The sequence below is a fragment of the Nuphar pumila genome, chromosome 11, assembly GCF_984573655.1.
Source record: "Nuphar pumila chromosome 11, dmNupPumi1.hap1.1, whole genome shotgun sequence".
NCBI lineage: Eukaryota > Viridiplantae > Streptophyta > Magnoliopsida > Nymphaeales > Nymphaeaceae > Nuphar > Nuphar pumila.
The window spans coordinates 9,317,808-9,389,896 of NC_143259.1; the positions used below are offsets into that span (position 1 = coordinate 9,317,808).

The 72,089-nt window shown below is 37.9% G+C and overlaps 2 protein-coding genes across 8 annotated transcripts; one reads left to right on the plus strand and one right to left on the minus strand.

The window, feature by feature from the left end:
* Positions 1 to 7,435: 7,435 nt before the first annotated feature.
* On the minus strand, positions 7,436 to 37,513 carry LOC149821871 (nuclear transport factor 2-like). Its single transcript, XM_089981083.1, has 9 exons — positions 37,118 to 37,513; positions 36,908 to 37,042; positions 32,142 to 32,448; positions 31,332 to 31,588; positions 30,276 to 30,471; positions 28,475 to 28,620; positions 28,310 to 28,375; positions 27,539 to 27,614; positions 7,436 to 7,933 (listed from the first exon to the last, which is right to left on the minus strand). The coding sequence occupies exons 1-9, from the start codon at positions 37,154 to 37,156 to the stop codon at positions 7,713 to 7,715; spliced, it is 1,443 nt and encodes a 480-aa protein (XP_089837209.1). The 5' UTR covers positions 37,157 to 37,513; the 3' UTR covers positions 7,436 to 7,712.
* An 11,190-nt stretch (positions 37,514 to 48,703) lies between these two features.
* Positions 48,704 to 68,194, plus strand: LOC149821872 (pre-mRNA-processing factor 39-1-like). Of its 7 annotated transcripts, none has more exons than XR_016426045.1 (17): positions 52,491 to 52,676; positions 52,986 to 53,106; positions 53,227 to 53,289; positions 53,367 to 53,823; positions 54,192 to 54,295; positions 55,629 to 55,858; positions 56,552 to 56,719; positions 58,857 to 59,220; positions 61,585 to 61,728; positions 62,094 to 62,246; positions 62,320 to 62,436; positions 64,818 to 64,898; positions 65,012 to 65,161; positions 65,757 to 66,068; positions 66,550 to 66,633; positions 67,439 to 67,655; positions 68,002 to 68,194. XR_016426045.1 is itself a non-coding variant. In XM_089981084.1 (15 exons), exons 1-15 carry the CDS (start codon positions 48,714 to 48,716, stop codon positions 67,520 to 67,522), a joined length of 2,571 nt encoding a protein of 856 aa, XP_089837210.1. In that variant the 5' UTR covers positions 48,704 to 48,713; the 3' UTR covers positions 67,523 to 67,910. The 7 variants fall into 7 exon arrangements, 1 of the variants encoding a protein (XP_089837210.1); XR_016426046.1 differs by having other exon boundaries at positions 53,227 to 53,269; XR_016426044.1 differs by lacking the exons at positions 52,491 to 52,676; positions 52,986 to 53,106 and adding an exon at positions 48,704 to 48,773.
* Positions 68,195 to 72,089: the final 3,895 nt, after the last annotated feature.

The following is a 72,089-nucleotide window of genomic DNA, read 5'->3' on the forward strand; positions in this document are numbered from 1 at the left end:
TTTTCTTTCTTTTTTCCCTTTTTTTTTGTTAGCCAAGCTGTAGGATAGCCCCTTGGTGAGCTTTAATTCTGGCATCACCCAGTTGTCCAGCCTGCCAAGTATTTCAAACTCTGAGAATGGAGAAGAATTGTAATTTTCAAATTCTCTCTCGTCTTTTCACAAGTTCTAATGTGGCTAAAATGGCGAATGTATTGTTTAAAGCTGCGTGGGAACAAATTGGTGGAGGATTTCCTATCCTCTAAAAGTTTTTGAAGCTTTACAAACAGGTCCATCATTATTATCATCTTCTTCATCATAATTTTCCTATGATTATTGTTATTATTATGGCAATTACTTGATTACTTCTCCTTTCTCCCAATGTTTGTGTGTCATGAAGAAAAAATGAAAACAGAATTATTTTTCTACTCCGTGATATACACCATTTATCTACACTGCCAAAGCTTTTGGCTTTATTAGGGATACTTTTTTTTTTTTTGAAAGGCAAGATGGGGTTATTAGACCGATCCCCACCAGATATCTCTTAAGCCCCATGTGGCAGAGGGATTCGAACCTGGGCCTTCAGCTTGGCACAGGACCCCGCTTGCCATATGGGATACCACCTCGGTGGTTGATACTTGTAAACAAAATAAGTCTTAAGAGAAACTAAGAAACAGGAAGCTTAAATTTTTTTTCACTTTTTAAGATACTTTGGGAACTTGCTCAGCAAGTTCAGGTATTATCCTGCTTTACAGGATAATGAAGTGCATCCAAGCACCTGGCCTAACGCCAACAGATTGAAAATTGATTATCACTTTGGGGCAGGGAGGGGAAGGCTGGCCCTCTCTGCCACGCTTCAAGCTCTTAGAAGTGTATTAAGGAAACTGATCTTGCTTGATCCCTTTTAGTGGTCACTCCAACCCCTTGTACACCAATGTCTAAACATTTCGAACCTGTTATACACATAAACATAATAACATATGACTGAAATAAGAAAGGTATACTAATATTATGTCACCTGGGTATGGATGCGGGTAGGGATACGTTGGGTACTACACGGCAATTCCAAAAAATGTGGGTGTGGGAACACGGCTATATATATAAATTCAAAATAAACTGAATATAATCTAAATATATATGCTATATCTAAAATATATATTATATACTGAAAATATAATTATAAACTATAAATTAAATACAAACTTATATGTGTGAAGGGTAAATGGCATGTCGGGGTACCATAGACTAATATAAATAATGATTATGTTTTAGTAATATGTTTAAAAGTAATCACAATGAGATGATAAATAAAAAATATATACGGGAGATATTTCCGCCAGAGATCACGGTAATCAAAAGCTTGCTTTGAGTGCAAACAGTGAAGCCATGCTCTTCATTACACTTGAAACTTTATGGAAAGCGTGTTTCTTGCAACATAAAATGAAACTTTTTTATGTTAAAAATGCAAATTTTTATTTTATAAAAATCCCTTTTATTTTTATTTTGCAACTTACGTATGATAGGCATTTTTTAGAAGATGCCTTTTATCTCATTGTTTTTGTACAAATGCTTCAAGCTTAATACATTTTAAAAACCTTGTCGTTATGCTTCGCACAAGCAAATTAGTTGATATGTCAAGTCATGAACCTTTTGCTCACAAGGGCTCCCCTCTTCTGGTAGGGGCGGCTTGTGAATGTCACCAAGTTGACTGAATGTCACAAGTTTGAAACCCACTGGTGGTGTCGGTCAAAGCTGGGTGTACCAACCAGATGCCAGCCAATGCAGTTGGTGATATGGGTGTTCTTTCGCTGGATTATCCAAAATGATAATAATAATAATAATAATAATAATAATAATAATAATAATAATAATAATACCTTTGTATCACACATCCCTTCTCACACCCACTTCTTACGCTGGTAGTTATGTTATAAACCATACAAGTTTCCTCCCAACCAATGAACAGAAGTTGAATTCGGGTTTGGATTAGGCTCGCTTGGTTATTAGGCTTGTCTTATTAGGCTTGAGCATTTTAGTGGACCTAGGCTTATCTGGAATCATGTTGAGCTAGCTTGAGGTAATAAAAAAACTTTTAAAGCCCAACTCAGTTGCTTATTGAGCTGGGACTAGACCCAGATGGGCATGGATACCGGACCATTAATCAAATTCACTTAGATGTATTTTTTCTGCAATTTTTTGTCATGCAAAAGAAAAAAGAGAAAGAAACCAACCCAATTTTTTCAATTTGATCTGATGCAATTGTCACTTTTTTGTTTAGTCTCCTAAATTTTCTTCCAAATCTTAAAATTGAAGAAAACCTTTCAAATGAAATCAACGGCTTATTGGTGGTTCTCGGAATATATAACCAAAGAATAAAACCGACCACCCAAACATTGTTATAAACCTATATATTGACTCCGAAACAAAAAATAAGTAATATTTCATTTAAAAAAAAATCTTCTAAATTCAGAGAGAAAAATCAGGGCTAAAAAAAAAATGGGAAAATTATTAAAAGGACCGTTTTAGTTTGTAGGCTGGCAACAATCGGCCATCTAGTTAAGGCCATGACAAAAAAGGTAAGCTAACTCTCTGTCAAGCCCTCTCCCTCACCAACAGACCACGGTTAGAACAAGGGCTCTCCTCTTTTATTAAATTCCGACTCCCCTTCACAAATTCTCATTTTGCTGGCTCCTAAACATCAGCTTAGTCTCGTCGTTGCCGGAGACATTTTATTCGAGTAGAAAAGGTAGAATTGTTTTTTTTAATTAGTTTTTACTTTGGTATTTAAACTAATTGCATACAATTGGTATCAGAGCCTTCTTACAACGAACCTTAGCGATCATAGGGATGATGAAGCCTCCCCTCTCCCTCGTGATGGCTGCAGACCCATTCCACCTCCTTGAGATCAGCATCCTCTCGGCGCAGGACCTCCATCCCCAGACCCGATCCATGTCGACGTACGCGGTGGCCTGGATCCAGCCTGACCGGAAGCTCTGCACCCAGGTCGACTCGTGCAACCACACCGACCCTCAGTGGAACGATAAGTTCATATTCCGGGTGGACGAGTCGTTCCTCCGAAACGAGACGTCCTCCGTCACGGTGGAGATCTACTGCGCCGGCTGGCTCCGGGACACCCTGGTGGGCTCGGTCCGGGTCCTCGTCGGGAGCCTCCTCCCCATGAAGGGCAACGGCCTCTTCGCCGGGATGCGGTTCACCACCGTCCAGGTCCGGCGGCCGTCCGGACGGCCCCAGGGGATCCTCAACCTCGGCATCACCGTGCTCGACGCGTCGCTCCGGAGCATGCCGCTCTACACCCAGCTGAAGCCGGCGCTGGAGGTGCGGGACCTCGTGGGGGCGAACTTCCAGCCGCTGCGGCGGACGAAGAGCGTATCGGAGGTCGGATCGGTGGTGAAGGGGAAGGCCGAGTCGGTGGCAGATACTATGGACGAGCCGGAGATGATGATGGCGGTGGACAAGACGTCGTCGGCGGACGGATTCGGGGACGACTTCTTTGCGGCGGAGGTGGGGAGCTCTGTGCTGGAGGATTGGAGCGTGGCGAGCAGCCGGGGGAAGGAGGAGCTCAGGATGAAGCTCGAGCGCTGGCGAGGGGAGGAGTTCCCGTCGGAATTCGACCGCCGCGCCGGCGGCGGCAGCTTGGAGGGGTCGTTCAGGGAGATGGCGGCAAGGAGCGAGGTGGCGTCCGTTCGGGAGGAGGAGAGCGGTGCGGGCTGCGAGTGCACGGTCTCTTGCGGGATGAAGCCCAGGAAGAAGATCCCCGCGACCGATCCGTCCAAGACCCGCATGAGCATGAGCCCGCCCACCGCCACCTTTCGGTAGATTGGGCCCTCTCAGAGCGGGAGATGCAGAGACGGAGAGAGAGGAAGAACAAGATGGCCGTCCGGGGAGGATTCTGACAGATTAAGGCGACGGAAAAAGAAACCGATCTGATCTCATCATCATCGTCATCGTCCCCCGCTCGTGTTCTGCTGTCGCTTTTTTTTCATTTCCTGGATTACATGTTCTTTTTTAATTCCTCATCTGATTTGCTTTGCTTTGATCCTCAACCCACCTTCTTCCACTGGCTTACAAACCTGCTACCAGTCCAACAAATGATAGCTCATCTTTTGAATTGAATCAAACCAAAGGAACTTCCTCGTCATGAATTCCATTTGCTTTAAAGCAACAACTGCAATACAAATACTTGCATCCAGTAAAGAGGAAATGAGATTAAAATAGATTTGACAAGGATGATGCGATCAGCCGTGGATATGAGTTCCCCTTTCCACGCCTCTACCTTCAATCTAAATTTCATGATGAGGAGCTCACACATTGATTTAAGCAATGAGGGAATCTAGATAGCGGCTAAGTGCCATGGTTATTTGAGACAGCCAATCATATGACAACATTTCATGTGAAAACTATGAGCCCAATGCAATGCTGTCATGTGATTGGCTAGTACATAATCATAACACCTTAGTCAGTGGAAGATTAACCATGAGTCGAGATGAGGCCTGTAAAATTCTAAACAGGGGTATGAACGGGTAAGGTTCGGTTCTGACCCAGTACAACCGACCCAATTTTTGGGTACAGTATCGGATCTGGACTCAGGTCTAATTAATCGGATTCATTATAAGATAAACCATACTCGAACTCTATAAGAATTACACAGACCCGAAACATATCTGATAAAATAATATTTTTTTATCATTTTTACATTAAAAATTCGTGGGTCTTAATCGAAATTCGTGTCAGGTCCGGGTCTGTTCACGAATTATACCTAGATGTTTTAATCGGACCTTCGGGTCCAAACCCAGGTCTTAATCGGGTCTTCTTATTTATCACCATACCCAGACCCTATAGAGTTTGGTCCAGGTCGAGTCCGGGTAAACCCGACCCGTTGACACCCTTAATTCTAATAAAGTTACCTACAGAATTATCTTGATCAAGAAAGAAAAACAAAGCATCATCCCCATGAAAAGAATGATGTAATTTGCTTCCATAAACTTTCACTAGACTAATAATGCCTTCCCTTTCAGCATTAAACAAGAGTCTGATTAGCCGCTCCATAACTAGAAGAATAAATAGGGAGATAGATCCCCTTGCCTTATGCCACAACTGTTCCAAAACTGTCTAGAGACATCTCCATTAATAATCACTGAAAATGAAAGAGATCGAACACACTCCATGATTCTGTCGCACCATTGATTAGCGAATTCGAAAGATAGGAGCGCGTCTTCCAAAAACTTCCAACTTATTTGATCATATGCCTTCGAGAGATCAATTTTTAAGGTGGTTGTTTTCCTTTTACTCATGTCTAGGGAGTCCAGCAATTTATGTGCTAGCAGGACATTGTCATGTATATTCTTGCCTTTAAAGAAAGCCCATTAATTTTCATTAATAATTTTGCTGCAGATTACTCACCATTTGATTAACTATGATTCTGGAAATAACTTTGTATACAAAATCAGCCAAACTGATTGGTGCAAGTAGAATTATATTAGCATAGCTCGGTGACTCGGTGCAAAAGATGCTTATTTCAGAAGAAATCCTTGATAGCTTTATAGAGATTTATCTGAATTATATGCCAATATTCTTGAAAAAACATCTCCAAGAAACCATCAGGCCCCGGGGCGCTCTCTGAATGTAAATCAAAGAATGCCATCTTTATCTCCTCATCCGTGACATTTGAACATAAAGTCGTTTTCCACAACTGAGATAAGGAATCAGCAACGCCACTAAAGCAATCCTGAGAAGTGTTGACAGCTGAGAATAGAAGAGAAAAGTATCGCACCGCTTCCTCTTTAATTTTAAATGGAGAGTCAACTTGAGATCTATCCTCCTCTAATTTAGTTTCTATTGACTGTGGCATGAAAGGTCATATTTTGGTCGCCCTCATGAATCCACTTACAGCGAGCCTTTTGTCTCCACAAAGACTTTCGCTCATGGAGAGCTTGCAGTTCATCTTTAAGCAAAAGCGCTTTACTGATGCATTCCATGTCACTTGCATCCGCTTGAGTTTGGCACTGATCTAGATTCTTCAAAACCTCTTTAATTCTACATGGTATGTCACCTATAGATGTTTTCGATCACCTACTCAAATATTTCTTCACCATTTCTAACTTTTTAACCACCAAGCTGCCTGAATTATATTTTCACATTTTCGATGCTTTATCAAAAACTTAAAAGATGATCTTACGATCAGAAACAGATCTAAGGATCAACGAATACTCCATATTATTAAGAAATGTATTGATCCACGCATCATTAATGAGAGCTCTGTCCAACTTTCCTGCTCTGAAGCTGCTTCCTAGTTGACCATTCTACCAGGCTGTTGTGGACACCCTAAAATCCAAGTTTGTTTACTCACAATTAGTAATCATTTCAATAAAACTCAAACGCCCAACCTTACCTCTCACATCTAACCTGGTGGTGTTCCAATTCACCTAAATACCAACCATGGAACGCCTCTAGGATGATGCTCCATTAATTGCCATTGAGAACTTCTGATTTTCACCTCATTGTGGGCATAAATGGCGCCTTACCCACCTTCTTCCCAGCCCCCCTAATGTTTTGGCAATTATGCACCTTTCAGTTGGGTCGCATCACCCGCATTCACGCCAGTGCTCGCCTTGTGGACTTGGACCTCCGAATGACTCGGTGGTGAATTTGTTGGAGAGACACGACACGCCTCTTCCTGGTGACAATTCAGGACAAACATCTGGTACTGTGGTATCCTCGTGACAGTTCCTGCATCTGATCTAAGGCACTATCACCGGATACTTGGATGTGCCGCAAAAGCTATTCGCTGATTTGAAAACTGGCAGATCCATCATCTTCTTATGATACCGCTGGGCGATTTTAATGTGATTCCACCCATCATGACCCGATCAGCAGTGTCCATTTCATTGGAGATAACAACTCATCATAACGATCTGCTACTTGAGGCCGTGGCTTTGTTTGATCTACGATTAGCGGTTGATAAATCTGGCAGATGCAAGATTGCTCCTCAGCCACATCTGCCCATGAGCGACTACCCTGACGGTTTTCTTAGGGGCTTCGTAAGAAGCACCTTCTGTGCTGATCTCATCCCTCAACCCCTGCTCCTCTCCGGTGGGTTGGTAGGCTGAGGGATCACATTGGAGATGGAGGCAGAGGGGCATTGCCAGTCAGCCAAGTCCCACCCACAGGCTCCATGAATTCGATCTCTGTTGTCGTGTGGATGGAAAGATCGGTGGTGGCAAAACCCTAACACAGCACAAGTTGCACCGTGAGAAATTTAGGGTACAGGTTTTTTACAAAAGAACATTAAAGACTAGTCATCCTAATCTCTCTTTCACAAGAAAAATTTCCTAGCAGCTTCACTGCCTCCACAATATAAGATGGACAAAAAGGCTGCAATATTTTTCATCTAAAGGGGGAAATGCAAAAAGTTCACTCACTAACCCATCTGATTTCCTTTAAATATGAAAATTCTGCAAAACTCGAGCAGAACAATAACATTCTCAAATCGTCTCCCTACAACGGAAGAAATAGTTGAGAAAAAGGACTAAAATAAAAGATGCCCACACCAAAAACAGTGGTGCAATCTCTTAAAAATTCAGCAGATCAACAGGGACTCCAACACAGGTACATGTAATATATTTCATAAAATAAAAATAATACTGTTCTGAATGGAGGAAAGGAGCAACTACAACTCAAGTTTATAAAGGCACTCAAAATTTTCAAAATGACTAGGATTAGAAGGCATCCGATTGGCTCTGTCCGTTCCTTGTGGCCTGGTTCCTGAGAACCCCTCTTTCTTGCCTCGACCCACGCAAATGGTAACCATTACCCCTTGGCCTGCTGCTGTAGTCGCGTTCTGCCTCTTGCCCACTACCACGCCCATAAGGTCGTGCACCGAATTGGCCGCGCCCCCTCGGTACTTCTGCTTGATAGCCTCCTCTACCTCTTCCCCTTCCTGCAGGAAACAGCACAAGCATCATAAATGGTTGTCTGTAGAAAAAACAAAAGCATGGACTGTAAGATTGGAGTCCAACAATTACAAGCCAATTGTTGTCATAGAGAACAAAATCAGTAATATCATATCAAGGCCACGGCTATTTCAAACAGAATACATTCCTCAGAAGTTTTTAACTTCCATTGCAATTGATTAGATGTTGGAGAACCAAACAATGAACCAACTTTGAAAACATGTACATTCATAAAAGCTGCTTGATTTGCAAAATAGACAGTGCTAAGTAGAGGCAGGAACAAAGCTATATTATAAAGATCTCATGGCAAATAATCCAAGCCAGATTGGTTTCCATATCTGAGCATCAGGTCTGCATAGGCCTTGTCACACCCAACTCCAAACCACCACTAGTAAAGCCAGATAAACCCCAGTTCAGTTGAACCCTAGAGAAAGAGAAAAAAAGCATTTCTGTGCACCACAATTAAACACGTTAATCCTTCCTCTAACTTCCATACACTTTGTAAGGCTGATCAAGGCTGGCTGCTTCTTGCATCACAATTTTCCAAACGATTCTTAGAAGCAATTCTATTAAAAATACCAAAACATGTTTAAGGTGTAGTGGTTCTGACCAGTTGTCCACTAAAATCATGCAGTTCAAATTCACATGAACAGCATTTCAAATAATAGACTGACTCCAACATTGATATGGGACTTCTCATCAAAGTGAAAGGAGCAGGGCAACAACCCTGACTTGGGCAACCTATATAAGCCACTTCAGTTAGCAGAGTGGGACAAGTTAGACTAAAAGGAGAGAATCAAGAATATTTAGTTGCTGAGGAATAAGTGGCATTTGGTTTTCAAGAATACAAGGCAAAGCTAGTAAGATTGGCAGGTTGTATACCGATAGGAGCTTAGTACCACTTCCCACACTATGTCCAAGAGTAACCCCCATGACCCAGGTAGTCTTCAATCAAAAGTTCAATCAAAGTAATCAGCCTAGCAACCAAGGATCATAATAAGCCATGCAGTTAAAACACAATGATATTAAGATAAGCAAGAATTGGGATGAAGCTGTTAAATTGTGTACATATATAGAGAGAGAATTTTGGGTTTTATAATCTTTATTTTTTTGTATTCTTTATTTTTATTTTTATTTTTGTTGTAGTCAACATTGGGTTGACTAGTCGTTAGACTAGTCTAATGGATATATGGCCTCCATCTTTTGTATATATATATATAGGGGTTCTTCCCCTTTGTATCTTTATCCATTCTTTGTGCATTTCAATGATGAAGAAAGGTGTTTCTCTCAAGTACATTAGTATAATTAAAGATATGTATGAAGGAGTAGTAACCAATGTCCGCACTTGTGGAGGGGTGACAACCAATTTTCCTATAACGGTTGGGTTACATCAAGGATCTGCTTTAAGCCCTTTCCTATTTGCTATAGTGATGGATGAGCTTACGAGATCAATTCAAGAAAATGTGCCGTGGTGTATGTTGTTTGCTGATGATATTGTTTTGATTGATGAGTCTAGAGCTGGGGTTAATGCTAAGTTAGAATTATGGAGACAGACATTGGAAGCAAGAGGTTTTAAGTTGAGTAAGAGTAAGACAGAATACATGGAATGTCGATTTAGTAAGCAACGAAATAGAGATGGGAGTGTAGTGAAGCTTGGTGAGCAAGAAATACCGGTGGATGATTCTTTCAAATATTTGGGATCTATCATTCAAAAGTATGGAGAAATTGATGGAGATGTAAATCATAGGATAAAGGTTGGGTAGATGAAATGGAAGAGTGCAACTGGAGTGTTGTGCGATCGTAGAATGTCATTGCGGTTGAAGGGAAAGTTTTATAGGACGACTATTAGGCCCGCTTTACTATATGGTACGGAATGTTGGGCTGCCAAGAGACATCATATTCAAAAAATGAGTGTAGCTGAGATGCGTATGCTGAGATGGATGTGTGGAAATACAATAAAAGATAAGATTCGAAACGAGGAGATACGTAAGAAGGTAGGCGTTGCACCCATTGAAAATAAGATGAGAGAGAATCGTTTACGGTGGTTTGGACATATTCGACGAAGGCCTAATGATGCTCCAGTTAGAAGGATGGAGAAATGGGAAAATTTATTAGTTAAAAGAGGTCGGGGTAGGCCTAGGAGGACATGGATGGAGGTGATAGGAAAGGATATGAATGTTTTGAACCTCACCGAGGACATAGCATTGGATAGAAATGAATGGAGGAGAAGGATTCATGTGGAAGACCCAGAATGATTTTCTTTGTTGGTTCATATCGCCAACCCCAATTGTTTTGGGATGAAGGCGTAGTTGTTGTTGTTGTTGTTGAGATACGTAAAAAGGTAGGTGTTGCACCCATTGAAAATAAGATGAGAGAGAATCGTTTACGGTGGTTTGGACATATTCGGCGAAGGCCTAATGATGCTCCAGTTAGAAGAGTGGAGAAATGGGAAAATATATTAGTTAAAAGAGGTCAGGGTAGGCCTAGGAAGACATGGATGGAGATGATAGGAAAGGATATGAATGCTTTGAACCTCACCGAGGACATAGCATTGGATATAAATGATTGGAGGAGAAGGATTCATGTGGAAGACCCAGAATGATTTTCTTTTTTGGTTCATATCGCCGACCCCAATTGTTTTGGGATGAAGGTGTAGTTGTTGTTGTTGTTGTTGTTGTATTTTTTATCTTGAGAGTGCTCTCTTGGGTGTGCCTATTGTGCCCATGGTGGCCCTTGTGAGTGTGCCCTTGTGTTTGTGCTCATTGTGGCTGTTTTAGTGGACTGTTGTGCTCATCGGATTCATGGTGTTGATGCACTTGGATCTTGTGGGCATTTACTTCATTTATTGTGTGCTATCACTCTCTCTCGCTCGCTCTCTCCATTATGGATGACAAAGAGGTCACCATTGTACCCGTCAAGCTCAATGACACAAGCTATGTAATGTGGTCTTCAGTCATGAAGCACCACATATGGAGAAAAGGACTATGGAGCTTAGTAGATGGTACCAATTTGGAGCCAAAGCTTATACTTACCAAGACAGACAATGGAAAGAGTGTTGAGCTTCTAGGAGAAGAGAAAATCAAGGCAATAGCTGAATATGTAAGAAATTGGAAAGAATAGAGGATCGGACATTCGAAAATAATGTCATGGCTTATTTATAGCATTTTCAAAAATGCTCTAGTTTGGCTAAGTTTGAGAATGCCCATGATGCTCGGAACTACCTCAAGCCCATGTATTCCTTTAAAAACATTGCACATGTGTGCAATCTTCAAGACAAAGTAAGAACCATAGCGCAAGGAGAGATGAGCATTAGAGAGTACTACAATGATCTAATGGATCTATGGGATGAGCTTGTTGTTTTAAAATGAAAGTGACAATGCCCTTCAAATATAGAGTTTTGCCAAAAACAAACAGAGGTAGAGCATTTTTACCAATTTGTCAACAAGTTGATACGGTTTGAAACAACTAAATTGGCCCCCCTTAGTATGAAAAAAATACCATTCAAGAGCAAAGTATGGAGGAGAATAGACTAAGAGACAAGGAACAAAAAGTGAGGGAGAGACGGTTTTGGTTGTATATAGGCCAGGAACTAACACATGTGCATATAGATCACCTCAATTCACAAGACAAAAAGGTGACTATAGGAATATAAGAAAAATAAGGTGACTGTTGTAATAAGCTAGGACACATTCAACCCTTGTGTCCCAAGTTGAAGAGAAAGGAAGACAAGAAGGTGGCATTCATTGAGACATTTCAAAAGGCCAAGAACGAAGAGAGCAATGGAGAAACTTCCATTGAAAACATGTCATTATCGCAACCATGGTTTTAAAAGCCAATGACTCGTAACTCAGCTAGTCCTTGAGTGACTCGTGACTCGGTCGGGTCAACTCGGTGACTCGGCCGGGTCATGTTAACTTTATATTTTATATATAATATGCATTATATGATATTTTTATAATATATTTAATATATAATTTTATTAATACATGTATAACCATATTTATATATAATATACATAATATTTATATTGTATATGTATATATATATGCATGACTCGCCCTTGACTCGGCCAAGTCAGCCCATGACTTGGCTGAGTTTTGTAAAAACCAAGTTCAACCAGTTTTTTGACCGAGTGACTGAGCATCTTTTCATACAACAACAACAACAACTACGCCTTCATCCCAAAACAATTGGGGTCGGCGATATGAACCAACAAAGAAAATCATTATGGGTCTTCCACATAAATCCTTCTCCTCGATTCATTTCTATCCAATGTCATGTCCTCGGTGAGGTTCAAAGCATTCATATCCTTTCTTATCACCTCCATCCATGTCTTCCTAGGCCTACCCCCGACCTCTTTTAACTAATATATTTTCCCATTTCTCCACCCTTCTAACTGGAGCATCATTAGGCTTTCATATGACCCTAAATTGTGATATCATATTCAAATAGCAACCATGGTATTTCTCTTGAAATTAAACGAATAGGTAATTTTGAGAAAAGTTTTGAAAATTCAAAAAAAAGACATTGATTCCTAAAGTTAGATGTATTCCAAAATTGAATTTAAATATTTTATCTGTTTCCAAAATTTTCAACCATGAATGTGTCCCTTCATCAAATGGTTGTTGGGCACAAGATCACCAGTTAGGGAAGTTGATTGGGAAGGCCTAAGAGAAGGAGGCTTATACTCTTAGTTGTCAAAAGTGGTGCTTAAGCGCCGCCTAAGCAAGTTGGGCTACTGCCTAGGCATATGAGTAGGTGTTAAGGATCTATTTTCTCGCCAAGACCTTGCCTAGGATGCGTAGGCGACACCTAGGTTGTCCCTGCCTAGGCCATGGGGGGACATGGTTGTCATTATCTTAGTTGTCAAAGGCGGTGCCTAGGCACAACCCCACCGCCCGGGAGACTAGAATAAGGCGGTGGGGCCCTATTTTAGCGCATAGGTGACGCCTAGGCTGGGACCGCCTAAGCTTAAGCCTAGATCGGACCCTTATTTTTGGGTTGACCAATCATCAAATGACCCGTATAAAAGGGGAAAAGGGGCCCTAATTTCTCCCTTTTCAAACTCTCTCTCTCTCTCTCTCTCTCTCTCTCTCTCTCTCTCTCTCTCTCTCTCTCTCTTGGGTTTTTGCAATAAGAGGTATGCCTCCCCCTCTCACTGTCTCTCGGGCTTTTGCAAGAAGAAGAGGACCATGAAGAAATCTCACTCTTTCTCGCTCCTCTTCCTTTTTTCATTTTTTTTCTTTTTCCTTGCATTTTCATTTTTTGTGTCTTTTTGTTTTTCCTTCCTCTTCCTTTTTTCTTCATGTTAATTATATTGTATTTCAGTTATATTATATATATATTATATGTTGTATTTCAGCATATTATATATAAATATATGTGTATTGTAATTTAATATAATATGTTTATATATAATATTGTATCTATGTAATGTAATTTATAATATATAATTTGTTTGATTGTTTCAAAGTTATATTTCTTAGCTAATTTTGTGGTTGACTGGTTCAGATGCTATGTTTGTGAGTTATATTTATGAGTTATATTTCATTGTTTCTGAATTATGTGTCTTTGTGTGTACTTCATGTATGATCTATTTTATTGTTCTTTTTCAGAATTCACACTTTACATGCACCCACAGTCCACACACACAGATGTTGATGAACAGTTGCACACATATATATACTTGTTAATCTATGTCACATGGGTGTGGGTGCGGGTGCGACACGAGTGCGGCGCAATTTTAAAAAATTTAGACACGGGGACTCGGCTATATATATATATATATATATATATATATATATATATATATATATATATATATATATATATATATATATATATATATATATATATCCTGTGTGCATATATGTGGATATTGTCCTCTAAAGTTTGGCACCAGCATGAGTGTTTTTATGAACTTTGCAAATTGTACTTTTGCCCTTGCAGAAAGGGGGGGCCGCCCCTGGCGGGGGGCGTAGGGGGGCAGCCTCCCACGGATTTTTTTTTTTTCTGGGGCTTACGTTTGAGGCTTCGTTGCAAAAAATGTACATACTGCCAAGAAAAGGAAAAGATAGAAATGTCAAAATTTCTCAAAAAAATTGTCTGCACATAATTATGATGGTTATTTGTAGTGAACCATCCTTGACATGCATGGGTAGGGATCTCGCACCAATTTGACAGGACAAGGAATCACATAATGAAGACTTTCAATTCCAGAAATACCACCATAACAAATTTTAACACAAAGTCCTTAATTTAACAGAACTACTAAAAGGACCAACAGAGACTCCAGTTATTCTAGCAACATTTAACACAAAATGAGAGTAGCTTAAGAAAACCCAGTTCAACCAGAATAAGCGGTGACTCAGAAGCCCCATAATTGATTTTTTTTTTGTTTTTTTACCTTAAAATGGACAATTTTTGGACTCGATCAACGTTGACCGAGTCCAAAAAAGGACAGACTCAGACTCAACTCGTTGACCGAGTCCGACTCGGCGTTGACCGAGTCCGGGCCGAGTTCGAAGTCGCGCCTGTGTCGAGGCGTGTCGACTCGGGTGCGGCGCCTCCCTAGCCAAGTCTGTTTGACATAGTTGTTAATTTTTATGTATACATGATTTTATTTTTTGTATATTGTTCATTAGGGGTGGCAAAATCTGACCCGAACCGCCAACCCGCTTCTTAGCCGGGTTCGGGTTTGGCTTAAACGGGATCGTGTTGTAAACGGGTCGACCCGCTTAACCCGTTTATTAAACGGGTCGGGTTCGTGTTAGGGGTATGCCAACCCGGCTGACCCGTTTAATAAACGGGTTAGGCGGGTGGGTCAACCCGTTTACACGAACCAGTCAACCCGCAACCCGTTCATATTATATATATATATATATATAAGTTTATAATCCTTATACTCTGATAGGGATACGATCAGAATTTTTGAAAAAGATGAGGGGGCACTATCATATTTTCACATGTAAAAGGCTAAAAGCAAACAAAAGGAGCGCGCTTTTCTGGAAAAAAATCAGAAGCTTCTCGATGAATCTTCTTTTGTGCTTTTTTTTCAGTTAGTGAGAAACCGCCGATCGATGTCAGTTCGTTCGTCGAAAAAGGAAAGTCGACGATGGTGCCCTGTTACCGAAGGGGTGTCAGAGCTGCTAGAGGTCGCCGGAGCGACCTCACTCATTGTTGCAGCGGTGGAAGATCGGAAGAAGAAAAGGATCTCAGATCTTCGGGCGATGAGGTTTTTTGAGCAACCAGCCCATGCGACTTGCCGATTGGGTCGCCGGAAATGCAGAAATAATGGCGACGGAAAAAATACAGGTAATCCCCCCCCCCATTTTTTTGTTTTATTATTTTCAGAGTTGTCGAATGACGGCAATCTTTCGCAAAAAAATCCCAGAAGGGAGGTGGTCAGTTATAGGCCACCCCCTAAGAAAAATTTCTTTGTTAATCCGAGAAAGAAAAAAACTTTTTTCTGTTTTTTTTTTTGCCTTCTTTTGTGTATGATTCAGGCCCCCATTCGGGGTTTGTGTTCTTCTTCTTCTGCCTCTTCCTTTTTTTTATTTCTTTTTAAGAACAGGGGTCGCCTGGTTTTAGTGACAAACTTTATTTTTATTATTATTTTTTTTAATATTTATCGAGGTTGCCCGATGCCGACAACCTTTTTTTAAAAGAAACAGATGAGAGAGAGGATGTCAGTTACTGGTGACTCAACCTACAACTCGTTTAATAAATGGGTCAACACGCAACCTGCAACCCGTGTAATCGGGTCGTGTCGACCCGACCTTTTTATTAAACGGGTTAACCGTGTCGGGTCGGGTTAACCGTTTAATAAATGGGTCGTGGTTGTAGTCGTGTTGGCCACATCTGACCCGTTTAATAAACGGGTCGTGTTCGTGTTGAAGTATGATGACCCGCCAACCCGACCCGATTGCCACCCCTATTGTTCATTTACATTGTTAGTTGTATGGTTTGTTTATTCAATTGTTTATTTATTCTTTATTTTTTTAGCATATTATTTAATATAATTGTTTTACTGTGTTCGATGATATGTTATGTTCTGTCTATTGCATATTGTTGATTGATTTTATGTTGTATAAATGTTGTGAAACGCTTTGAGGCGAAGCGAGACGTAAGCTTCAAAAAAAAATTGAAAACTTAAAAAAATATAAAAAAAATATCTAAAATTACAAATAAAAAATGCTTTATTGATGAAGCAACAACCATCAAAAAATTAAATTCTCAAATAAATACCGAAAAATATGAGATTAACATGTAAAAGTAACACTAATACAACTTGATTGTTATATAGTGATGCCTTTTGAATTGAAGAATGAAAAGTAACATACAAATTGGCCATGTTTATGATATGATTAAGCTTATGATTAATTAAAAGATAATGTTATGACACCATACTTAAATCCAAAAATATAGGATGGCCATATGTATCATTTGACAAGGTTTTGATTGTCAATAAAAAAATTCAAACTTCAAATGAACCCACAAAAATTGCAATTTGGTATAGTGTAGTAAACTTTTAGAATGTGGCATTAAAGTAAGACACACTAAAATCAAAGGCAATCATGGATATGTTTAGAAAGCAGCCAAAAAAATTCATATCTAACCAATGGGGGCTTAGCTTGTTTGGTAGGAGCAGCTAGTGCACGTCACCTTGTGTTGGGGGTGTTGCATGTTAAAACCCAATGGTATAGTTGTATAACTGGTAGGAGTCTGACCAACCCCAGCTTGCCTTTCAAAAAAAATGGGAAGAGAGATAGACGAGACGAGAGAGAGAGAGAGAGAAGACTCTAGACGAGAGAAAGAGGAGAGAGAGAGAGAGAGACAAAGAGATAGAGGAGGGAGGGAGAGAGAGAGAGAGAGACAAAAGAGAGCGACACAAACAAAGAGAGGGACAACAGAGAGAGAGAGAGATGAGAGAAAGAGAGACAAAGAGAGAGATGAGGACTTGTATCTGTCTCACATTGGCTTCTTCTTCTTATCTGCTAAAGACGCAAGGAGAACAGGGAGACCGAGAGACGAGACTGAGAGAGCATGGAGACTGAGAGGGCTATTTAGCCCTAAAATTGGGTCAAATGGGACCCGATAAATATGAGGTGCACGCCTCAGAGAGTATGAGGCGCACGCCTCAAGGCAAATACGCCTTAGGCTAGCACCTCAAGGCACAAAGGGCCTCGCCTCAAGGTGAGGCACGCCTTTTAACAACACTGTGTTGTATACATGTTTATTATTAATTTTAGCAGTTTGTTTACATATTTAGTGTTTTTTTAATTTTTTTACTTGGGGGTACCGCCTAGGCCCCACCTAGTCTTTTTAGGGGCTCACTGCCTAGGCTCCGCCTAGCACCCTTGGCAAAGGTCACTATCTTTTTGTTCTTTTTTGTTCTTTTTTGTTCTTTTTTCTTCTTCTTCTTCCCTCTGCCCCAAACCCTTTCTTTTTTATTTTCTCCTTTTCTTCTTGTTCGCTTTTTTTCTTCTTTCCTTTTTCCTTTTCTACTTTTTTTTTACTTCTACTTTTTCTTCTTCCTCCTCCATTTACCCTTCCACCTTTTCTTTTTCCTCCTTCTTCCTCTTCTTTGTCTTTTTATTTTGTTTTCCCTTTTTTCCTTCTTTTTTCTCTTTTGAAATTTCTTTTTTTCTTTTTCCATCGCTCGCCCCTCCACTCGTCTTTTTCATCCTTTTTCCCATTTTTTTATTTTTTCCTTTTCTTTTTTTTTCTTTTGTTTTATTTTTGTTCTTTACATGTATGCCTATGTTTTATATATTCGTAAAATTTCATATTTGTGTATGCATGTGTTGGAGTGTGTGTGTGTGTGTGTGCACGCGCGTGTATGTATATATATATATATATATATATATATATATATATATATATATATATATATATGTTATGGAGATACATTATCCAATATAGATATGCTTTATGTTCAATACTACGCAATTTTACAAAATTTACATTGAATTACACACGTATGTTTAATTCATAATTAAAAATTATATTTTTGTTACTAAAACTAACGATCCCACCTAGGTCAACTAGTCCTTTTGGGGGTCGTCCGCCTAGGCGTGGACTAGCGCTTCTTGTAACACTTACAAATTTTTCATAATAATTTAATAGATAAAGATGAAATTTATTTCTTAAACTTTGTTTGAATTTTCATTTGAATGTCAATTTCAATTTGAGTTTGAATCTCAAGTTAATTTGAATTTCAATTTGAGTTTGAATCTCAAGTTAATTTGAATTTCAATTTGATTTGAATTTCATTTTGGGATTCAATTTCAATTTGGAGTTGAATTTCAATTTAAGATTTAATTCCAATTTGGATTTGGATTTGAATTTGAATTACAATGTGAATTTAATTTGGTAATGAATTTGGATTGGATTTCAATTTGGACTTAATTTGGAGATTTAATTTAGAATTGATTTGAATTAATTAAGAAAGCTTCAGCCATAGGGTGGGACGCCCCCCATGTGGACCCCTCCTACCTTCCTAACTCAATCTATTTTGATTAAAGTCAAACTAGCTAATAGTTTCATAATTCTATTAAGAGTCCTAATTAGCTAATGTGTTAATTGTTTCCTATTTCATGTAAAATCACTAATTAGCTAGGATCCATGGAATTGAAATGAGATTTGAATGAAATCTGCATGTAACTCAAACGAGATTGGATTAGAGGGAGTTTCATTAACCAAATGGGAAACTAATTGGAAATTATATAAGGAGAGGCTCCATATCACACGCCCCTCTCTCCCTAAGAATTTTCTTCCTATTTTCTATCTCTTTTGTCTCTCTTCCTTCTTCCTCCCGCATGCCCCTCTTTGGAAGGTGTAGGTGGTGTAGTACATTGATGGTGCATACGAAGGTGTAGGTGGTGTGGTACATTGATGGTTCATACAAAGAAGGATCCGGTTGGTGAACACAGTTCGGGTGAAGTTTTTTATGAGAATAAGAGGTAAATACACTGTAACTTTGCACGTGTGTATGGGGTTAGATACATGAACATGTTGTGAGGATGATCCCCGAATACGTATCAACATGCATATCAGTTTAGATTCACCTCGGTACAGATATGGGTTTGATCCAGAGTTACCGAAAGCGCCTAGCCTAGTGGGAAAGCGCATTTTCCCAAAGCGTGTTTCGAAAGCGCGAAACATCGTGCTTCCGAAACGCACTGGGAAGCGCGCTACCCCCTCTCTTCTACCATTTTTTATTTTTTTGTATTTTGTTTTCGCATCCCCCTCGCTTCCTATGTCGCTTCTAGTTCGCTTCCTAGGCCATTTCCGGTTTGCTTTTGAGACGATTCTTGATTCGCTTTTAAGTCGTCCCACGCTTCCTGCTTCCTAAAATTTTGAAAGTGCCACACTTCCCGCTTCTCGCTTCCCGTATCCCGCTACCACTTCCTCGACTGGCAACCATGGTTTCATCATGGAGGTTTTCATAAATCGAAATCTTTTTTCGAAAATCGGTTTTGAGAAAAATGTATTCTCTTAAATAAAAATGTTGGATCTTGTATTGATTCATGATATGTATGGTACTTTTGTGTTTACTGCATGATTAGATGTGTATATAAATGAATATAATGTGTTTCTGATGAATAAAAATTGTTGGATGTATGTTCCTAGTGTTTTTTATGTGTTTCTTGAAAACTGCATGTTTTAATTTGACCTGTTGTAAAAAAAAATTGATTCTCCAAAACGGTGAACCCATAAATCCTGTAAAATTATGAGAATGTTCAAGACATACGAAAGCAATCCGAGAAAAAAAATTGGACTCAAATGAGTCATGGTTTGAGAGATACAACATCCGCAAGTCGACATAGAATTTTTGTCCGTCAGAAAATCTATATAGGTTGCACGTTTTTGTTAAAATCATGCATCCCAAAATATTTTGGATTTATGGTCAAAATTTTTATGTGTTAGTTTGTATATGGAAGAACACACAATAAAAATCTTATAGGTTGATTCTTCACGGTTTTAAAATTAAAAATCATGAAAGTTCGGTCCATAACCTATAATTTTTGGAAAACAATCTCTTTAAATGACAGAAAGTCTTTATCATAGAATTTTTAATTATTTGTGGGAAACCAATTTAAGTCTAGGTTTTTGGAGATCGTGTCAAACATATCAAGCCACTCAGTAAAAATCTAAAAATTTATAGCATTATATGTGATAAATGGCTGAATTTTTATTGAAAATACTGAATCGAACAAGATTGTTTTGTGAACAAAAAACGGTCAGTGTTCCCGAAATTTTTATTTCTTGATCCAGAATGAGTTTAGGTCTGAGGGTTTTCCTACTTACAGTTAACAAGTGTATGAATCTACAATAAAAATCTCATAGCCAAAATCATTTTGTATGACTTATGGCAGAATTTCTAATGACTGAAAAATTTTGTCCTAACAGTTTTGAATTGAGAACTTGTCTTTGAATGCATGTCATGGTTACAAAAGTGAACCGGATGAACATGGCTTGGTTCCAGAGGTGAGCCAGATGGATACTTGACCTGTTGAGGTACAGGTACAGTAAGTGAGCCTATTGAGGCCGAACAATTGTGCCATCACTTATGAAAAAAAATTTAATGTTATGCTGTAAATTTCTATCATAATGCTATAATGGGCTGCATGAAGTGTTAACATGCAACATGACGTGGCTATATGTTGCATGATGCTATATGACGATGTGCTATAAGACATAAATGCATGCATACACACGTAGATGCTCATGAATGAACTTGTGGTTTAAAAGAACCAATGTGGTGCCATAAGTGCTATTTTTTATTCGCTTCACCTTCAAATCCTTCTCTTTCTTCAACCCTGAATCCCTTTTTCTTTCTCTTTGAATCAGATCTGATGTGATTTCTTTTGCGTCAGGTTCAAATCTGATCAAATCTAATAATCAGCAACAGATCTGATCAGATCCTAGCCGAATCAAATCTTCTCCTTTCTCTTTGCAAAATTTGATCCTCCTTCCTCTTTGCAAGACGTCTCCTAGGTCGATTTCGAAAAAAAAATCGATCAGACTTCTTTTTCAAAATAATTTCCTTCTGTTTGGTTTTGAATAAAAAAAATCCTAATCACATCCAATTAGTCCGACATGATCTTCCAAACATGTCATATCACTTTTGACGTGTATCCTCGTTGCTAAACTCTGATATGACTAAAGCAAAAATCTGTGCAAAAAAAAAAAGCAAATATTATTTAAGGTCAGAAAAATTCTTTGTGTTTCCTTTGTTATTCTTTCATTGATCTCTGAATCTTCTTTTATTTATTGTGCATGTGCCAGTGCCGATCGGTCTTTTCTTAAAAAAAATTTGTCGCCTCGTCGAATGGCTGCTATCAATGCCTCTTTTCTCAGCCATTTAGTTAAAAAAAAAACTTGATTCTTCCAATTTTATCACCCGGAAGAAGCAAATTATCCCTTTCCTTTCTAACCATGATCTAATGGGCCACCTTGATGGGACGATCCATGTGCCTTCGGAACTGGTTTCCCAAACAATTTCAGTGCATGATGGAAGTACAGAGAAATCCTCGAAGACCATGGCCAGAAATTCAGATGTTATCGTGTGGCGGAAGAATAATCAGTCGGTTGTAGCCTTCATCACAACCACTCTCTCGTGAAGTTCTTCTACACATCCCATCTGGAGTTTCGGCAAAAGTTCTCTGGGATACTCTACGTCAATGGTACGAAGAGATTTCTACTCCCCAGATATATCAGTTGAAACGTGAAAGCAGAATTTGCAGAGATTAAGAGAGGGGATTCACTTGTAGCCGAATATCTGGACAGGATTAAGGTTCTAGTGGATCAACTTGATGTCATCGAATCACCATTGTTAGATGAAGATATATGCACAAAACCATAAGAGGGCTTGGCCAAGAATATAACATGTTCATCATTGTTTACACTAGCACTACAACTCGCCCACCTTTTGATAAATTGAGACCCATGCTCTTGGAACATGAGGCCATGTTTAATATATCATCAGGATCTCAGAAGGAAGAAGTGTATCATGAGGTTATGGTTGCATGCAAACCAAAATTTCAATCCCTAGAGAGGAAGAGGGTGTGGTAGCGAGCATAATTTTGGTGGATGTAGAGCAGGTATTCTCCCCACACTGAATTCTTCTTTCAATCAAACAACTATAGTATGTCTGATGTGGGAAGAAGGGTCATACATGTTCCAATTGCTATTGGCGTTACGTTCCTACCTATCACCCACCTACAGTATTGATTCCTCCTCGTTTTAGAGCACTTGTAGTTGTTGCCCCACTTCTAACAAGTGTTGGTTCGCGTGCTCCAACAAATTTTATTTAGGCTCCTACTCCTATTGGCTCATATCTTTCGTCCGTTGTTGGTTCACATGACTTAGCGGCTCTTATTGTTGGCTTTGGGCAGCTTAGTTTCCAAATGCATCATAATTCTGTTGGAAATTCGCAGGCAAGTATTCAGTCTCCTTCATAATCCGCTCCTAACACCCCCTCAAGGGGGGCACACCATGTCACTAGTGATTTAGGTAAACTCTCTCATGTTAAACCTTATCGTTGTAATGGGACTATGATTACGGGAGATGAAAAACACCACCATATTACTTACATAGGCATAACCATTGTTCCCACAAGGATCCTTTTTTTTTGCCCAACACTTTGCTTGTTCCTAACATTCATAAAATCTTATTTCTGTTTCTCAACTTTGTCATGATACTAATTCATGTCTAGTTTTCTCCAACCTTTGTTTCTGTAAAGGGAATTCACACGAGTCATACACTCACTGAGGGAAGAAGATACGAAAATCTATATGTCCTAAATGAAGCTCCAAAGCCCCTACTATGTCATTCATTGTTTTTGTTGTCGTTAAGCCTACAAGTTCATCTACAAGTTGATATTTGGCATCGTAGATTTGGTCATTGCAATTCGAGTTTTCTTGATCTTTACGTGATAAAGGATTAATTAATGTCACAAGATTAGTTGTCGTATTTATAAGAGTGATGAAGTTCCTTTCCAATATCTAATAAGAAAGCTTCTTTTCCTTTTGAGCTTGTTCATTTTGACATTTGGAAACCTTCTCAAGTTATGTCTGTCAAAATTGAAATATTATGTTATTTTTGTTGATGACTTTACTCGTTTCACTCGGATATATTTCTTGAAATCCAAGGATCAAGTGTTTTTTGTTTTCTCTAGATTCAAAGCTCATGTTGAAACTCAATTCTCTAGAAAAAAATTAGCCTTACGGAGTGATGGTGGTGGTGGTGAATACATGTCCAATCAATTCACACAATTTTTACTCGATAATAGAATTCAGCGTGAGTTGAGTTGTCCAAGGACTTCTCAGCAAAATGGTGTGGCTGAACGCAAACACCATCATATTGTGGAAACAACATTAACTATGATGTATGATGCTAATCTCAAAGTTGGTTTATGGACGAAAGCCTTTTATACAGTCGTGTGTTTGATAAATAGAATGCCTTTGTCCAATCTTGGCGGTGATTTATCATATTCTTTGCTGCATGGTTCATATCCTAATTACTCTTGGTTGTGTGCATATGGGTGTCGATGTTTTGTTTATATTGGTGATTCATTGCATCATAAGTTATCTTCTCAGTCAACTATGTATCAATTTATTGGCTATGATGAGGATTATATGGGGTATCGATGTTTTGGTCATGCTGTAAATAAAATTGTTATCTCACGACATGTTTTTCATGAGAATGTATGTGGAGCAATATCATCCACTGCCAGCAATTCTGCGTTGCACTCGTTTTGGTCATCATCTCCTCAACGTTGCACTCATTTTGGTCGTCATCTCCTCAAAATAAGCAGCCTGCCTTCAATGATGATGTTGCAGCCACTCCTTTCTCTGTTGAACCATCATTAGTAGAGCAGCCCAGTTTTCAGTTCTTCAAGCAAGTATACAGCAGAAAAAATCGGGATTCATTAGATGTGAGTAATCAGCCAGCCAGTTTACATAATCAGCCAAATGACAATGTTGTTCATAATGCTGCCCAGCCGCCCATCATGTGTGATACCAGCACGCATACAATTCAGCCAAATTAGGCCGCTGGTAGTCCATCGATTTCAGCATCTGTTCCCTCCTTGAATGATAATGCTATCCAGCCACCAGTTGTCTCCACTCGCACATTCACTCGTGTCCATCACCGGCCTGATAAATGGGTAAGTTATGAAGCCTTCTCATTGGAATGTTATGAATGAAGAGATAACAGCTCTTCATGAATGTCTCTTCATGAATGTAATACATGGGAGAGTCTCTCGACCAGCAAACAAGAATGTTGTTGGATGTTGCTCGGTGTTCAAGGTCAAATGAAAATCTGATAGCAGCATTGAACATTTAAAGCCAAGTTATAGTAGCCAAAGGTTACACTCAGGGACATGGGCTCGATTTTGATGAAACATTTAGCCCAATAGTTCGAATGGGGACGATTAGTATTGTTTTATCTCTAGCGGTATCGAATGGATGGGATCTATTTCAGTTAGATATGAAAACTGTTTTTCTTCATGGTGATTTATTCGAACAAGTATATATGGAACATCCACCTGGCTATCCTGAGGGTGATACTTAGCCTATTGTACTCAGATTGAAAAAGGCTATATATGGGCTGAAACAAGCATCGCGTGCATGGTTTGACACTTTTAGCATTATGGTCCAGTCTCTTGGTTTTGAGCATAGCCACTGTGACTATTCTTTGTTTGTTCACTATGACAAATCTGATATTACTATTATCTTGGTCTATGTGGATGACATTACTATTACCGGCAACACCAGTGCTAAGATTAAGTAGTTGAAATCCATTCTCCATGGACAGTTTCACATGAAGGATTTGGGCCCTCTTCGATTCTTCTTAGGTATGCAGGTGGATAAACAAGCAGATCAACTCATTCTTTCATAACACAAGTATGCTAGAGACATACTCCACAGTAGTGGCATGCTAAAGTGTAAGTCTGTCCATACCCTATTACAATTCAGGCCCAATTGGGTAATAATACTCTTGCAGATGATGTTGAGTTGCCTGAGCCTGAGAAATATCGCAGTATTGTTGGAGCCTTACAGTAATTAACTTTTACACACCCAGACTTGCTTTTTCAGTGAATCAAGTATCACAGTTTATGCATAAGCCACAGGTGAGACATATGAAAGCAATAAAAAAATCCTCATGTACATTAAAGGTACACTTTCTATGTCAGACCTGCTTTCTTGAGTTCTCAAGTCTCTGTTAAACTTATTGCCTACTCTGATGCTGATTGGACCCATGATTCCTCTACAAGATGCTTTGTGACAGGTTATGAAGTTTTTTTGGGAACTCATTTAGTGTCTTAGGCTAGTCGAAAGCAGAAACGGTAGCCTGTTCAAGCACAGAGGCAAAATATCATGCTATGGCAGCAGTTACTGCAGAGGTTGCGTGGATTAAGCATATTTTATTTAGTCTCCACCAACACATCTCTAGCTCATTACTATATTGTGATAATCGAAGTGCAGTGGTTATTTCTACCAATCTAATTCAACATGGTAAGATGAAACATGTAGAAATCGATCAACACTTTGTCATATAAAAGGTGGAAGCAAAAGAAATTCAACCAGTATTCATTCGAGGAGAAGATCAAGTTGTCGACCTTTTTACCAAAGCTCTATGCAGTGACACTGATACTTGAAATCCAAATTGTCTATGGTTCATCACCATGTTCAGTTTGAAGGGGCATGTTAAGAATACTCATTGTTTGTATATGGATCTAGATCCAAATCCAGTTCCATAATATAACACATCACACACATAAATATAAGAAAAGATGTGAGATCTATTGAGAAGTCTTCCTTTATGATCCACAGGTCTTCTCTCTTTTGCTTCCTTTGTTTTCTTCTTTTCTTATCGGTTTATTGTGCAGGAACAGATCTTCGGAGAATTTTAACATATTAGTATACCAAGACTTGGTTAGGGTGAGGATGTCTGATGATGCCAAGTAGTGACCAAGGTGAGCATGCATAATGATGTCATGTAGTGACCGACTAGGGTGAAGGTGACCGATGTCGCTCTGAGGAACATGTGCAGACCAGGTTAATAAAATACAAATTGTGTGTGGATGAATCATTTATCTCGTAGAGATGCAAGAAGTAAAAGGTTTCACTCTCATCAATTGAAGCAGAATCATGGCTACCACCACAATGGAGGTTGTTTGGCTAAGAAGATTGCTAGTAGGCATGAGAGTTCGTATGACAGGAACCAAAAATGTGTTGGGACAACAAGTGTTATTTATATCGCCAACAGCCATATGTTCCATGAAAGAACTAAACACATCGAAATGGATTGTCACTACGTACGAGAGGAGTATCTTCAAGAGAATATTGATTTGCCCTATGTCACATCAGAATACCAAATGACAGACTTGTTCACCAACCTCTCCCAACTCCTGGGTTTCACTTCTTTCTTGGCAAACTTTTGGTTATCATACTGTAAGTTTGAGGCAAAGTGTTGAATTGTATATAATTTTTGTATATACTATATATATAGAGAGAGAGAGAGAGAGAAAAAAATTGTAGTTGCTCAATCCATACATGCTCAAGAGGAACATAATTGTGTTGGTCGTCCATCGAATGTGTGATGGACAGTCGACGCGCAAAAAAATGATAAAAGGATGCCAAAAAGCCTTTAGTGGTGCTTTTGAAGCGTCGCTAGAGGTCCTTATTCAGTTGGGACCTCTAACGGCGCTCAAGATCGCCACTAAAGGTCAATAAAGGATGCGTCTGATTTTTTTAGATTGTTTTTAGCGGTGCTCCAAAAGTGTCATTAAAGGCCTTTTTTGCAGGTTTTCAGCATGTTTTGCACAAAAAACGTTATGCAAGATTGAGTTTTTATTGAGCACGGATAGATTGAACACCTCTCTCTCTCTCTCTCTCTCTCTCTCTCTCTCTCTCTCTCTCTCTCTCTCTCTCTCTCTCTCTCTCTCTCTCTATATATATATATATATATATATATATATATATATAGAGAGAGAGAGAGAGAGAGATGTGTGTGTATAGATACTCATGTATGTATATATATTTTGTTTTTGCTTTTGTAATTTTTATTTATTGTATTCTTTATTTTTATTTTTAGTTTTGTTGTAGTCAACATTGGGTTGACTAGCATTTAGAGCTAGTCTAACGGCTATATGGCCTCCATCTTTTGTATATATATATATATATAGGGATTCTTCCCCCTTATATCTTTATGCATTCTTTGTGCATTTCAATTATCAATAAAATATTATTTTTATCTTGAGAGTGCCCTCTTGTGCGTGCCTGTTGTAACCTTAGTGGCCCTTGTGAGTGTGCCCTTAGTGGCCCTTGCGTTTATGTTTATTGTGGCTGTTTCGGTGGACTGTTATGCTCATCAGATTCATGATGTTGATACTCTTGGATCTTCCTTGTAGGTGTTTACTTCATATCAAAAGTAGAGCAAGAAGATGGGCTTCAATACAATAAAGGGAATTGTTTGTGAGACAACTCCAAATATATAGTAGTTGCTAAAGCAGAAGTATTGGACTTCTAAAGCGTTCACTAAAAAAGTCAACAAAAACACACAATGATAAAGAAACATACTTCCGCGAGATGAACTGCTATTTTGTCTCCGCTCCTCAATGTGCACTTGCCTTTCACCAATTTGCACTGGAGATGCCTGCAACAGCAACAGAAAATTAGTAATTTCTAACAGTATAATTATAAGCTAAGAGCTATCTGGCTCAAACTTCAAGGCAAAGCCACATCCAAATATTTTGATACAAGCAAGACAAAGAACATAGATGCATGTATCCATGGTCACAAAGAGAGAGAGAGAGAGTTGTTAACTTCATCATCAATTGACTATGTGTCTATGTTCTCTCTTGTTTGTATCAAAATGTTTGGATGTAGTTTTGCCTTGAAGTTTGGGCCAGATAGGTCCTTAGCATATAACCATATTTCATTGTTAGTTATGAATTACTATTTTCTGGTACTGTTGCAGGCATCTCCAGTGCAAATTGGTGGAAGGCAACTGCATATTGTTTTGTCTCCGTTCCTCAATATGTGCTTGCCTTCCGCCAATTTGCATTGGAGATGCATGCAATAGCACTAGAAAATCAGTAATTCCTAACTAAGAGTGAAGTATAGTTATATGCTAAGGAGCTACAAGGCAAAGCCACATCCAAATATTTTGATGCAAACAAGAAAAAGAACATAGATACATGTATACATAACCACACACACACACACACATTAACTTCATCATCCATTGACTATGTGTTTATATCTACTAAAATCCATGAACATGTGAGAAACCCACTGAGGTGAAACCATGAAAAAAATTGATACAAAAAGATGTAAACACAAACCAACCTTGATTGCATTCTGAATAGATGATGCATCTTCAAATTCAACAAAGGCATAACATATACCAATATCCTGCATAACCACAGAGAGGAAAACAGCAGCAGAACAACATAATTAGGTAAAGTGGAAATACTTAAGATTATTTAGTTAAAATTTGAGGACAGCAATAACCTTCCGACTCCTGACAACAACACCCTCTGGCTTGATTTTACCAAATGCCTTAAACTCCTGCTCAATTTCTGAAGCTAATACAGTAGTAGGCAGGTTCCTTACATAAACCGATTTACTGATGTCTCCAGTCATCATATGAGAACTATCTACACATTCAGCAAATAAACAATGAGGTTGGTTAATCATGGTAAAATAATTCAAAAAAATAAAACTATTAAGAGATCAACATGTGCAACAAAAATATATGAAAAAGTTCCTCATCTTAGCGAGCACAAAGGATATGCATACACATAGCCAAAGTAAGGCCTACCTACGCTACCAAGATGTTTATTTTAGCAGCACTTGAAATCCAAATAAAGAACAGATAAAAAGGGTAAATTGGGAAGAACAAGATAAAAAACAATAAATAAATACATATACAAAAAGTTTCATCTTATAATTTGAAGCACCATAACTACATCATGCGTAATTTATTAATTTCTCATTCATGACAAACAAAATGTACACTATAAAACTAATATTTCCATAATATCATGAATGTTTGATGGGGCAAACTGCACTATTCATCACGTTTCATAATTAGCAGTGCATGTTCAATCACAAGCTAGCTTGGATATCGTGAACTCATGTCCTACTTTCCATCTATGCCAATTACATAGCCCAATTTGTTATGATAGGATCATGTGTTTTCATGAACCACTGTACAGTTGTATCAGCCTCATATCTATTCTAAAAAGCCATTTACCGAGGCTTAGGTCCACCTATAACCATGTGGAAATAAAGAGTAAGCAAAGCAGACAAATCCTTGAGGTTGATATCAAATATCGAATAAAATGGAAATATATATGTAAATAAGTTGAAAACAGGTCTTCAAATTAGTTAGCAACTTAGCATGCACTAAATAGCCAAGAATTTGATCTTGCATATGGTCAAACTCACTTTTTCTAAAACAACTTCATGTTCTTCAGAAGCACAATCTGGTGAGTCAAAAGTTTAAAGTTAAACCAATCACCATGGCCAATGTGCAATAGCATTTGAGTAACCTTTTCTATCCAACCTAGGATTGGGAAAAACACATGGGCTCAACTAAAAGCTCAGGTCCGCTCACGAAAAGCTCACCTCAAGCTCGTTTAGCTAACAATCATGCATAGCTCAAGTTCATTTTTAGACTCATTTAGATAAATGACTTGGGCCCAAGCCCAAAGTTGGCAAGTAAAAGCTTGATGAGCTTGTTTATGAGCTCATGTACGATTACAACTTTATATATAATCTCTTGCAATTCTTTTACCCCAAGGGTTTGTACTCCAATGGTTGCATATCTTGCTTCTTAAGTATAAGGTCACAGGTTCAAACCCAAGGACTGCTTTTGAATTTTATTGTGTGCATCTGCGCACACACACGCACATAGATAAATAGATAGATAGTCGTAGCTAGGCCGGAGCCATATTGGAGCTTGACTGAGCTGAGAGCTAAAGTATGAAGAGCCCAAGTTCCAGCGGGCTCGGCATGTCCAGCACTACCAACCACATTAAGCTTAGAACAGATAATCAACTTGGACACATTAGTATGACCTGTTAACAGAAATGCATACCTGTCTATCTTGTAAAATCTTGTATTACCCAAAAATAAAGTTAATCATGTTGGATGTATTTCAAAAGCTGTAATTAGTTGTCAACAACTGGATATGCTATAATGCTTTGATACTAAATATATCAACTTATATACAAGGAAAAATAATTGCTGATCAACACTATAATGGTATTGGATGAGTAGACAAAACCGAGGTTGATCAGCAAAGTACCTTCTTCTTCTGCTGCAGCAATTTCTTCAGTTACTTCAGGGACAACCTTATCTGGTATTGCTGATACTGCAGTGTGTGATTGATTTGATGAGTAAGGCACAGGTTGCAGAGCGTTCTGCCATTCTGTGTTTACTGAAGCGCTCTTGTTTAGAGAAGCCTGAGGAGCCGTAGCTGAGAGACCTTTTGCAACCCGCAGCTACCATTCAAAATGGAATAACAAAAAATTATGTCAAAGACAAACACATAGGTCTCTCTCTCTCTCCACACACACACACACACACACACACAAATGTGGATTGGTAGGTCCTAACCGGTTTAATCTCCTAACAATCCTCACCAGCTGCAAGCAAGTGTGCAGTAGGGCCACTTTCCATAAAATAATAAATATCATAACATAAAGAGTCCAAATGCACAATAGGGGTTTAGACTTTAGAAGGAAGAACAAATTCAAGAAGTAAAAATAGTGTGATTGTATTAAATTATAAATGTATCTCTTTCATCCAGCATATTAAATAGATATATAAAATAGGTCTAAGTTTTTTCAAAAACAATTAATTAAATACTAACACATCTCAACTTTTTTGTACAAAGGAGGGACATTTCCTATAAAAAGGAAATGTGCAGGAAACATGTTTTCTATATAAGAAAAAAGTTTCCCTTATGTTTCGGAACATTGAGTTTCACCTTTCAGAACTGGTTTTCCAGGAAATACATTTCCCACATGTAGGTAGAATGTTTGGTAACCCCAGACAAAATAAGGGTATTTGAGTATTTTAAAAAAGAGATAATCACTTTGTGAAAATGAAAAGAAAGAGAAATAAAACACTTCATGCACAAGAGTTTAATATTTTCTCAGAAGACAAAAGGTTCTGATACTGAAATGTCGTTTCTGTCACCTATCAATGAGTAGCAACATTGTAGTATTTCAATTAGCATTACAAGCACATAATGTCGATTCATAATGTCCACTAAGGACAAATATGTACACAGAGCAAAAAACAACAAAGAGAGGGAAAAATGCAACAGTGAACTATAAGGATGGCATGCAGCACATACAATGGAAGCATAGGTTTGCTTCACAGGTTCAACAGGTTCCACAATCAGAGCAGGTGTTGTTTCCAGCACAGCATTGTCAACCCCTGGATATGGAATGGAGCTGCAGTTATCGGATGTTTCTTCTGCAAGGTTACTAGCTTCAGAAACTTGTTGCTGCTCTGGGAGGCCATATTCCTCGGTGGTGGTAGTTTCTTCAGGATGTGCATTGTGCACAAACTCTGCAGGCTCCACTTGCCCACCAAAAATGTAATCTGCAACTGGAAGACCAACATTTTGCATTTCTTAGTAAAGACATAGTGAAAATCTAATAGGATATTTGTTACACACCACCATGAGGGAACGCTCTTCGCTGTGAAAGGTGTGAGCTACCGGAAAAGTTGTTCCCTAGTGGGGCAGGTACAACTCAGTGTTGCATGAAAACAGTCCCACGTCATTTAATAACTGAGCCCCACCAATTAATTTTCATGAGAGTGTTCATTTCAGCCCTGTTGAGAAAGAGGCCCTTTTTCTTATGAACGAGGGCTTCTTTCACAGGAAGTGGGGTGAAACAAACGCCCCCCCCCTAAAAGTGACAAAAAAAGATGTTTTTCAGAGATACAGACATGAACATGTAAACAAACATAACCATATAGTCATCATTAATGAATATAACAAAAGCTTTGGATGACTTGGTTTATCCATGCACCTCATTTTTTATAAACAAGGTGGTTTCACAGCAGAGACATCTATAATGCCAGCAACACTTTTTTTACTTGTAGATTACTATTTAAGCAGTTATGACCATCTAACTAAACAAAGTAGCAGTGGTACCTGGCTCTTGGACAGAGTTGGACACATTATGCTGCGTATCAAAATTGGCATGGGTCAACATGCTTGGTGGATGCTGAGGAACAGGCTCTTCATCAACAAAGTGGAAAATGTCATTTAGAACAAAGTATCCTTTCTCCTGAGGGGCAAGAAAAAATGTCTGCAGGAATTTTCTCCGGACTTTCAAATCCTTTATTTGAGTAGAACCAGAAACTGTCACCAGAATACCACCATTCCAAGAATCCATAGAGTGTGCTGATTCGATCTCAATTCCCGTAAAGTTTAGAGACATAACAAGTGAATGTATTTGCTGCAAAAGAAACATTTCCTAAAAATGCTATCAACTGAATAACTAGAAAATAAAATCAACAAAGTTATACACACGCATAGGACAGGCACTTGTTTGTGCAGGTGCATGTGGCAAATTTATCGGCTACAATCAATACTTTTCAGTCATATTCTCATTAATAGGTTCAATGCTTTAAAACATATCAACTTATTTTATAACAGCTTATGGCCAATTGAAATGTCTAATTAAGCAACATGATAGCTATTGGCTAAAAATATGTGGATTTATCTTAATAGTACTTGGACACAGATGAAAATGTTGTCATTATTATCCTTTCAGTTAATTGAACACAGAAAATCTATTACTTCTTAATGGGGAAGAATACACCGACTAACTTTAAGGATATTTTGAAAGGTCTAACAACAAACAATTCTTCTCAGGAAATAAAGGCATGCAGTCTTCGTCGATGCACACTAAGCGGTTGACTTTTCATTGGTACAGGCATGCAGGATAATCATCCTACATAAGTGGGTGACACAATATGCAAGGAGATTAGAAGCACATAGGAAAAAGATTAGAGTCTCTTCAACTACACTTCCAAAATGAAAAAGGCCCAGGGAACTTAAATATTCCCTAACAATTGCAGCTGAAAGAAATGCCAACCACTTGGCACAAACTCAGCGTACATTCAATCTTTTGAGTAAAACAATCTAACAAATATTGTCCTCCTGATACTCTGATTGAGGGATTAACCTTAGTTATGGAAAGTGTGCTTACAAAGCAGGAAACACCATGCTTCCTTTCCTTTGGGGAATGGGAAGCGTGCTTCCTACACTTCTCACTCGTTTCTCAAATTGTTTCCCTCTCGCTTCCCCCTTACCTTTTTGCTTCCCACTTGATTCCTATCGCTCCCCCCTTGTTGGTTGTGTTTTTCATGTTAATATTGATGCTTTTTCACTTCTCACTCGCTTCCCCCTCATTTCCTACACATTTTCAATTTTGCTTCTCACACACTTCCAAAACGAATACCGCTTCATGCTTCATACTACATTTTAACAACCACTTCTCTACTTCCAAAGAATGCATTGCTTCCCCTATCAATTTTGCATCCTGACAACTATGAGAATAAAACAAAATATTGTTTTTGTCGAGAAAATCCCACATAAGCAAGAAAAAGAAATTCAAAATCTTTTAAGATAAAGGAACTTACCCAAAAAAACTACATAAATAAATACCTTGCAAGATAGAGTTAAGTTAGAGGGTGACAATTTGAATAAAGTGGAGTTTTTGTATGTATTTAAGATTCAGCAAAAACACAGTGACAAGATTAACCAACTTTTGTGATCCGAAAGTAAAAATAGGAATGAGAGCTTACAAGCCAGAACCTAGATTGCTCCATTTGCACAAAAGATTTAAGTCAATCAGATGAAACCATACAAGCATCCAAGAAGACACAGTTGTGCTATCAGTGATTTAAAGTGATTCCATTTACTAGGCCTGGTACTGCATATCCCAAGATCTAAATTTCCAATTTAAGCATGAACCAGAAATGGTGCACATGCATATTGAAAAGGAAAGATCAACAAACTGGTTGAGATTTGAAAGGTATTCCATTGTGTTTCCTTTTTTACATGAGAACAACACCTTGCCATGCAATGATAAACTTCTAAAAGAAAGTTCATCCTATGAGTCTATGACTGAGGAAAAAAGGCAGCGAGAATCAAATAGTTAATAGGCATATTTGGAATCTTGGATGAAGGACATGCAAGGTAGTCCCCTCAAAGAAGATCAATGTCCAGGTTGCAGTGCTTTCTCTTGGATAATATCTTACTTGATTATATGTTAGTAGGTAAAGTGGCTTACTTTAGGATGAAATCTGAATGTAGGTTGATCGTGGAGTCATGTTTTAAACTTAGGGACTACATTTCCTCATTACTTGAACTACAAGGTTTTGGTATCCGTATTGCACATGAAAACTGAAGGGAACTAATCAACCTCACACGATAGTGAAAAAAAGCAGATCAACTAGATACTTACAAGAAAAGACTAAGGGGATCTTCAGGCCCAAGAGAGATCGGAGGACGAGACCTCTTCTGAACCCTTTATATCAGGGATCTAAGATACCAGGAGTTTGAGTTTCCACGGATCTTGGCATGGACCATACAATATCAGCGAGAGCCCACACCAGCTCATAACCTTGGATCTGAGCTCCAAGGGATTCAAATACCTCCTAAGAGAAGATTGACTAATTGAGGTTTAAGAAATTGAAGTTAGATATGCTATGACTGAGACCAAGCAGTAGATGTACACATAAGGAGCTCTCCAACAATCAATTCAGAATATAAGGGGGCCATGATCACCATGATCCAGGAGCTTGTTCACCACGAGCATGGCCACTAATTAAATCAAGGCGTTCTAGTGATGCCATATACACACCAGTTACTTCTTTTTTTATTTAGCATGGACCACTGCTATGGTTTGGAGTTTGGACATCCCATTAGGGGCCGATAGGTGTCACATTGACCATGGACCTGAGCCAGTGCCCACAGCATAAAACTTTATGAGTACTCCCCCCTACCCACCGAAGATAGTTTCCCATTTGGCTTAGACGTTGCAGCAAAGGATGCACACCTCAGGTATCGAACTCTGGACCTCCTTCAATTTGAAAGCCTTAAGCCAACCCACCTAGCCAGGTGTTCAGCGACCTTGTGGGGCACCAGTTACTTATTACTTGTTAGCATACACAGGTATAATTTTTGCAAGTGCACATAAAACCATAACGTAAATGACATAACATTTATTACAATCACATGGGGACCCACAATCCACATCAAAACCATGGAGCATTGCATCCCAGCCCTTCTCAAGTCTTCTAGTTCATGCAATACAATTTATATCAAATAAAAGGTTGTATTAGAACATCTATAATTTGGTAATCCATGCATCCAGTGGATCATCGGTGCTGATCAAATGAATATTTGCAGCACTTTAAATGATACTTCCTAAAATGTATACCTCATGAATGAAACCCTACAAGGCATGTTGGCATCACATTAAATTAGCATTCGAGAATAAAAAAAATTTTGCACCAAAAGGATATGCCAGCGCATAAAATGTGTGCAAGAGGCATAACCCTACACACTAGGTGAAGCAATGCACTTGTATTACATTGGGCAAGATGCCCAAAAGTAAAAAAGCAACCTATCTCACCTGGAAAGATATTTGAGAATTTGCATACTATGGGAAAGTTCAGTTAACCTGTTTCAGATGCTAAACATCATGCTTCAAATTCTATGTAGCCTCTTCACAGAATTTGCATACACTAGCATTCGTCTATTAGGAATCATTCCAACTGATAAATTGCTAGCTAAATTGCATAAGCACTTTCTCTTATTTCATTTCCTAGATAAGGAACCTCCAATAATAAAAGATGAATAAGCATAACATTTTACATGCAAACTTTCAGCCTATGTCACAAGGATACTTCAACTTTTGCTTGTGTCATGTTCCCTTATATGCTATTATTAATGAGAATTGCACAATAAATGGCATGTCCCATGTCCTTTTGGGTGTCTCTATGTGACATTAGCTTTCAGCGAACGGGTATGAAGGGGAGAGAGGATGTTGTGTTAGGCTGGAAGAAAACAATCTAGGTCATGACAAATTCCAATTTTACTAAGTAGACTTCACTGTCATTATCTGACTGAATCTCCCTTCTAAGCAGGGAAAATACATAACAAAGAGCCATGTTTCTTGAGAATGTACCATAAACAAATGAAATCATCTCTCCACTCAATATTTTTCCTGGACACACTCAAGAGTGTCATAACTCATAATACACTTCGCTGTGCAGGAAATGAATGAGCTACAAGTTCCATCTCCTTATTGTGCATCACATGCCTCTCATTATTTCTCAAGCACTTGCTATGGCTTTAGCTGGATTTATACTTCCTTTCCTTTTATGGTTGGGAATAAAAAAAAGGTGGATTGCATACATTACAAAATGATGCTTGTAGCACAAAATGCTCATAAGAGGGAAGCAAGTACATGACCTTCACAAATTCTACGGTGCTCCAAATACAATACAACAAATGAATGGCACAAACAACACAAATAAAATATAACTGGAAGCGGGCTGCAATTCAACACTAACAGTTGTTGCAGATGACACAGACGACACCTACTTTTCAAAGTTAGACACAGAACACCTACTTTTCACAGTTCAACAATGCCGAGCGGCTAAAACATCCCTACCAAACTCACTTTGGTGAAACACGGCCCTCTACCTTATATGTATAGCATACAGTACATGACCACTAAGAACGTATGCGAGACTAAGAAAGCAACTTTCACACATGCTACCCACGTATTCAGAACGAAAAACACTATTAATTCAACAACACTGTGTCACCAGCACGCAAATAACGGTATGTACTAATCGCAAAAACAAACCAGCCGATCAACAGATAGACGAAAATACCAGCATCGCCGTCGCCGACTCGATCTTATCTCCGTCGACACGGAGCATCGTGCTCGCATCGTTGTAAAACTGGTGGCTGTATTCCTGCTGTTGCTGAAGCACCTGATAATACTGCCTCACGAAATAGTTCCCCACCTGAATCAACCCGCCAAAAACAAATATGAAACAACCCGAAACTTTCGATTAAAAGAGAGAGGGATGCGACATTACCTGAAAAGCAGCAACGGGTCCGGAGAAAGCACTCGCCATCGTTTCACCGAAACAACATGCAGCGCCGAACCCTTAAACCCTAACTCCGGCGCGAGATCGCGGGAAGCCTTCCAAAAACCAGATCCGGAGCCCGACCTAGATCTGGAAATTCCAGCAACGGGAAAGAATGCGATAACAAGGAGACCACACGAGGAGAAAATACGAATAAGGAAAGAGTTCGAGATTGATCGGTAACGCTTCGATAGAATCGGGATCGGAGCTCTGGCGACCAAACGGAAAACCAGAAACGGTAGGGGGACGAGAAGGATGAGTTCCGCCGGGAACGAAGAAGGAAACGAGGGAGGGAGGGAGGAAGAGGGGATTTAAGCGAGACGAAATCTTTGGGCGTGTAGGAGATGAACGGCAACGGACGGCTCCGATGAGCTCCCTCACTCACTCCTCTCTCGCTCTGCTGGTTTCGGACCTCAGTCGGGATTCGCTTTTTTATTATATAAATTAATTGTTTTGTTTATTGGCGTTTTATTTTCTCAAGGAGATCAGACAAGCTGTAGGGATGGCACTGGAAAAGGGGCCCCGTCCCGCCCAACCAGGTTTCGGAGGACATAAAGCGGTAAATGAAATAGAAATGGATGTTAAAATCAAACCCCATGAACCAGAAATGGATATTAAAATCAGAACCCATGCATGATGAACTTACTTTTGCCCCCCGCCCCCGATCTCCATTCAAGATATTATTATTATATTTTTATACATATTAGAAAATTCTATGCTGGATGAACTTACTTTGCCTGTGCATTCGGTGTGAACAGGAAAAAATGGGCTCCCTATTAATAGTAGGAGTTCGGGGCAACGCCTCCCAAATTTTTTTAAAGAATCAAAATAACAATAAAATTTGCATTCACATTAAACAAATATAATATTCCAAATATTTTATATTATATTAAATAAAAATGTATAAAATATTTATATAAACTACCTCAAGAATACTCATTGGCCTTAAAAATGGGCCCCTAAATTTTTTTTGGGCCCAGGGGCCCTGAGGCCCAAGCCTCATTGGCCGCTTTGCAGGTCCGGCTCTGCTTGTGAATATCACCAGGTTGAAGACCTCTGTGGTTAGCATAGTTAGAATGGGCCTTGACCGTCAAATTGGTAGTTAGGGTTGTATTCCCACTAGGGTTATCCCTTTTCCACATTGTTGAAAAATGTGGTTGGATAGAATCTAACAAATAACCCTAAACTTTAAGAAATTCAATTACTATAAAGAGTTTATTGTCGTATTTATATTTATGTATAATTTTAATTAAGTATAGAATTTTATTAATTCATTTTATAAAAAACAATCATACTTTTTTAAAATAATCATAATAGTAGGATTGTATATATAACTATAAATAATAAATAACCCTTACTTTGTTTTATATAAAATCTCTATGATCAAATTAATATTTTAAAATCATATATATAACTATAGATAATAAATTCAAATATTTAAGCTTGTCGGAATTGATCAAATGCCAAATAATAAACATTTGCAATCATAATCCACAATCATAAATATGATTTAATTAAGATAAAAAACAAGATCAAGTTTATTTAAATAAGCAATCGAATATGCCAAAACAGAAAGTGTTTGATTATCATGCAAATTCGAACATGAAATAAGAGAAATTTGTTTTAAACTTAAAATTTAAAATTTAGATAATTTAGTAAACTTTTTAACACATCAACAATCATTGAATTCTTATATATGCTTGCAAAATGTTGTCCAATTTCAAGTATGATTTCACCCAAATATACATAGAGTATTTAAACGTGAATGTAAATAAATAATATACATAAATTATTAGTTACATGAAAAATAGATGAAGAGAAAACATACCTTTCACCATTTAAAACTCTTCAATCTATATTCATTCAAAAGATAAAAAAAGACACACAAGGTCATATCAACTTACTTTAACTTGAACCATCTTAAAAAAAGAAACTTGTTCAAGTTTTTTTGTGCACCTTAGGTTTATGAGTACAATGAATGGAGTGGACATGAGTTTGTCTCTTGGCTACGTAGCAAAAAAGCTATCCATAAATATTTCTTTATTGCTCATTCATAGGGTGAGACCTTTTATTTATGAAGTACAAGGACTTCAGTCTCTTTAAAAAAATGAGTTTCGATTGATGCCAACCTCTAAGCACATTTTCTTAATTAACAAGGACATCCCTCATTAGGTAATACTTTTAATTAAAATAAGACCCTAGAAGTTGTAGAGATACAAAAAAATAAGACTGAATTAACGCAATAATTATAAACATATCCCCAAAACAAGATTTACAAAGAACTTTTATGACAAATCATAACTTTGACTCAATATATGTATATTTACTGACATAATAATTGTGGTCATATTGAAAGATGCACTAAATGTCTTGCCTTAATAAGGTTCACTCAAGTTAGTTATCATTACAAGCATAAGAAAATATGTGTTCATTCAACACATAGACGTATGATATTAATATAGGACAAGCATATTGTCTAAGACCAAAGTTTACATAGTCAAACCTATCTTTAAGACTACTAATGAGTGTAATTATTAAACATTATATTTCAACAAGGCTATCAACCATTGTAATTATCAAATTGCCTAACTAGCAAATAGACAATGTTTGGTTTATTGCAAGATTGGTTTTGCATGTTTCATGATCTCTATCAAGTCATCAAGTGGTTTTCTCATACTAACATCATTAGTAGGTATGTTTCTTTTAAAGCTTGATCTTCAAGAGACTTTACTGTAAAAAAATAAAAAAGATACATTGCATCACCCCAACTCACTCAAGCTTATACCGATTAGTGTGACATCAAAAGCAATGTAGCCAAAGTTTTGAGATGGTGGGTTTTTTTTATATTCAAATTGACACAACTTATATGAGTTTCTAAATGAGCTCGTCCTACAACAAAAGTTGATAAAACTATGATAAGATCTTGTATAAGTTATAGTTGCATACAATATCATTACAATAATTTATTAACATAAGCACGGACATATTTTAATATCTATAGATTTTATCAAAAGTTATGCGAGGGTTGACCTCGGCTTACACTCCTTTGGGTGTTTTTCACTGCACCCATAAAAATAAACATCACAAAAGTAGAAGGGACATCATGAGTTCAAATGGGCAAGTTTTATTTGACTCGAGGGTTGGGTGTGCTCCATAGTTATGCAAAGAAGACTAATTTCACAAACTTGTTCACGCCTTGATCAACTATTAATCTAATCTATCGCCTTATTCCATAATTGTCCAAGAAGATACATTAACAAACTATAAATTCACACATTTGCATCTAGAAAATGTATATAACATACAATCGATTGTATTCAATTCTCACCACACATCTTACTTGAGAACCTAGAGATATATGAGAGTAGTGGGGCACACACACATCTTCACCAGGTAGTGAGATGTGCAGTGATGAAATACACCATCACAAGTAGGGATGTAAACAGTTTGGATTCAGATGGGACCTAGGAATTACCGAGTCCAACTTAGTCAGGTTTGGCCTAATTTGATTCTGGTTCTGATGGCAAAAAGGATAAAACCAAACCCAAATCCAACTAGCTTGAAGCCTAGTATTTACACTTAATGGAGTCGGGTATTTTTTGTCAGATTTGGGTATTAATTGGGTTTGGTTTTGGATTTAATACCAAACGTGGATCCCATTATTAATCGATAATCAGATCCACATTTGGCTACCAAACATGCTAATGGACTCGGTTTCGGGTCGGTATCAGGTTGCACCTGAACTATTTACATTCCTAGTCACAAGGCAACTGGTCTCCAATCAATCGAGACGACCAAAGTGCCAAAACCTATTGCGTGAGGTTTTCCTTTGTGTGATGTTGGATACTTGGAGCTCTATATGTGATGCATGGGCTCTTTATTTAGCTAGTAAAAATGATTGCGTGTGGTAAGCAACCTGGTTTTGAGTCCTAGTTCACATGGAATTACGTGATAAAATGGTCGGTCCATGCTTGTAAATATGTAAACAAAAATATTTATTGTCCAAAAAAAACTATATAACAAGCATATTCAAAAGTCAAATACATTTATCTGAAGAAATAAAAGTTGGTATCGCTATATATATGACTTATTTTGAAAATGCCATGTTTATATTGCAATACTAACAATATAAAGCTTTCATTTTATGGACTTTATACATATTTGCGTTTGTTTGTGTTTGCACGTGTATGTAGATGACGTTTTCATTTTTTGGTATACATATAGTATAGGGCTATGTGATAAATATCGTGATATTTGTAAAAAATATCGCCGATATAGAGAGAGAAATTGACTGAAAGTTTAAAACTATGTTTTTGAAAGATATTTATCATGAAAACCCTTGAGATTTTTATTTTTAAATGTGTTATATTTATATTTGTTACAAAATTTATTTTTTATATTTTTTAATTTATTTTTTATTACCGAGATTTTTCCAAAAAATACGAGAATTATGAAAATTTTCAAAATCTCCTGAGTTTTTTGCCTGCCAAGATTTTGACGTTTTTAACTTTCGTCACTATGGTACAGGGATAACATGTGGTCCATCGGCTTGTGATCCTGGCGATGAAGCCTCGCCGGAAGTCTGCGTATGTTGCCGGGAGACGTCACCCCTCGCAGAAGATCTGGATTCAAACCGTCCACCCGGGCGGGAGCTGCCTGTCTCGTCAGTCACCTCGGAGGGTTCGGTGCCTTCCCGGGGACTTAGGACCAGTGGGTCCTATGTATTGACTCGACCCGAGCGCTACCTACGCTCCTGACTGAGTCTCCCTAGCCCCTCGTTGTTCTCATGCTCGATCCTTCACTTGTTACTCTTGTTCTTTTTAGGCCTCGTTTAACCCTATCCTCCTGAGCCCATTTGTTTCCTGGTTTGCACAACCCCAACGCCACTCGATCCCTCTCACCCGGACTTTCCCCTGGGCTGGTCCCGCCTATCATTGGTCACGGGCCCGATCAAACGGCCTATCTCACCCCTCCCTGCTCGGCCCACTTCCTCAACCATCTCGGTTTGCCTCCCGTACCCAATACGACGCTCCAGCCTGTTCTTCCATGTACCATGTCAATGCGGTGCCCGACCTGTCCAGTGATTGCAGACCCATACCCTCTTACACAGATTCTTGGGGCCCCGATCAAAGAAGTCACGTCTTCGCTCGGGTGTCAGCTCATTCAGACACAACTTGATACACTGGAATCTGATCTTAGGCGCAAGGTGGCTATTGTGTCGACACTGCAAAGGGGATTAAGAAGAGCTTGTGCTTGAGGGGGTTTGCTCTGCTACGCCCCCTGCAGGCTCGAGGCGCTGGACAAGACAAGCAAGGTCCCAATTCTGTCGCTCATGAAGACACTCATATTGAACATTCGGGGTCTTGGCGGACCCGATAAACAGTGATTCCTGAGCAACTTAATCCAAGAGAGGAGGGGCTTTTACTTGGTTAACATAGTGGAAACAAAGCTGGAGGACGTGAGCTTGTAGCTAGTCTGTTGCATTTGGCGAGGGATTCCATTTTCTTCCTTGGTGCAGCAAATCTGGCAGTACCTTAAGTCATTTGATGAGGGTTGGGTGATGAAGGGGAAGTTTCACGTGGACGCCTATCGTTATCATGGGGTACATGATTTAGAAGGGGTAGGTGCTTTCGATTCGAGCACTGGTGGTTGAGGGAGGATGGTTTTCAGTCTCTTGTGCAGTACCCACCAGTGGGACTTGGGCGGCTTTTCGCATGAATCAAAAGCTGTCCCGTCTTCGCGAAGAGGATAAGCAAATGATTGAAATCTAGTACCACTTGATAGACGGGTGGGAAAAGGAGTTATTGGATATTTCAGCTTCGTCTCTGACTGCCTTGCCAATCGAGGTTGATGGTGTGAGTGGCTATTCGACGACAATCAGGGAGAAGGAACTCATTGATTACATCAAGTAATGGCGAATCAGGGAGGAGCAAAGGTGGCACCGACGATCCTGGGTTCATTGGCTAAAATATGGGAACAAGAACACACTTCTTTCGCTGATACATATGCCATGAAGCATTTTAACAAACATGAGTTTTTGCTTATCAAGGGGAAAGTTGTGGAGGGCAGACGCCTAATTCTTGTGCTCACATCACATCTAAGGTCCTTGCAACCAGGATGCAGGAAGTCATCTCGAGTATCATTATTCCCTCACGTCAGGCTTTTAACAAGGGCATAAGGGTGCAAGGCTGTGTGGTGATGGCAACAGAGGCTATCCATAACATCGTTGTTTCGCGTAAGCCACGTACTTTATGCTTCAGATGGACATCAAAAAGGCTTTCGATTTAGTGTCATGTCCTTTTCTTATGCAATCACTGCAGAATATGATATTCGATGCAAGTGGGTGAAGGAATTGGTTGAAACATCATCGACACCAGTTAGCATGAATGGTGAATCAGGCTAAGTGTTTGACTGGTACAGGGGTCTATGGCAGGACTGCCTGTTGTCCCCCCTATTATTTGATGTTGTTGCAAAGGGGCTGGTTGTCTTGCTCAGGCAAGCTACAACGGTGGGATTTATCAACCCATGTTTCTTTGGATTCAACTACACGTTCTTTCAGTTTGTAGACGACTTCATTCCCTTTGGGGAAGCCTCCATTGAGCAAATAATGAGGTATTTATGCATTATAGAGGCATTCAATTTCATCTTAGGTTTAGGCGTGAACGTCTAGGATCAAAGAAAAGGTATTTACGGCCTTCTTCGGGAGGGATTTGCTCTCACACGATCTGCTATCTCCGGTGAGTAAGTCCTCTCTTACTTAATTAAGAGAGTTGTTGGGAATTTTACTCTCTCATGGGTAGCCCGCCCATAACTGATCAGCTAGAAAAAAGTATAACAGTTATCCAAAATGAAGCACACTTCATTTTGGATAAGGCCCTCATCAGAGTGGTTTCACCCATTAGAGAGAGAGAGTGTGAGCCCATCTCTCTCTTCAACGGGTGAGACTCTCCATGAAACATAACCACAAAGGCCATTTGTAACCAACATCATCTCTCACTTGGCCGTGTAACTAATCATGATGCAGGAGACATATCTTAATCGCATACATGATACATGTTTCGAGAACATTTTCTCTGATATGCTCTTTGTTAAAGGGTCAACAATTATATCAGATGTAAGTAAATAACTGACTTTGATTTTATTCTTTTCAATCATATCATGAATATACTTGTACTTACCATTATATGTTTGCTTTTTGAATTACCTGTAAAAAATTTCATAGGACAGATGGTAACATGATTATCACAATAAACTAGTTATATCCTGCTTCAAATAATTAATGAAGTGGCTTATTCAAATGGCAAATTAATGTAGCAACTGCATTGCATGAAATATATTCAGCTTTCTGAGTATGCTGAGTTGCGCAACCTTATTTCTTATAAGATCAGAAAACTGCTCCTCCTTCGAGAAGAAACATGTATCAAAAAGTAGATTTACTATCATCTCTGTTGCTTATAAAGTTAGCATCAGAATATCTAATTAATTCCAAAGAATAAGCTTGAAAACATAGTTTCAAGTTCATAGTCGCTTTTAAATATCGAAATACTTTTTTTATTGTTTGCCAGTGTGGCCAATCAGAATTACTTTGGTAGAGACTAACGAGGCCAACAACAAAATTGATATCAGGTCTTATGCATAGCATAGCATATATCAAGCTTCCAATAGCTTGTGCATAAGGAGCATTTAACATTTCTTGTCCATTACCATGACTATCATTCTTACTTAATTTAATACATTTTACCATAGGTGTTCTAATAGGCTTACAATCACTCATTTTAAATTTCTTGAGTATATGATTTATATACCTTTCTTGACTCAAGCTCAAAAATTTAACATTTCTATCTCGAGTGATTTTAATTCAAAAAACATAGAATGCTTCTCTCATGCCTTTTATTTTGAATTGAGAATTTAATTATGATTTAGTTTTGACAATGATATTATTGACGTTTTCAGTCAAAAAAAATATCATCCACATATAGTGAGAGAATATCAAATTTACTCCCACTTTTTTAAACATAAATATAATAATCAAATTTATTTGTCACAAACCCTAATGATATAATGGCCTTATGAAACTTTAAGTACTACTGACGTAGTGATTGCTTGATTTTGTATAGAGATCTTTTCAACCTATATACTTTATTTTCCTTGTCTTTTATTATATAGTCTTCAAGTTACTCCATAAAAATGGTGTCATTAAGCTCACTATTAAGAAAAACAGTTTTAACATTCATTTGATGTAGATCTAGGTTGTAGTGAGCTACTATAGCAAGAATTATTTTTATTGAGGCGAATTTTGCAACTGGTGAATATGTATCAACATAATCTAATCATTCTTTATGAGAAAAATTTTTAGCAACTAATATTGCTTGCTTTATTGCTTCATCAATTGATAGGTTATCTTTCATGTCATTTATGTCTAAAGCATAACACATTTCCTCCGATAGATAGACATAATAGTCATCTAAGTAAGACAGATGAGCTCTAAACCTTTTGTGTCAAACCTGAGAATGTTGAGAAGAAGAATATAGAGATATTTCAGAAGGTTCATCATTTTGTATAGGTTATTGCAAGTCATCAGAACCATAATACAAATCAAGATGATCGTCTTTATTTATTTCAAAAATAATTTTTTCCATGTTTTGATCTTATAAGAAGATAACATCTCTACTTTCGATCAAACCCTTATCTCGGTGGTAAAATTTATAGTCTTTAGATCTTTTGGGATATCTAATAAATATATACCTTATAGATCTGGTATCGAGTTTATCTTTTGTTCACTCTATAACTTTTATATGAGCTATAAAATCTCATCTATGAAGGTGACTTAGACTAGTTTTTCTTCCTGTCAATGATTCATAAGGTATAGAGACAATAGCTTTATAAGAAACCTTAATTAAAATATATGTTGTCATACCAAAATACTTTGGGTAATGTAACATTCGATAACATACATCTAACCATATCTAGAAGGGTCATATTAAATCTTTCAGCCATTTTATTTTGTTAAGGTGTGCCAAGAGTAATAGTTTAGGGTTTGGTCCCGTTGACTTTGCAATATTTAAAAATTTCATTTGAAGTACATTATCCTCTTCGATCAGACTGTAAAACTTTAATTTTCCTACCAAGTTGGTTTTCGACTTCTTGATGATATTTCTTAAATTTATCTAATGCTTCATACTTATAAGTTATAGTATCTTGAAAAATTATCAATAAATGATATAAAATATTGTATTTCTTTATGAGTTTGTGTCATGAAAGGAGCACAAATATCAGTGTGTATGGTTTCTAATAGTTCTGATGCTCTAATAATGTCTTATGAAAATAGTTTCCTTGTTAATTTTTTATAAATACAAGGTTCACATCTATGAAATAAAGATTCATTAAAGTTAGGTATTAATTTGAAGTCAACAAGTTTCATCATGTTTTTTAAGTTAATATATCTAAGTCTTTAATGCCAAACATTTACATCCACATTAAAGACAATATCAATATAAGCAGAAGTCAAAAAAAATTTATTCATATCAGAATCATAAATTTTGAACAATCTATGATGATTATCAAAGACCCCATCAAACAAGACTCGACTATGTTTTCCCATAGTAACATTCCTTGATAAAAAATAAACTTCAAAACCCTTGGCAACCAAGGTCGAAACAAACACTAGATTACGTCTCATGGATGGTACAAACAAGACATTTGATAACAGAACATTGTTTTTAGAAATTTTAATTCGATAGGTCCCAACACCCATAACATCAGAGTAGGTGTTGTTACCCATGTACACTAGATGTTTACCAGGCTTGTACTCGATTATATCCAATATTTCCTCCCTGGTCATTGCTATATGACATGTTTTCTCAGAGTTCACCCACCAACCAGAAAGAGCTTGATCTGCATAAGAGCATTCCAATATCACGCAGGTTATATCTCGCCTCTCTTTTTTGCTGCCCATTATTGTTATTCCTGCGAGTATTGTTGTTTGAGCGGCTTCTACAATCTCTCTTGAAGTTTTTAAGTTTTTTCACACTTGAAGCACTTGACATGGGAGGCGGTTGTCTGCGGCTTGCGGAATGTTGAACTTTTCTTCTAATTGAATTTGCCATTTCCTTTGATTTTTTTTTTATGTGGACATTTAGAAGGGTTATAACTGCGATTAAAAGCATCTTTCATGAAGTGTATTTTGCTTTTTCTATCTTGTTTTATATGTTGCTGCTCAATTTTCAGTTGATCCAAAAGCTCTTAAAAGGTTAGATTTTTCGAATTCAACCTAAGAGCAGTTTGTACCATCTTTCATGAAAATGAGAGACTATGTAGAATGATGGATATCTGCATACGATCAGGGATCATGTTCCCAACAATCATCACGTCCTTTGTTATAACAATCATTTGTTTACATGATTAATGACATTATTATTTTCCTGCATCCGACACGAATTATATTGTTCTAGCAATAATTGTATGTGTATTTTAGAAGCAATGTCATATTTTTTAGAAATTACTTCAAACATTGACTTAGTTATAGGGTAATCTTCAAATACTCTAATAAGGACATCGTCTATATATGTGAGCATGATGGTTCTGGCCAACATATTGTCCCTTTTATATTTCATGAATGCATCTTTAACCTCTTCGGTAGATCCATCACCAAGGTCCCTCATTTCAGTAGCGATGGCATTTTCGATGCTTTCTAAAGTTAAAACAAGAGGTATTCTCTTCTTTCAAATGTAAAAAATAGTGCCATTAAGCTTGTCAGTTTTGACTAGTTCAGAAGCACAAACCTTACTTGTCATTTTTTTGTTTTTTGTTATTTTAAGAAGGCAAAGCATGATAAGTATAAGTTCAACATTTAACAAGTAGACCAATAAAAGAATATTAGACATAAACTTATAAAATATCATGTTTATAATGAGAAAATTCATGATATCAAACTTATCATGTCATGTAAACACTAAAAAATAAGTATGACAATCAAGTTATTGATTTTCAATGAAAATGAGCCAATCTACAAGCTCTGAGTATGTTTCTGTAATTTCAAAAAAGTTAGAGGACAACATTGAAAAAAAAAATGATCTCCAAAAAAATAGTACTTCAAAAAAAATCTAGGGGGGTTTATACAAAAATTAAAAAATTTAAGCCTGTTCTAGATATATTTTTGAGTTCTGACCTCTTTTGGGAAGTTACTAGAAAAATGAGGACCTTTTCTATAACTGAGGGATACAGATGTCAAAAATAATAAAGAGCAGAAGCAATATAGTAATTTAATTATAATAGGATAGAGCAAACATTAATATAAAAGTACAGGGATAAAAAAATAATTTAACTTACCAGGGACTTGACTGATAACACTAAAAAACACTTCAGTCAAATGGTAATATCACCTGGTAGAGATATGACTGATTTTTTTTGGAAAAGACTAGGGACTCAATAGTAATTTCACATTTAAAATCATGTAAGAACGCTTGATGATTTGAGAAACCAGAAGCTTCCAAAGAAAGCTTATGGTAGTTTGGTGTTGTAAAAGATTTTTTTTCTTCAGTCGACGATGGAGAAATCTGATCAGTTGGTTCGATCTCCTTGCCGGATTGGTCGCCAGAAAATGAAGGTATTTGGCTGCGGTAATAAGCCGTCGACGAAAAAAAAATGGTTATCCTTTTTTTTTTCAAAAAAAAAAAAATTCAATCGGCGAGGTAAAACATGGAAAAATAGGGATGATGGTAGCTAAAAAAAATTCAGGTAATCTTATTTGTTTTTGTTTTTATGTAACGAGGTTGTAGGATGCCTGCGATCCCCGCCCCCTTTTTCTAGACTGAACAAGAAGAAAAGATCGGATGCCGCTATTTGTTTGTTTGTTTATTTTTTCTTGCAGACAGAATGAGAAAAAATACCTCAAAGGTCAATCTTGCTGAGAAAAAAATAAATTCGAAGCGATATGCGCCCCCTTTACTAGAGGGTGAAGGTGCTGCCTAAAGGTCGTTGGAGTGATCTTGTTCGTCGGAGATTGGAAAAAAACTTTTTTAGGTTACCCCTTCGTGCAATAAACCCCCTTTTTTTTGTTTGATTGCTTTGTCAGATTGCTCACCAAACAACAGAAAAAAAATGTGTTAATAAACTGGCGACTGCAAAAAAGGTTAACCCCTTTTTTGTTGTTTTCTTAGTTATGTATCGAGGTCGCCCGATGCCAGTGACCTCCTTAAAAGTTTTTTAGTGAACTTCTGTTTTCATTTTTTTTTTTTGTGACCTTCTAATTTCTTATACATTGATGTAAGCCTCGATCCAGAGTCTGCGTTCTTTTTTTTTTTTTCTCCTTTTTCTTTTGTTTAAATAATCATTGTCAGTGTTCAAGGACCTTTAAAAAAAAACTCTGATGACCCTCTGATGTCTGTCGCAGACTCTAGATGTGGTTTGTGTTCTTTTTTATTTCACTCTCCACTTTCTAGAGAATGGCCGTAGACCCTGATTCGGGGTCTATTTTTTTTAAATTTATATAAAAATAAAGTCAAAAAATGAATGAAACATTTTTTCTTGCAGGGGTTTTCCCAAAATCGGGAAAAAAACCCTGATTTTTTTTTCACTGTCATGGGCAGACCCGATTTAAAGGTATGTTCCCCTTTATGTTTTTGTGTAAATGCAGAGACAAGGATCGTCAGAATTCGGTGACCCGTTTGATAAGCCTTATAAACAGAAACACTAACCTCTCTAATGATTCCCGATTTTGATTTATGGTGTCCGACTAAACTACCAACAACGATTGATGGCCTCGAGCTCCTTGAGTGGTGAAGAAGATGGTGTTTTTCGCATATGAGACTTTGCACGCAACAAAAGCCTGCGCTCTAATACCATTGTAGGATTGAAGAGTCAGGAGGATTAAATGGAGGTATTTATGACCTTTTTTCAGGAGGGGTTTACTCTCACACGATCTGCTATCTCCGGTGAGTAAGCCATCCCTTACTTAAATAAGAGAGTTGGTAAGTTGGCCCTCACCTAGGCAGTTTCACCCGTTAGAAAGAGAGTGGGCCCACCTTTCTCTTCAACGGGTGAGACTCTCCGTGAAACATAGCCACGAAGGTCATTTGTGATTGACAGAACAATGCCCAAGAGTGAGGTGTTTGACTTTAATACTAATCCAGGGCGCATCTATGCAGCCTCACACCTCTTTGGGTGCACGGTGGGGAGAGTACTTATTTCATACCTCGACCTACTGCTGGATGACAAAATGGTTTGTGCTCCTCTATGGTCGCCTGTCTTGGATCGTGTGCAGGCCTGACTGCAGTCCTAGCGAGGTAAGTGCTTGTCCCGAACGGGCTGGCTCACTATGATTAAATTAGTTGTCAGCCATCACTTCCCACTTCATGACAGTTCAAAAATTGCCTGAAAAAACTGATAAGCAGCTTGAGAAGCTCGTGCTTGTAGTCCGTGGACAGTGAGCAATCTAACATAACTTTGGTTGCTTGGTCGTGTGTTACTAAGTCAACTTAGAGAGGGGGTTTGGGGGGTCACACCCCTATCATTAAGCAACGAGATACTTATCTCCAAGTGGTGGTGGTGGTGGTGGTCATTGATTAGCCATGAGGGTGACCTTACACCATATTTTTGCTCAAAGTGCATCCTGCAAGGTCCGACGTGTGGGTGGACTCTTGGCAGGGGGAGGCAGTTAATGTAAGATATTTGGCGAGAGTGGTGCCGGGTCTGGCCTAGATTCATCGCAGGGCTCGGCCCTTCGGCCGGAGAAGGGGGAGTATGCACATGGGCAGACTCTCCCTCTTGGGAGTTCTTAGTGGTCTCTTTCTGTCAAGCAAAGGATGAGTCCGGGGTCGACATTGTAGGTCTGAGTGATGTGGTCTAGGGGACCATCTCTTAGGGCAAGGTTCTTCGCGTATTGTGATTAGTTATGATATGCAAGGGATCACTTAAGAGTTAAGAGACCCCTTGGTGGGTGACGCTATAAAACACAATAAGAAGCAAACAAACAAAAAGTGGGCGTTTGTTATTTTTTTTTATATAAAAAAAGGTTGGGTCAGGTTGACCCGGACCTGCCCATATAACTAACTATTGGGTTCTAGTTTTTTTGGGTCACCAAAACAAAATCCTAAACCTAAACCCACTTAATTTTAGAATATATATATATATATATATATATATATATATATATATATATATATATATATATATAATACTAGGATCAGGTGGGGTACTCTTAGTTATACAGCAAAGACCGGCTCAGGTCTACGATCAAGGCAACACCTCTCAGCCCTTAACAGGACGTCCAAACTCTAAACTCCACTCGTGGGTCAAAATTGTATCTGGTACCTGAACCCAAACCCAAACTCCCAGGTATGAGAATAGAAAGTGCTGACCCCTATAATATTCGAGTTTCTTGACCCGAGCAATATGCAGGATGGGTTTGTGTCATGATTTTTACCAGGTACTCGACCTGACTCTTTTTTTGACAGGTACCCAATCCGACCCATATTTTTGTTTGGATCATATCTAAAATATAGACCCATAATAAAAACAGGTTGGATTTGAGTATTTAAAATAAGACCCGAACCCTATTGGACCCAATATGCTTTTTGTACCCAACCCAAATGGTTCCCCATAATGTAAAATCGAACAGACCCAAATCTCACTCGATTATGCAGTCGAACATGCTTTATTCTTGATTCGACGGGAACTGATTATGTACCCAAATCTGTTTCATAAGTAAACCGATCCGATACATTTTGAATATGAGATACCATCGATGTCTTTTTATTTCAACTTAAAATAGTTGGGTGGTATCAAAATTTATTCATATTTTAGCATTATTTATAATAGTTAATGCATAGTTGATTTCAATGATTTACATATATTTCTAATGGTAGGTAATTATGTTTAAAAAACTATTTTTTTGGGATAATTCAAGGTAAAACCTGTATCACCGACTGCACCTTGACTGTGGTCCCTTCTGCCCACGGGAGATTACTCCCAGTTTAGACCTTGCAGCAAGAGACGCCACCCATGAATTTCGAAGTTGTGACGTCCTATCAACTTGGTGACGTTCACAAGTCGCCCCTACTGGATGAGCGGAGCCCTTGTGGGCATGTCTAAAAATCCAATTCATATCAAGACTCGAGCTAAAACTTGATCGATCATACCCAAACCCAAACCCAAACCCAAACCCAAACCCAAACCCAAACCCGGACAGATATCAAAATTGACCGGGTCTAGTTTTTATACCCGATTAAAAAATTGAATCTATTAAATACCCAACCCGATTATACCGATCCGATATATACCCATGTTAACTTATATAGGTATGCCAAAACTGGATTGCCCTATCCCTCCCCTCTCCCGCAAAAAAAGCGAACGTTTTTCGACTCTTTTCTGTTCCCTGTCACTCTGTTCGTCTCTTTACCGATCCCTCTGTATCTCTTTTCTCTCTCCCTCTTTCTCGGCGCCTGTTTCAGAAGAAACTCTAGATCCACGTCTTCCGTCCGTTCCCGAGTTCTTAGGATTCTTCTTTTTGGTGAGTATCGTCTCCACCTTCCTTTTTTTTTTCTGCTTCTTTAGTCTATTTGTTCTAGGGTTAGGATTTTCATCTTTGCGCTTGATTTTTTATTTATTCAGAATGCCTCAGATAGATTCTCCACAGGAAATAGTCAAAACCACGCATATTTGTTGAGCTCGGAGTCGTTCTGTGCTCTTCACGACCCACTTGGACGCTTCGGTTGTTTTGCTGTTTGCTTGCTCTTTTAGGAAAACCGTAATTGTTGTTACCTTTGGGTTTTGTTTTAGCGAGTGTAAAGCGTGTAACCGTGTATGTTTGTTCATTTAGTGCCGTTGGGGATGTGTTTGCTGGGGACCGGGAAATTGTCTGAATCGATTCGGCGGTGGTTGATCTACGAGTAAACGGCGATCAACGGAGCTTGTCCGATTGCATGAGTGTGAATTGGCGTGTATGAATCGTTTGGATTTGAGGACAATCCCTTTTTTTCATACTGAAAACTTGTTTGGGCTCTAAGTTCATTGGCTCTGGCCTCTTTATCTAATTCTCTGTTTTTTCGTCTTTCTTTCAGCGTTGCTTGTTCTTTCTTTCGTGCGTAGATGATGCAGTCTATGGTGAATGCCCCCATTTTCTAGTAGGTTTTGGTTTTTTCCCTTTTAAGTTTCCTTTGCTTATGTTTGACCTGTTGATGTATTCATGAATTTGGTTCAGAGACAAATACCAACAATGGGCGATGCTGAGCACCAACACCCACACAATCAATTTGCAACAACCATTGATTATTCTCCCTCAGAACATGCCGCTGCAGAATCCATACCTGATGAAAGTGCATGTCCCAGTAATGTTGGAGATGAGAATTCAGCTGCCCAGCTTGTTTCCGGGCTTCAAGTAGCATCCTATTTATCCGGAAGCTCTTTTAGCGCGGACTCTGTAATGCATCAAGCTCCATCTAATTCTGCTTATCCTGCTGGCACTGCCACTGAAGGGCTGACCAGGTGCCAGGATAATTCCATAGTGGATCGTGCACACGATGCTTCTTATGGTTCTGAAAATGGCAACAGTGTAGGCGAAACAAGGAATTACCAAACTGAAGACCTCCTTGGTGGCGAGAATGGGAATGGCTCAATGGAGGCGACAGCCACATGTCAACAGTTTGAGGAGACTCCTGGTATTTACTGTTAACAATCTTCAGATATCTTTGTTACGTGCCTTTGTTTTTCCAAATCGTGTTCAATTATTTTATTGTTTGTTATGCTGGATCTGCAAGGATTAACACTATATCATGCTGGCTGCACTATTATTTTATGGCCATGCTTTCTTGTTTAGGGGTTTTGAGCAAGTCTATGCTTCAGATAATGTGGTTATGTGGAACTTAGTCCTTAGCATTTTTTTCCATGTTTTCTAGCTAGCAAGTCCTACTTTGCCATTTACTTCTGCGGTGTTATTTTTTATTACATGATTTTTCATTGTCAGCAATTACGTTGCAATTTACTTCTGTTCTGGTGTCTCTGATTGCGTATTTTTCTTCAATGTCAGCAATTTCAACAGAAGAAGATCGACTATGGACCATAGTGAAAGCTAATTCATTGGACTTCAATTCATGGACTGGTCTAATTCAGGAGATTGAGAAGGTTGCTGAGGTATTGCATTGTGTTCTCGCATCATGTTAACGAGAAAGGACTCTTTAGCTTGTTATTTTGTCTGTTACTGTAGGTAGATTTTCTGCTCAAGTAATTTATGTTTATACTGCAAAAATCACCACTATGTCCTATAGAACCGGTTGTGTACTTCTCCTTGTTTGTTCATGGGTTTCTTTAGCCTCCTAGGGCTGAAGCCTTTTAACTTCACAATGGAAACTCTTATTGGGACATTCAAATGTGTGAATAGTTGGTCAAAATGGTGCTTTTTGGAATGAGAAGCTTCAGGTGCTACATAAGCCTTCGAGATAGCTGTGGCCAGTTCCTTCGCAAAGTATGTTTTGTCGATAGCTCGAATTTGCACATTTTTAAACTACTTGAAGCAGAACGCTATCCTGATTCATGCAACTGCTTAACGTACATTTTTATAAGATTAGGTAGCAATACAAATGATTATGCAGGCATAATGATTACCCATAGCTTTTGATTGAAATCTTGCACACACGGATGAAGACACATATAAGATATTTCTTTCTTTATGTTATTCAGCTTGTGAAACTTGATGAGAACCAGAATCTAACGATCAATTTTCAGGAGAGCTTGTACACTAGTAAATATCAACATTTTCATTGTCATCAAGAGGCCTTGCACATGGAATCACTTGTAACTTGTAAGTTTTCTCATTTGGTTTGATATGGTGGTCTGCAGATCAGCATTGCACTTTTTCCACTACCTTCAATCACTCCAGAGACTATGGAACATAGGATCCCATCAGTCTTCCTGTTTATCCACAGACACTCTCATTATAAGATTCACCACCACTGCAGAAGGAAAGCTTGATTAAAGGCATCACTTGCCATATATGAAACTGCTGATTGAGGCCAGTGAAGTCACTAGCCTTATGGTCTGCAGAATGCTCTCACTGTGTCATCTACTTCACTTCTCAAAGACGTTGAATGAACTTTCTTTTAGTCTACAACATCTCTTGTCTCGAATTACGTCATGGTTTTGCTTCTATATTCAGTGTTCATTTACTCCATGGAAAAAAAATCTGGTGTATGTTTTGCTGTTTGTGCAAATGTTTCGCTATCTTGTTCTCAGATTATGTTTTGAATGGTCTATAAAAATCTTATGCAGTGTTTACCTGTTTATTGACTTGTTTATTTCTGATTGCTGGTTTCATACTTTCTATATTACTATAGAGTTCTTCATTATTTATGTTCTCTAAATTCTTTTTCCACTTCAATTTTCTGCATCCCTGATGACTTGGAATCATGAATCTTCAGTCTGGATTTCATGATCTTATCTAAAAGCAATACCTCTCCCTCTTTTGCAGGATAACTTGCTGAAAATCCGTAAGGTTTATGATGCATTCTTGGCCGAGTTTCCACTGTGTTATGGCTATTGGAAGAAGTATGCAGATCATGAGGCACGGTTCGGCACTGTTGACAAAATTGTGGAGGTGTATGAGAGGGCAATTCTAGCTGTGACATATTCTGTAGACATTTGGTTGCATTATTGTACATTTGCAATATCAACATATGAAGATCCAGATACCATCCGCAGGTACCTAATAGCTTTTAGGAAATAAATTAAGTTCCAAAATATATTGTTGCTGTTTGAAGAGGCATGGTCCACTTTTCATGGTGATGGAAAATGGTTATGGTCTTTGTATTGTTTCTCTAACCTTTTCTGGTATGCCCGCAGCAAAGATACATCATGTACACGGAGGAAAAGGTTTGTGTAGGTTGCACATTAGAAACCATTTGTAGTTCTAATGTGCATACCCCCAGGAGTGCTTCTACACATTGTAGCTGTTTCTGTTTCATTTCATTTGTTTTTTGCATTATGACCTTATTACCCCATTCAGCTCTTTATTTTTTCCAAAAGGTCTATGTAGTAGTCCCCTAGTTCTCTATGAAATTCTGCTGTCTTTAACTTTGACACTCTTGAGGCTATCATGGGTGCAACAATACCGAAATGCTGCTGGAAAGCTCTCGCGCAGTTAATGGCTAAGATGGCCTCTATGCCTTGCTCCATTTCACGGACATTGTATGGTTTTTTCAGGAAGGTAAATGCAGCATATTTGTGCCTAAGTTTGGAAGTGTCCAGTGCTGTTAAAGTGATTTTCCTTCTTATTCAACATAATGGTGCATAGAAGCATTGATTTCCCCTATTGTGGATGGCTTCTACATGGTACTACATAGTACATATGTGCATTTATCATAATCTTGTCGCTTGGTTATCATGGTCTTTCAGGCTCTTTGAGCGAGGATTGACATATGTTGGAACAGACTACCTTTCATATCCTCTCTGGGACAAGTATATAGAGTATGAATATTCACAGCAGGAGTGGATGAACCTTGCTATTATCTACACAAGGATACTTGAGCATCCCATTCAGCAACTTGACCGCTATTTTAACAGGTGATTATAGTACCACCTTTCACTTCACACATATTTTTTCTATAGAAATATAAACATGCAAATCCAAGTTGCTATTTTCTGTCTATATATATTTTTACTAAGTCCATCTGTCTTATTCAGCTGCTGTTGACATGTTGCTATCTTGTTTTATTGTTTCTAGTTGATTATCTGTTGCATTGACATTGACATATGCACAAGGCCGTTGCCCTCTTTGAAGGACTAGTAACAAGCACTGTTTTTTCATGAAAACTTTAATCATTTGATTCTAATTTGGTTGTCAAAAAAGTCATTTCTAATGCTTCTCAATGGTTTTAATTGAAGTTCCTCAGTCTGCTCTCAAGGAAAAAAAGCAGAGAAAAACGTTCATGGAAAATTTCCAATTTTAGTACATTCTTTTATTTGCTGTTCTCCTTCCTCCTTAGTTGAACCATATTTGTTTACAATGTTTTTTTTTCTGTTCACTTTTTTTCCTTTTTGGTGCTCAGAAATGTTTGCCTAAACATTGGATAAAGCAAATATTTCAAATGTTGAATTTCTGAATCAGTATTTTTTTTGGATTAAATATTTGGTTACTTTATTTCAGATCAACTTTTTAGTTGATACTGTTGGTGTTGGTGATTGAAGAGTTATTTTTTAGTCTCATTCATAACCATAATCTTTTATCTAATTTATGATACAACCAGTACTTTAAATAGTTGGTGTTGAAGGCAAGGTGTAGTCTGTGCAGTCAAAAGTGCTAGTCGGCTCCTGGTAACCTAAATAAACTGATTTTGAAATAAATTTCTGTCAAAATCTAAAGTGTGATATGACCTTTTGAAAAATTATAAAAACAGCTATAATAGCAGACCTTGTTAACAAATGTATAAAAATAAATATTATCACTTTAATTTCCTCTTTTTAGGCACTCACATAACACCTGTGGATTGGTTTAGCGCCTGGGTCTCTCCTCAGTGCTTTGTTGCTTTTTTCACTAAATAATTTGTGATATCACTGATGTGGTTCAGAACTAGGTAGATGAGCAATTTCTGAAAAGTAAATCCAGACAATAAGGTTTGATAAGGCTTAAACAACTTCAAGAGGCTAAGCCTTGAGCCATGTGTCAAGCGTGTAGCCCTTTGGAAGTGTGGCATAAGCCTTGGTTGTAGTGGCCTTAGCCCTCATATTAAGCTGTAAACACACTCAGATGAACAAGGCACATCCTTTCACCTTTCTGTGTCTTTTATAAGTGTCCTTTGCTATGGTAGATATGGCATGGTGCTTTTGTGTGTAGGAAAACCTGTCCCTATACTGTATTTTGCATCTTTCAATGAGTCTATTCACATGGGTGCTTCCATAGATATGGCAGGAAATGTGTGTGGGTTGTGTGGTAGTACAATGGTTTGTTTTGTAAAACTAGGACGAGGAGACATGGTAAGTTCAAAATTTGAAGCATGAATTGTTGCTATGGTAAAATATTAAGAGTTATAGCTCAAAGATTTTGTGGCTAACAAATACACTTGAAAGTGCATAATCTATGTGGGGATATGTTTTTTCTTTTGAGTGACATCCCTTGCCTTGCTTTTCCAAAAGTTATGTATCTCACTTGCGTCTGTATCCATCCATCATAGCTTATGTGCTTGCCTGTGATCTCTGGGAAAGCTTTGAAGTACCTTTTTTGAAGTATCTGCCTTGTGTCCTACAAAGTGTCAAGCATGATACATGTTCAGGGCACTGGTAAAGAGAGAAGGATGCTCATGTGGTAGAACATGGACTGAGCTGTTGAAGTTTCTCATTTCTGCTATAACTGGTTCCTGAAATTGCTCCTACATTATCTTATTATGACTTACATGTCTTCTCATTGAGAGCTCTCGGAATTAGAAGTATTCATTGAGCAGATTTGTTGAATTCTTGTTCTAATTTCTAAAATGGTGTTCAATTTCTCCTGTTGCACTTGTGTATGCACATGTGTGCATGTGCAGCAGTGCAAGTGTATTGTGTGCATGTGTTAGGACTGGGTTCATACATTCTTTTGGCTTTGGGTTTCACGATTTCCATCTGCAAGCTTTGTCATGTGAATGTCTTCAGTTGCAGTTATTTTTTTTCCGTTTTCTCTTGCACACGATTTTAGTCTTTGACCGATAGCTCTTGAAATTTACAGCTTTAAGGAATTGGCTGGAAGTCGTCCCTTATCTGAGATACGAACTGCAGAAGAAGCTGGTGCCATGTTATCTGCGAACCTGAGGACAAATGATCAAGGAGTTGACATTGAGGGTCCTGTTGATGGGGTGGACCTATCTCTCAAATCTGTAAGTGCAGGTTTAACAGAGGCAGAGGAGTTGGAGAAGTATATTGGTATTAGGGAAGAAATGTATAAGAAAGCAAAAGAATATGATGCTAAGATCCATGATTTTGAAACAGCTATTAGGCGACCATACTTCCATATAAGGCCCCTCGACGATCATCAGCTCAGCAATTGGCATAACTACCTTGACTTCATTGAAACAGGGGATGACTTTAACAAGGTATTCCATCTCTATATCGTATAACTATGTCACATGGGTGCGGGTGCGGGGGTGAGGCAAAAAAAAAGATTATATATATATATATATATAATTTGTGCAGGGGAGGGGACGATTCCCCTCCCTGCGCCCTCTTTGTGCAGGGGAGAGGAGGGGTCGAGCTGATGAGTTGTGGAGCCTGATTCAAAGTTTTTGCCCTTGCAGAAAGGGGGGTCCAGGGGCTCCCCCTGGCGTGGGTCCCGCTGCGCGGTCAGCGGATGGGGGGTCTCTAGGGGGCAGCGCCCCCTAGAACAAATTTTTTTTAATAAAAAAATTGGACACAAATGACCTTGGGTGCGGTCAACGCACCAGGGTCGGGTTGACCGCACCCTGTGCCGCACCCGCATCGAGTCGCGTCGACACAGGTGCGGCACCCTGTTAGCCAAATCCCTGTGACTTAGTCGTCGTATAACCTTTAAGTGCCTCTCTCTCTCTCATATTACTGTCCTGCACGTGCACAAAATCTAACCGTTGTCGATGCTGAGTGCTATGTGATCATTACTACTTACTACCACCAATTTTTCTTCATTGATCTGGGCCAGCTTCATCGGCAGAACTTATATATTCTGGCTGTTACCAGCAGTGTCAATGAAAAAGTGGATTGTATAATTTGTCATTGATTCATAATCTGCAGCTTAATTAGGTTACATCAGTCAGGGTTTTCTTGTTTTTATCTATGTTAATTGCATTCCATTAAAGTATAAAAATCATTAGCAGAAATAAAAGTGTATTATCAAAATGGTCAAGCTAGCCTATAAATTAGGAAAAGTTATGGAACCATTTAAAAAATTAAAAAAATAACATAAAGTATATGCCAACTAGTCAAATATGATATATTTAAAACTCTGAAGGGCAATAGGTCACATCTATGAAAACTATGAGACTTTTGTGTCTGCTACAAGACTGCAACACTGTACAGCAGAAACAACCACCATGTAGTACAACTGCAATATTACAAGGGCATGAGAAGCCTTGATTGTAACTTTTACACATTGTTGGGAGATTGAATTACCATTCCTGGTTGCAATGTGGCAAGCATTTGCTTGGAAATTTAATTATAATTGGATCACTTGGTGCTGTATTGAGGGATTGAACTTGAGTAAAAAGTGTCGGCTGTCAAATATTTGGTCTTGAGACTGTCACTTATACAAAATACAGTATTTAAGAAGTAAAAACTATCAAAGTTTTAAGTGAGTCAATCTCAAATCCACTGATTTCTAATTAGGAATACATTGAAAATGATTGAAAATTTAGAATTCAAAGCTATCATTCCAAAGTTATATTGGTCAGTAGTTCTATCCTCATAGATCTTTATTCCACAAAAAAAGATATATGGAATTTTGCATTGGTGTTGCTATCTCCTCTTAGAGCTCATTATTCCTGAAATTCTGTCAAATCCACCATTTTTCTATTGAATAAGTTCTACATAATTAGGGTATCGAAATTGGTAGAAGTTTAGATGAAGATCTAACATATGATGTGCATCATTATGACAGCAGCATCCAAATTTTATTCAGTGATGTTGGCTCACAATTCGCATGCCCTTAATGTGATTTGGTTTCTTTGTACCCTTAAGTTGAATTCAGCACAGACAAGTTATGGCCAAGTTCCCAGTCCCTGAATTGGATGAACTGAAAATTGACTTAGCTCAGTGATCCTACAGATGGACCTTGGGGTTGGACAGCTGGGTTAGTGTCGAAATTCTATCCAACTAAGTTCCCAATATATAACTGAATCAAGATATAGTTGAGTTGATGCTTGTCATCTGGTGGTGCCTTAGTAAGTCCTTTCATGCACAGTGGTTTTCAGAGTTGTCACTTGTGACTTTAGGAGTCACCTGCATGGTTGATATTTTTCTAACTGAGATTTGGTTTTCAATCTCACATTTTGCTTGGCTTTTCTTTTGATTTCTTCATACTCTTTTCTGTTCTAATTTGGCTGACTTTGCCATGTTTTACGTGTATATTGGTTGCTTTTTCATCTATCTTACATTTTCCAATAGAGTTGGTATTTTTTCAGATTTCAGCTTTTAGATGGTCCTTTTTCATTCATAGTTATAGCTACCGGCTTTGGCAATACCTCAGTAGGGTTTTTTCTGGTACAAAAAGATGGGAGTGTTGCCTACGTCTTATGGATATAACCTCTTAGATAATTCTTCCCTTGTAAATAACAATATTTATGTCGTGTTTGCTGTGGTTGTTACATTTGGAATTTGGTTTCTTGGTAATTATTCTTAGAAGCCGATCTTTATATTACTTTGTCAAAAGTTTTCTGTATATGCAATCTTTACAGCCTTGGAACTTACCTTATTTCCTTTGATGTGCTCAGGTCGTAAAGTTATATGAGAGATGCCTTATTGCTTGTGCTAATTACCCTGAATTTTGGATACGATATGTTTTATGCATGGAGTCCAGTGGAAGCATGGAGCTGGCAAACAATGCTCTTGCTCGGGCTGCTCAAGTTTTTGTAAAGGTATTTTATTATTATTTTTGATATAGTGTTAATGTGCATTTTGTAGCTTAAATTTTTGAATAAGGCATTGCCACTAGCTTAGATTATTGTGATACATTGAGGTTCATAACTATTTGTAGGATTTTGAGTATGTTGGCATCATGTCGTGAAGTTTTGTTTTCATAAAATGTGTGATGGATTAGACCTGTCAATAATGAACAACAACGGGCTACCACATGCATTTCTTGTCTTTTGTTAGTCCTGACTGTGTTTGAATAAGGTTACTGGCTCCTCTTGCTGGCTTATTGTGTGATGTTCTGTTTTATACTTCTTCCTGCTGCTTTTTCCTGTACTGCTTATGGTTCATTATGAAATATCCTCTACAGAGACAACCCGAGATTCATTTAGTTGCTGCTAGATTTAAAGAACATCATGGGGATATAGCAGGCGCACGTGCTGAATACCATCTTATACATTCAGAAATTGCGCCAGGTCTACTTGAGGCTATAGTTAAACATGCAAACATGGAATATAGGCTGGTAATGATTTTTCTATTTGTTACTTGAGTTCTGGCAATGGTAGGTGTCTCTTATTTGTAATTTGGATTTTCAGGGCCATCCAGAAGCTGCTTTTTCTGTGTATGAGGAGGCCATTGCTACTGAACAAGGAAATGAGCAGTCTCGGATGCTACCAGTGCTACTTGTTCTGTACTCCAGGTTTCTGTATCTGGTATGTTGCACATACTTGATCATATTTTTTTATGTTTGTTTATTTGTGGAGGATAATTAATTGCTTAAAGATCTGTAATGTAGTTGCCTAAAATAAACCCAAAATCCAAGTTCAATGCGTCGTTTTTGGGAGTTTTGTTATATTACAGATGGTGGCAACCAGATGTTAGGATTAAATTTTCAGACCTACTTTTGGTCAATGTTTCATTTTTCTATTGCATAAAAAGAACTGAACTCTGACATATAATCGTGCCCAGTTGCTCTGAGATGGGTGGCTTAGCCATGTAGGGCTCTTGGGCTGGTGTCTTCTTACATTCTTATACCAACTTGGGTGCCTTTCTCATGATTTTGCTAGTTATTTGTGTCTTATGCTGTTGGTATTTTTTCTGTGGGTGGATATGGAGATTCACCCAACAATAAGTTAATAACTCGTAATTTTTAGGTGTTTTTCTTTCAGTATTTGAATCCTTACCTATTTGTGGTACTTCTTATCTCATAGTTGGATGCTCTGCAAATTTTGTCGCTATTTTGCTAGATCTTGATTCAATTAGATGACTTCTTGTTACCTATCAATTTTCTTGCTCAGAGCCTCAGATAGATGTGCAAGCTTTTTCTTTTCTTTTTCTTGCATCAACTTAATTTTTTTGGTGTCCCCAAGAAAGTGCATAATTATTTGGTTATTCATTTATTGTTTGGTTTTGGTTGTAATGCTTTCATTGATGAAAATTTGAAGGCTGGTCTTTTAATGAAAAAGCTAGGACCTTTTTTGTTTTTGAAGAAATATTTATTTATTGGCATAACTTTTGTTCTTGATGCATGTATCCCATTATTAGTTTTTAGTGAGCGGTTTAGATGGTTATTTCTTTTCAAACCTTTCATTTCCATCACTAGAAGCTAATTTCAGCCTTTCTTACTGAGCTATAGTGGAGAAATTTCTTGTTGAGAAATAACTTTATGTTGATTTTTTTAATAATAGCTTTGTGGTGTTTGTAATCCAAAAATCACTGGTTATTTTGGTCAACTGCATTTGGTTCAACTATTCAATAGTATTTATTTTTCTCATTTAAGATCAGTTTCTTTTCTTATGCTTTTGAGTGCTTTTCCTTTTTCCTTTTGGGTTCTTAGGTAACTGTGTACAGTTGTACATGTTTAGAAAGGGGAAATTTGGTTTTGTTTTGATGCCAATAAAGTAGATAAGTTTGGTAATCAAAGTTTTTCCATGCATCATTATGAAGGTAGATGGATGTGTTTAGCTGACAGCCTTCCCCAAAAGGCATTTTTTATTGCATTTGGTGACCCTATAATGATGTTTGTAAAAAAAAAAGTAGCAAGGAGCTATTCTTTCAAAACTGTTTTTGTATATATATTTTATTAAATAATGCTTGTTTTTGGAACCTCACCGAGGACATGGCATTGGATAGAAATGATTGGAGGAGAAGGATTCATGTGGAAGACCCAGAATGATTTTCTTTTTTGGTTCATATCGCCGACTCCAATTGTTTTGGGATGAAGGCGTAGTTGTTGTTGTTGTTGCTTGTTTTTGGAACCTTCTCCTTTCTTTTTTTTTCATACTTTAAGCATCAAATAAAGCTTCACTACCTCTCTTCTTACCTAACATCTCTACCATCATTCACCGAAACATTGGATCACTGAAAAATGATGTGTTCGTGGTGCATAACATTGTCAAACTACTTGCCACCATTTTCCAATGTGTCCATAGCTGGACAACTGTGCAGATGATCCTGCTGTAAGACTACTGGCCATAATATAAAAAAAAAAACGAGTGTATGAAAAATGTCTTGAAGCATGATCCTGCTGTAAGACTACCTTTGATATGCAGGAACGATCCTTTATTCTTCATCAATCCATTAGCTGCAAAATGTCTTGAAGAACCAGGCTTGTCAGTTTGTTTTTGGGTCATTTCCTGGCCATAGAATACCAGAAAGCAGTTGTGGCTTTGCTGTTCGTTGCTTAGTGCTTGCAATGGTGGGGCGAATGTGTGAGTGTGTATGGAGAGAGATGATGTTGATGTGAGATGAAAAAAACATGATGCTGTGCTTTTAGAAACCATCTATATTATGGTGAAACGAGAAGAAGAATGATGAAGAAGATGCTGTGCTTTTAGAAACTAAAAGTTACAGTTTAACCATCAAAACACCATTTCATGAAAAAATGCTATTTTCAAAATACATTTTGAAAATGTATTTTTAGAAAATTACTCACAAAAAACTGTTTTTTAAAAAATGTCATCTAAACACGCTTTAGTTGTCAATATTTTTTATTGCTTTTTTATTCATCTGTATGGATCAAGTTCTAATGGTGTATCATCTGTATTAATGTTATGTTTGTTATCTTTGCTGCTATTTATGTATCATCGTGCAGGTTGCTGGCAATGTGGAGAAAGCTAGGGAGGTTCTAAGTGGATACCTTGAGCGGGTTCCTCTGTCAAAGCCACTTTTGGAGGTTGTCTTATTGCTTGACTTAGTCCAGCTTGCTGCTTATTTAACTTAGAGAACTGAGTTCATCCTTTTGTGCGATTCACGAAATTGATCCACTACCTTTTTGTTTGTGTATAGGGCATTATCCATCTGGAGTCTATTCAATCTATTCCCAGGCGGGCAGACTATTTGGATTCACTTGTAGAGAAGTTTATAACTCCAAACCCTGACAATACCAATTTAATAAGTGCTTCCGACAGAGAGGACTTATCCAGCATATTTCTTGAGGTAGTATCTGCTTCCTGTGACTGCTACTATATATACCTGTTCTGTGGGAAGTAGATTGCCTGAATGATGTTTTATCTTGAAGAGACTAGTTGTTCCTCCTTGAATACTGGGGTAGCTCACTTGGTCTTAATTTTTTTTAGTCAGCTTGTGCTTGAAAGAGTGAGGACTAAGCAATTGCATTTGTATCAGGAAATATTCTGTACTCATTGTTTTATTGAACGATGGATTTCTCATATGGTTGCTCATTTCCTTGTCTTTAAAAGCAAATCATCATTGAGCAAAAAGTTTTTATAGGGGCGAGAAACCATTACTTTTGCAATTTTTACTTGTTTGTCACTATAACATATAGAGAAAATTACAAAAAACTGCCAAAATATCAGCTATTTACAAAATTCCACCCAAGATTTCAATTGTTACATTCTGCAACCTGCTTTTTTAGTTTTTGTTTTAAAGAACACTCCTAAAAATCACTCTGTTGACCATTGCATTGTCAAACAAAATGATTGAAATGCTCTCATCAGTACACGGTTTTTGAGCAGCATACCCAGTTTGTGTCGTCTATATCACGTTTCTCTTCTTGTTCAACTTCATGTAGTTCTTGGACCTTTTCGGGGACATCCAAGCAATTAAGAAGGCTGAGAACAGGCACACCAAGCTCTTTTCACAGCAGAAGAGTACATCAGAATCCAGAAAACGATGTGCCCAAGATTATTTAGATTCAGACAGGACAAAATTGGCAAAGACAGATGCTGGTGCTTCAGCAGTGGCTTCACCAGTTCAATCTGTAATGGGTGCTTATCCAAATGTTCAGCAGCAGTGGGTTGCTGGTTATGGTCCACAATCTCAAGTTTGGCCACATGGATCACATACACAGGCACAACAATGGCATCCTGGCTATGCTCCACAAGTAAGAGACATGTGAATAGTGTTGTCTCCCTTTTTTCTTTTTCCCACTTTTTTTTTTTGTTTCTTCTTCTCCTTCTAGTTGGTAGCCAATCACGAAAGCTGGCGGAATTGGAGTTCCATTCTGGTAGTAGCCATCAGCTTTTGATGTTTTTTGAAATTTTTTTTTTGAGTGATGATCCAGAGTCATTTTTGTCTTGCTTATTTCTTATTTCCTTTTAAAGAAAAGGATTAAGTTTTTATTGGGTTTCCTCATTCTGAGGTGCTGGGGCAGCATTTCTGTACCCATCCATCTTATGGTGAAATGGTGCTTGGTGTGGACTACTTCATTGCTGACCATCTCTTCAGAATCCAGATGTATGAGGCTGTGATACTTTAAGACGAATAGGATCTAGTAAACTTTTTGTGTTTGTACTAAACCAATTCTACTTGCAAAGTGCTTCCTTCTTGGTTCTGTTTGGTTACTCCCTATATTTTGATGACAGGCTGCTTATGCTGGTTATGGTTACGTCCATCCTCAACCTTCAGTATCAGCTCTTCCGCAAGCTGCCTATGGTGCATATTCTCAGGTACCATCATATCTGCCTCTGATCATCATTATCATCTCACAACTTGAACGTAGTTCTTTGGAGCAGTATATTTCATCACCACATGAAACACTTCCCTCCAGGGAGTTCTGTGGTTCTATAGGGAAATTTGGCATTAGCATACATGTGATTTATTCATAGGGAAACGGTTCAAATTGTTACACGAGAACATGTTTCCTATCAATTATTCCTTCGCCTCACAAGCAGTTTCACAGGCTAATCTACACATATGGCGCTCAATGCTTAATTGTTGGCAAATAAAAGTGCCCATGACTTTGCAAATATGCCCTAATCACATTAAATTCTTAATCTGTAACAAATGCCTGATTAAGTGGATGTGATAATTCTATTTACAAAAAAGAAAACTATAAAATAACTGTGTTCTTTCAGGAAAAAAACAAATATTCTTTTCTGTTTCATCCTTTTGAGCTTTTTCATTCAAATTTTTATCAATTTATATTTTCATCTTAAGGCCTTATAAAAAGAGTTAACATAGATCTTTTAAGCAAATGGGCAAAATTTTGTAGGTTTGTTTATTTTGAACAAAAACCAAGGATAGACTGCTTTTTGAAACTTTGTGGCTTGTGATAAATCAATGCCAGTTTTGTGTTTGAAGTATACCATGTTTAGATTGAGTAGGTTGACTCGGGTCTCAGATCGTTTTTGTTGGGATGTATGGAATTCTTGTTCCTTCATGAAGTAATCTTACACCATGATCGTTACACTCAGACCTAGTATTGGATGGTTGGAGTAATACCTTGGACATGCTTGTGATTTTACATTTCAGACATACACACAGCCTGTACCAGCATTTGCTCCGGCTCAGCAGTCTACTGCAGCGCCTCAGACATTCTATAGTGGTTACTATTGAGCTGTGAAGACTTGCCGGTTCCAATTGTCACTTTGTATACTATTCATAATCTGAAGTGAGACACACTGAAGGGCTTGCTGTAACCTAATCAGAGAAGTTTGCCATCGGGTCTATGGGCAAAGTGGCAGCGGAGGTAACGATGAGTTTGTTTTCACAGTTTATTTCTCTAGCTGGCTGTTGTTGAACTCTAGGTGAAAAGATCAGAAAAGATGAGGGCCATTGGTGGCCTCCTTGCACTAGTCTGAATATGATACTGGAATGGGATTGTTTTTTTAACGGGGTGTGTTTCAATACATGTAAAACTTGCTCCGTTACCAGATGTAGGAAGGTGTTCACATGAGCTATCCCTGAAACGTTAATGTTATCAAGTTAGTTACTTTTTTCACTTTTATTTCGCTTTATGTGCTACATAACTTGATTATCTGGAAGTTCATATCCAGGCAAATGGAATGAAATATCTTTAATTTTCAAACTTGCAGATGTCCATTATTTGACGGTCACCATGTATACACAACTTCAAAAGACTTGGAAGAACTTGAATATTTAATTGAGTGGGAAATATTTATATGGATATGTTTCTGGAGATTTGAAGTGTTACCTGAATAAGCTTTTGTGAATACCTTGAAATTGGGAATATTAATATGGATCTGTATCTAGAGATTTGAAGTGGTACATGCAAGAGTCTGTGTGAATAGTTTACCGTAGCATTAGCAACCAACATGGACTGTGGGTGCACGGGTCTGTGCAGAAACCCCGGCATGGACAGGCTACCGAGTGAATGATCTAATGCCTTGGTCCCGTTTAGGATGCCTAGGATGAATATCAAATGCGGGACAGCACCCTCCTGGGAGACTGTGGTGTCCCTGGCCGATTTTTTTTTAATTTCTTGAATAAAAAAACTTTACCTTTTAGGTCTGCCATGCTTGTTGAGGTATCAAAAGAAATAAATGGGGATTGAGGGCACCCGACATTCGATTGCCTAGTTAAAACAACTGGAAAGAAGATGGATGATGAGTGCCAGAGCTTCCTCTTTGAGTTGGGATGTGAAGGTGGGCCTGGTAGGTCAAGTGGCTTTGGAACTGCGACATTGGCGATTGCTGGAGTAGGATAAGGTGGGAGCAGAAACCCAGCTTAGTCTAATGGCCGTTCTGTGCATCTAATGGTAGTGCCACCTCAAATTCAATAGGGAAATTGGCAAGGACCACAACGATACAAATCTGTATATTGGATATACCAACCTCTCAGCTTGGACAATGATGGTTTGATTCAGCTCTTTGCTCCGTTTGTGGATATAGTCATGCCCAAGGTGATCAAGGATATATGTGTTTTTTTATGTGAATGAGATGTTTAACCGTCATGTACTAAGCATGCATTCTAAAGAATGCCCAACCCCATGGATAACCTAGTTTTCCTTGTTATGGAGAGACAGAGTTATAAACTTGAAAATATTACAACATTGCCATGTAACACTTTCTATTTTTTGGAAAGAACAATGGAGAATGCCCAAACAAAATTTAAAGGGGCTAGCCAACCTTGCATAACTGGGGCTTCCTCCTTGTTATATATATATATATATATATATATATATATATATATATATATATAGAGAGAGAGAGAGAGAGAGAGAGAGAGAGAGAGAGAGAGAGAGAGACGTTTCCACTTTCCAATAAGAAGTTTCTCATGCTTTAAGGCAGTTAAAGAGAAAAACTCTCATAGGAAAAAAAAAGTTTTCCCTATGATTTTTTTGATATGAGAAGTTTTTAAAAGAAAGTTTTTCACTTGTTTGTGTAGCATGAGAAAAATAGAGTGAGAAAATGTGAAAAAATAAGAGAGGAGGAGAGTGGTGGTGAGATGGATGGTGGAGGTGATGGTGAGATGGTGGGTAGTGGGTGGTGGATGTGATGAATCTTAAAAACTTCCTAGGATCGTAGTGAGGTGCATAGTAGTTGAGGGAGAGAGAACATAGAAGAGTATATTGGAACACGGCCTTCTTCAGAGAGATTCTTTTCTCTTTCTTTTTATGTGTTTTTATTGAACGAGAGTCTCTCCTTAATAAAGGAGAGTTGATGGAAGTGCTCCTCCTCTGGGTAGCCATTGCCCAACAATATCAGGATACTACCGACTTTCCCTCGTTAGAAGGAGGTAACCGTTTTACACTATTTGCATGTCTATCTAGATGAAACATATTTGAATATGCCACATTTGGATAGGCTCATTACTGGACGATTCATACGTTGGAGAGAGAGTGGGCCCACCTCTCTGTTCAACACATGAATCCATCCGTGAATATGGCCATCTATGGTCATGTATGACCAACATCTCCCACTTGGCCATGTGAATAGCATCACAATGTAGGATTTTACCTCTCACTATTGGAGTATTTCACTTGCATCAAGGTTCCTGGAATGAGTTATTTTTTTTGTTACTCATTCTGATATATGTTTCATTAGACATATCTTAATCCCATACATGATGCATGTTTTAAGAACATCTCATTTGATATGCCTTTTGTTAAAGGATCAACAATTATATCAGATGTAGGTAAGTAACTGACTGTAATTTCATTCTTTTCAATCATGTCATGAATATAATGATATTTTACCATTATATGTTTACTTTTAAAACTATCCGCTCCATTCTTCATAAGAGAGATGACAACCTGATTATCACAATAAAATTATACTACCTCATTGGTTATGTCCCGCTTCAAATAATTAATAAAATGACTTATCTAAACGACAAATATAGCAATAGCATTGCAAACAATATAGTTTCCTTCATGAGTATGCTGAGCCACACAAGCTTGTTTCTTGCATGACCAATAAACTGTTCCTCCTCCAAGTCGAAAAACATATCTAGAAGTAAATTTACTATCATATTTGCTGCCAACAATGCTTGCATCAGACTATTCAGTCAGTTCTAAAGCATCATCTTGAAAACATAATTTTAAGTTTATAATCTATTTTAAATATCGAAATATTATTTTCACTGATTGTCAATTAGGCCAAACAGGATTACTTTACTAGCGACTAACGAGGCCAAAAACAAAGCTGATATCAGGGCTCATGCATATCATGGTATACATCAAGCTTCCAACAATTGCATAAGGGATATTCAATCTTTCTTGTCTTTCATCCATTCTTACTTAATTTGATACCTTTTATCATAGGTGTTCTAACAAGATTGCAATCACTTAATCTAAATTTCTTGAGTATATGATTAATATACCTTTCTTGACTCAAGCTTAAAAATTTAAAATATCTATTTCAAGTGATTTTAATTCCAAGAACATAGGATGCTTCTATTATGTCTTTCATCTCGAATTAGGAATTTAACCATGATTTGGTTTTGACAATCATATTATTATCATTTTCAATCAAAAGAATGTCATTCACATACAGTGAGAGAATAAAAAATTTGTTCATCCTTTTTCAAACATAAACATAGTGTTCAAATCTATTTGCCACAAATCCCAATGAAGTAATTGCCTTATGAAACTTTAAGTACTACAAGCGTGGTTATTGCTTGAGTCCGTATAGGGATTTTTTAACCTACATACTTTATCTTCTTGGCCTTTAACAATTCCATAAAAATGGTTTTCTTAAGCTCATAATGTAGAAATACAATTTTAACATCCATTTGATGTAGATCTATAGATCATAATAAGCTATAATAACAAGGATTATCCTTATTAAGACAAATTTTACAACAAATGAATATGTATCAATATAGTCTAACCATTTTTTTTGAGAAAAACCTTTAGCTACCAATCTAGCTTTAAATTTATCAATACTACCATTGGATTTGATTTTTTTTTTTAAATTCATTTGCATCCAATGTCTTTTCTTTTCTCAGGTAAATCAGTCAATTCTCAAACTTAGTTTTTCTTAATGAACTCAATTTTCTAGTTCACGACTTTTACCCAGTCTGTTGACTCAAGTGATTTTATTGCCTGGTTATATGACATGTTATCTTTCATGTCATCAAGGTCTAAGACATAACATAGTTCCTCCGACAAGTAGACATAAGTCATCTAAGTATGATGAGAGAGATCTAGGCCTTTTGCGGCTAACCTGAGTCTGATGAGAAGTATGAATGCTAACAGTTGGTTCATCATTACTTAACAGTTTTTTGTAAATCATGAGAGTCATAGTAGAAATCAAGTGGATCATCTTTATTTATTTCAGAAATAACTGGTTCTATGTTTTGATCTTCTAAGAATATAACATCTCTAGCTTCAATTAAACCCTTATCAGGATGATAAAATCTATAACCTTTGGATCATTTGGGATATCCAATAAATATATACCTTATGGATTTGCTATCAAGTTTATCTCTTGACCACTCTATAATCTTTACATAAGCTACTGAACCTCATCTAAAAAGTTGACTTAGGTTATGTTTTTTTGCAGTCCATAACTCATAAGGTGTAGAGACTATAGCCTTACGTGGAACCTTATTTAGAATATATGTTCATGTATGTATCACTTCTCCCCAAAATATTTTGGGTAACAAAGCATTAGAAAACATGCATCTAATCATGTCAAGAAGAGTCCTATTATATCTT

Coding starts and splice junctions, on each gene's coding strand:
- LOC149821871 (XM_089981083.1), bottom strand. CDS start 37,156: ATGGCGAGTGCTTTCTCCGGACCCGTTGCTGCTTTTCAG. Junction 37,043..37,117: donor GACCCGTTGCTGCTTTTCAG/GTAATGTCGCAT, acceptor GGGTTGATTCAG/GTGGGGAACTATTTCGTGAG. Junction 28,376..28,474: donor TTGTTGTCAGGAGTCGGAAG/GTTATTGCTGTC, acceptor GTGGTTATGCAG/GATATTGGTATATGTTATGC.
- LOC149821872 (XM_089981084.1), top strand. CDS start 48,714: ATGGAGAAATCTGATCAGTTGGTTCGATCTCCTTGCCGGATTGGTCGC. Junction 62,247..62,319: donor CAAACATGGAATATAGGCTG/GTAATGATTTTT, acceptor TTGGATTTTCAG/GGCCATCCAGAAGCTGCTTT. Junction 62,437..64,817: donor ACTCCAGGTTTCTGTATCTG/GTATGTTGCACA, acceptor ATCATCGTGCAG/GTTGCTGGCAATGTGGAGAA.